This window comes from Syzygium oleosum, unplaced genomic scaffold (assembly GCF_021117445.2).
Source record: "Syzygium oleosum isolate NSW1041296 unplaced genomic scaffold, Sole_v2.1 Sole_v2.03, whole genome shotgun sequence".
Taxonomy (NCBI): domain Eukaryota; kingdom Viridiplantae; phylum Streptophyta; class Magnoliopsida; order Myrtales; family Myrtaceae; genus Syzygium; species Syzygium oleosum.
In genome coordinates this window covers 1,452,254-1,508,947 of record NW_026607487.1, presented here as the reverse complement: position 1 = coordinate 1,508,947, position 56,694 = coordinate 1,452,254, and the positions used below count along the sequence as shown (strand labels likewise).

Sequence of the window (56,694 nt, the reverse complement as noted above, 5' to 3'; positions counted from 1 at the left end):
TCTAGGTTTTGTCGAGCATTATGTATGGTATACTCACTCGACCTAAAAGTTCAGACTTTTCAATCAAATTTTCAAACATGATTTCAAAAGCCGAGTTTCACAATCATCATGTGATCACATATAACCCCAACAAGATTAGTCCTTTCCAAACCCTAATCCCACCACTTATTGCTCCCCACCCACACAAAACTTGTCACTTGCAAATGGAAGCATCAAATCCGGGTTGCTTTCACCTCGACTTGTTCTCCCTCCTTGCAAGCGACCTTGTCTTCGACCTTAGCAGGTTCGACCACCTTCGCGGCAGCAGCTTTCGCGACGGTCTTAATGGCCTCTTCCTTCACGCTCCGTTGTGGCTTCGGGGGAATGCCGCATGCATGGCCTGAGCAGCAGCCTCTCCTCTCCATCTTCTTCCCTCTCGTCTCTTGATTTCGCTGAGAGTTTATGTTATGGCGTGGTCTTTGGAGGACCTAAGCGGAAAACGAGCGTCCATATATAATGTCAAGAACAGATGGCGAAACAAGCAGTGTTCTAGACAACACGCGAGCCGTTCTCCGAAATACAAAAGGAAAGAACCATCATGCATTCGTGTCAGTATTCGTCATTTTTAGAAATTATGGCGAATTCGAGGGCTGGTCGATGGTAATTGAACGTGAAAATCATGATCCGACATTCACGTCATCAGTTCCCGAAAAGCTGTTCAACCTCGTACGAAAGGAAGCACATGTCATGCATGCATTCGTGTCGAAATTCGTCGGTTTTGGAAACTACAGTGAATTCTAATGTTAGTAAATGGTGATTTCAGAGATATGGTAGAGGTCCGTTTTTCCATATCAGTTTCGAATATGGCAGCAATGCAACATTTTCGTGCCTTGAATGGCAATGATAGATCATTGACTCTAAATAATACTTTTTGTCTCACCCTGATCTCTCTCTCTTCGCGAGCTACATCGGAGCCGCCTCCTTTGCAAATTTAAACCGTGATTGTCTGCCATTTCCATCATTATGTCTCTCCTGTTCGATCACGCCCGTTAGTTTCGCATTGTTTTTACTGTCGATCTCTCTCGTTTTTACCTTTGCGTAATCCCCCATTTCCGTGATCACAAGGAAGGTCGAGAAGCATCTTGGAAGATGTGATTTCCTGGGCAGATCCTAGGGTCAGGCCCATGGGCGTAATGGGCCGGCCCACGTTCACCGTTTTTCCAAATCTTCCCTCCCGTGATACTTCCAAAACGCACTTAGCTCTCTAAAATCGATCGCCAACTTCGTTTATTGCGTTCTAAATATCACGGCGGAGAACAATAACAACCACCGTGTCCGATCAGGCAAACATAATCCGCACTTCGCCTTGCAATTGCCGCAGACTCATTTAGTGAGTACCGGGACAACATCCTCGTTTTAATGTTCTATTAAACAATCGGACTAACGGAGAACTTTTTTAATGAAAAGGACTCTTTGATAAGTTTATCATTTGAGATATTTTAATAAGATTTCCAAAGTTTAGAAGTCTTTATGATATTTTGTCTCATGATTTTTTTCAGGAACGGTCCTTCACTTTCAATGGTAATTACGAAGTTCATTCCGGAAGGCTTACGAATCAGGGAGATACATCATCAATCTGAACGCCCTACTTTTACTCGCCTGAAAAAGTGTCTAGTGTTGGCAACCAGAGCCCGCAGAAGAATGTATAGTTTAAAGCGGCAATGCCGACATGGTGCAGAAGACGAATCGCATTGTCCAAGTGATATGCACTCTTAGCCGCTTGCGAGCCCTCCACCATTGTCCCTCCATGATACAAGTGGGAAACCTGCGACCTTCAACTTGCAAATCAAGTTCTGGCGTACTCGACCAACCACCAGGGTATTGTATTGGCCGTGGTTGCTGCTCATTCTAATTGGTATAAGTGGGGAACATTCCCTTTTTTCAGCAGGATTTCCATGATGCCCTTGTGCATGCAAAAGTAAACAAAGGGTAGAAATCGAAATGAGAATATGCCAACTCCGTCGGCACGTTTATTCGGCTCTCTTAATCGGAGCCTGTACGGTTACTCATGAACCAAAATAATGGGATGAATTAAGGACGTGACCTTTGTTCAGACTCCAAAAACAAAACCAAATCTCTCTCACAGGCGACAAACGCCAAAAGGGAAAACCTGCAAATGCGACAGTGACAGAATGGTCTGGTGCAGAATGTGCGATCTGCACCTGATTCTCTTGAATGCGCAAAATCTACATTAAACGAACTCAGGAAGTACCATGGCGGTACTTGTCAACGAAACTCAAGAAGTACAGGTAACATAACTATAATGTTACTTGATTTGATTAACTTAATTAGAGCATGACAAATATGTACAGATAATAATTATTTCGAAGCAACCGAGAAAAGGACATGCACATCCAAGCAGGAACAAGGGGGGAGAGAACCAGGCAGAAGACAAGATCCTAGTTACATAATAAATAATATCTAACAAAAAGAGGGAAAGAAAATGTGTTTTCCCCTGCCCGTTTCCTTGAGCGCGCTCGCTGTCTGCAGCAACAGAATGCAGCCATTGCTCTCAAGGGAGCTTTTATTGTCAGGGATCGAACTTTTACCCCCGGATTCAGTAAAACTTGCATGTGTCTAAAGACTGATTCAGGACCAGGAACCCAGATGATGGTGTAAATTATATTGTTGGCTCAAATGGCCTTCAACTTTTGGCCTCGAAACTAGCAAGGCACCTGTTCTGGTCAAAACAAACAAGTCAGTAAGCAACCCCCATCCGAAAAGAATGAAGCAAAATAGCAACTTTACTGCGCACTCATATACAAAGAGGAACCAACAGAAAAAGGTCATCTTCAATCACATCCCAGCACAAATAATATGCTTTGTCTTTCTTAATTATCTGCTAGAAAGGGCTTTGTGATCCATTTTTTATCTAGGATGTACCGTGTTGCCCGTACAATATTATCTAAACAGAAATACAAGGGCCATCACAGGTCACCTGAATCTTCAGATTCGCAACTCCAGATATATTTCTGAATCATCGCCAATATTGAGCCCACCGATGAATAGTTTCCACCATTTGAGGGAACAATGCATTAACGCTATCGGTGATAAGACCCTGAAAGAAATGTATGCAGGCTTCATCGTCCAGATCCAAGTTGAACTTCTCCTGAAGCTGTAAGCATAGGCAGTCTCAGTCATGACCAAAACAATAACTTCATCTCTGGACAGAAAAGAAAAGACGATGCACAGAAATGGGTTCTAACCTTAAGGATTCCTTTTTCAGGATCAGAAGCAATGTCCGGGATGTTCGAGCCCGCCATCAGATGGAAAAGGTTCAAGATTAGGTTACTTGATTTCCGAAGAATGTTGTATGCTTCACAACAATATGTCTTGAATCTCGTGTAGTACTGGCTGAGGAAGGAAAATGTTGCCCATTACCACATATAGAACAATAAAAATTGCCACAAGTATACTTGTCGTGCACAATGAAAATGCCTGTGTATACATCAACACCATTTTTTGATCTTGAAGAACATTAAAATAGTGAGCTACCTTTCAGTTCCACCCATAGCTTCTACCATTTCTTTGCAAAGTTTCATTGGGGGCGGAAATGGCTTAGGATCCCGGCCAAGAATAAAACCAAAGTCAACGTGGAAAAGACGTCCATCATCCCTGAGAAGAAGGTTGTCCAGGTGTCTGAAGGACCAGAAAGATCAGCATTATACTATTATAGATCTAATACTTTTGAAACAACTAAATCAACTAAGAAAGCATAACATTATCACGGAGACAGACTGCACTAAGAACAAGACATGTAAAGTAGATGAAATGGCACTTGACAAACTACTTATGTAATAGACGAAGGTTATGTATTCTAAAGAGGACGTGTAATAATCTTCAGTCATCATGCCTAATTAAATAAAATTAACATAGACATATTCGATAAAATCGTTAAAAAGATTGTATGTATATTTTACCAAAAAAACAAAAACCAGAACTACCACCGGAACGAACCCTATCAGGACTATTTTAGCATCACCACGCAACACCAAAGGATATTGACAGAGGAGAAGACTAAGATAAAAGTTCATTCTTTAACCATGTATCAAATCTCAATGTGAGGTTATGTCTTTTGACAAGCACATAGTTAAGATATTTCTGACAAACAAAACAAACAGTGCAAATGAGCATTATCTGAAATAATTGCTCCAGCTCCAACACAATTTAAATCAAGAAGTGACGTATAACAAGAGAGAGAAAAAACGAATCTAAATGATTTTACATAATTATTGCATTCAGTTATCACCTGTCTCCAATGCCAAGTATATATGTAATAACAGAGTACCCAGCACAGCTTTTTATAAACGTATCAAGGCATGTAGCTGTAATCCCAAATGGTCCATGCTCATCAGGATGAAACTTCTGTAGATAACTGATAATACTTCGATGCTCTGAGAGAATCTGCATGTAAATAGAGATGTCTAATAAATTCAAAGATCAATATATATCACAACATTCAACAGCAGTTTGGCATTAATCATTCAAATTGCACAAAAAAAAAAGCTTCATGAACCTGTATTAACCCTATCTCCAGAAATAAAAGTGATGTCCGTTGTCATGTTAGATTTTTTATTGTAGGGGTAAAAGAGGAGCAACACTTTTACTAGCACTTAAATTGCATTTTGCTTTAAGTCAGGCAACTGAAAGATATCATCCGATAAGTCGAGTGACTAAGAGATAACGATATCCTGTGTAAACTCTCAGAACCAAATTTGCATCTTTCCCTTGATCTTTTATGATACAGCACACTCTATTCACCAGGAATTCATATCTTGTGCCTATTATGAAACAGATTAACCTAAACTACCCACCATTTGAAGTCTAGCTCAACTTCAATAAAAAGGACCTTGAACCGCTATACAAATAGTCTTTGGAGATAAGTTACCTGTGCCAAAGACCGAGAAGGTATAAATTCCAACATGCCTTCATCTTGTCCAGTGGCTAGTACCTTATACGGAGTCAAGCATAAATCCAGGTTCTCCGACTTTAGTAATCGATCCATAAGAGAGACCATCTGGATAACCTACAGAAAACAGAACATTTTGGTGTTACCAAAACATTTTTCGTCGATATCCAACTGCTTCTCTTACTCACAAGTGCAAAAACAGACTGAGAACAAGAGAGTTAGAAACAAGAAAAAAGGTCCCGAGCCAGAAAGTTAAAGCTATGGAACATATTTTTAATGCAATAATGGAGGCTTGATTACCAATTGATCTTGTCGAATATCATCTCCCTTCTTGAATATTATCTTGCAATTTCCACCACTCGCTGTTCTGAAAGTAAGACGAAGAGGATGAAGTGCACTCTTGAATATTGATGACTCTGAAGGATCAATACCAGTGATGAGGACACCGGGAGTGAGTGGCGATCGTATTGGCTGAGCAGTAGAAACAAGTTGTCTTAAGAGGGACTATAATAATCTGAATCAAGCAAAATTCACAGAGTGGAAAAGACAGTTTTACAGAAAATAGAGATACCTCCTCAAAATATGTGAGCTCACTTAGAAGACCAGAAAGAAGCTGTCTAAGCTTCTCAATCTTTTTCTGGGTATTGCCACGTACATTTCTAACGTCCCTCATTATCGAACACAACTGGGCCGTCAACTCTGTCTGACGCACCAAACTTTGCCAGAGTTTGAATCCATCTTCATTTCCAATGACAACAGATGCCAACTGTATAAATTACAATCTAATAACTGCTGTGCACAACCAGATTTAATAACATCTCTAGCTTAGTCTTTCGGGAAATAGACAGAACATGTGGCCACTATACTGATAGATAGTGATTCCAGTAGACAGAGCCATCCCAAGAATAAGGATCTCAAGAAAGTACAATGAAATCCTGCTAATTTCTTCATCGAAAGTCTAAAAATACCATCAAACAAATCGGACGGTGTTTCTTATTCTTTTCTACATTTGGCTAATCATCCACACAGACACATTCGAGAAGCATACATGCTCAATCACAAGTAGCACCTCCAGTGCTATATAACAGAGAAGCTCATTGGTCTTTGCCTATATAATTAGAAGAACAAATAAATCAACCATACCCCAATTCAGTCGGAGTGAAACCCCCACAATTGCTCCTAAATTTTATTGCCCCACACTTAGCTCTAAAAGAACTTAACTAAAGAATCTCAACGAAACATCAAGACAACCTTCTAGCATTTCGGTACAAAACGACCATAAGAAGAAAAATAAAACAGCAAAGCTGGAACCTTGAAGAACTCAAACCTTCATCATATGCTCTTCCAAGATCTCATAAGTACAGTAGTATCGTTTAGCAAAACCACAATCATAAAGTTCCACAGCAACATACCACCGGAGAAAGCTGGCCAGCTCAATATTACGCAATGCTGTCACAAAAATTTTCTTTCGTTAGCAAGAAAAAGATAAGACACAACTGATTCCCAAAGAAGATAAGGCATACAGCGTTGCACAAGAAACTGAGAAAGGCGAGATTTATCAGATCGTTCAAAGCGAAGAGCTTGAACCAACTGAAGCAAGTAGCACTGCAGCTCTTCATCATCAGCCCTCTCAAGCACACTGACAGCATATGCACGAACCTGCAGTGAAGGCACCCAGAAGCATAAAAGCATGAGACCCTTTCATTTCCATTGACAATGAAAACTCTGAACATCTCTCTGAGATGCATGCATTTGATGCACTGAACTCCATGATGCTAATGAAGAGCTCCATGATGCTAATGAACTACAATCAACAACCAAACCATCTCTCTGGTTGGAGGAGGTACAAGCATGGAATGCTCATAAATTGCCAAACCATCTCAAATCTTCAAACTGATAACTCCTCTTCAATTTTTTTTTTTCCTTTTAGTACTTTGTAACTGAAAGAAATCACTGAATAATCTAAAGCAGAGTATTCAAAGAGATATTTCAATCATTTGGTCGTATCCCATATCCTATGTGATAGAGCAACAACATAAAAATTATCTGCTAGCATGTATAGAGAACAAGGATTATACCAGGACCACAAGAAACAAACCTCTTACAAAACTCTTACCTCCTCACTTTCAAAAACAGGAGATAAAAGTTCTAGGGCATCGCACACATCAATTGTTTCCCACCTTCCCATTAATTCTAATGCCTGCTTAGCTTCCTGCAAGAAAGGGAAAAAAATTATGAACAAGGATTATGATTAGGTGATACCTATCAGTGATCATTTGGATACTCTGATAGAAGTTTCACCTACATACTTCCTTGGAAGAGGTGCTTAACTAGGACCTAGAAACACTTTGCAAATTACCATGTTGCAATTCTTCTTAACTTAAATACTTTGCAATCCTAAAGCATGTCAAATGCTCTATTACGTCCATGCAAAATTTTTCCGCGTAATGCACACTTACACGGGCATATGCAAGAAAACTTAATATACTCTTATACAGGTAGGTAGGAGCCAAACTAGAGGAGATACTCAGAGCATAAGGACAGGAAATGATGTGCCTGTCGACAGGCATTAGTGGGAATACCCTAAGTGTATAAGAGACACGTCAAAATAGTGCTGACCTGAACATCACTCCATTCAACACAGCGAAGGAACTTCGTGAGAGCTCTCTTCTCAGACATCAAAGAAAAGCGAAATTTCCAAAGGAGCTGCCTCTCGTCTCCACTTAAAGTCCTTGTAGGAGGATATTTAAGTAGTTTTTGTATTGACCTTACAATAAAAAGATTGAGCAGGTATTACTAGCACGAAAGGTGAAAGGTGGAGGAGAAGTACACAATTAGCAGTCAGACATTGAAGTTATCGGGAAATATATGATGATTTGCATAAATAAATAAAAAAATGACTTCGTAAGATTTATAGCATTATTTAACCGCTAAACTTAGACAAGGATACTCATCTCAATTTGATTCTGTCTACAGAGTGTTCAATAGTTAACTCGATTTAAGGCAAGGTGAAGTAGGCAATCAGAGATGCAACATCATTCAATCTAACTGTTTGCCAAAGATAGCTGGATCTCGACATGTAAGTATGACATAAAGCTCAATCTAACTGTAATTTAATGAGGTCATACACAATTACAAACGCCTCAATATTCTTTCTCTTAGTTTCGTGCAGATTCTGCAGCAGGTTAATGCTTTAAGGATAGAAGTTTCTTCAAGCAAATTAAGGATGTCATGAAAAATGGCTTTAAAATACAACTAATTATGAGAGACCTCACCATCAAATCTGTGACTAAAGCATGTGATTGCTTCATTAAATGAATAACTACTTAGAACCCATGAATAGCACAAACTGAAGTAGCTTATTTTGTTGTTTCAGTAGGTGACAGTCTGATCTGGAAGGCAGTAGCGAACAAACTTACACAAAGCAAATTCTGGGACAAGAATATATAGCAAAATTCTATGTTAACATATAAGTGTTTCACATCTTTATACCTACTTCGGCTTCGCCCAACTTCTTTAATGTAAGAAAAAGAGCGGAATAAAAAAATAATGATCTTTACGTAAATCAGAGTCCCATTCAAAGTGCAAAACAACACTGTCCAGTACATGATAACTGAATTGAAGAGGTTTTTACTTGTGGGTCAAACTGAAGAGGAATTAAAAGAGAGCCAAAACATGGCCAATCAATTTAGAGACAACTGATGCCAACATCGTTCCTAGGATTATCCCATTGAGAAATCAACTTGTGTTCTGGCCAATTTAAGAATCAACAACGCTTTATACATATATACACATGCATAGCCACACATACGCCTAGAAGCATGCGCTCAAACACATAATAGCTGAAAACATAGAGATCCTTTATCTACAGGAGGTTTATACATAATAGGTCTATCGATCCATGCAACTTTTATTGCAACGTTTCTTTCTTCCGGCTGTAATGGTGACGACAGCTGATTTTAGAAGAAAAGAACAGAGTAATTGGCCCTTATACTGCAAATACTGTAAGTTGTATCCCAGTTTTCTATCGCATAAAAAAAGTCAGACTTACTTCCTTTGGGTAGAGTTTGGTTTAAGATCCTTGTCAATGATACCACGGGTTAAGCTCCTTGCTAGCTTTAGTTGCTTGTGCTCAGATGGATTTATCCTTCCCATTTCAGGGTCTGAAACTATAACAAGTTCATTTGTTGAAATAATTGGTGGAGGTAAGAAATTCGCCCCAGATTCCTACAAATCGAACATAATACACTTTTTTTACAAAAGGAAGATGAAATGTTTTGTGGAAGATCAACCTGCTAACCGATGCACAAGAAAAATAGTGTCTTGCCAAAGAAAATAGCCACATGAGCCACTTAGCCCAGAAACTGATAAAGACAAACTAGCAACTATCAAACACCATTTTTATAGGATTCTAAAAGGGCACACACTCTGCAACATTCAACAGAATAGATAAAACAACCCAACGAAATGGATCGAGCATTAAAGACTTTCCATTATGAATTAAGTCAGCAACAGCCATCATACATCAATCTATATGGAATAATGTTGATCAATCCATAGATGCCTTCTAACGTCTCATCTCAGCAGTAAAGTTTTGCCATGGGATAAGCTAATAGTGCAAGAGGCTAACATTAACGCTATGGCGCAGAAACTTTGTAGTAAGTAGGGCTAGGGTTACAGAAGTATATTGAATATCTAATTACAAGTAGTAAAAGGGAAACTCTTCTTAAGAATTAAAATATAGTCCTTAAAAAACAACATCAAAGAGATTTTCTCCAGAACAAAGAAATCCCTACTCTAAGACATTACAGAGATTGAGTACACTGAGAGAGTTACAGCACTAAACTCCAGTCACTCTGCATGCATATTCACAATAAGGCAGATCTATAAGAATTTGTTCAGTGTAGATGAATCCAACCTCATTTCTTACATCATGTTTCACAATTAAAGTTAGGAAGGAGATTAACAGATAAGTAGAGAAAGGAAATCGAAGGGAACAATTAAAAATATTGTAGTTTCCTCCACAAAAGCATATTTGAGGAAAAATGCAACAATGAAAATGAAGTTAGATAATGGACCTAAATGATCTTTGTGTTGTTCACAATTCAAACAAAAGTTAGGTAGTAACGGAATAGTGCCTGGGTGCATTTCCTTCCTATAGTGTTGTCCTAGAGGGAACGGTTTCCTCTAACTTCCACACATTTTCTCCTTTCAATTAACCAAATAGAGGAAATACTCTTGGCAATTATATTTCCTCCCCCTTCCCTCCATCCAAACACTCTTATGAAACAAAAGCTTCATATTGACATCAGCTTTACTAATGACATTACCAATACAAGTAAGATAGTTGTTATATTAACCATATGGCATGCCTCTTGGATTTCCTACTGTTGGCCAAGAGAAGGAGCTTAGACAAGATGAGAAAAACCAGCACTAACCGACATTACAAGTAAGCATGAAGTTTTTTGTGACGAACAACATAATAAACTATGGAAAATGAGACGAAATTTCACTTCAAATTATCTTTTGTCAACAAAGCATGTGTTAACCCAGGAATAGAAGAAATGCACCAGCAACAAACTTAATTTTCATTTGCCCATATCATGGTGAAGATACTACATCTAATCTGATAACTAAACCCAATTTCTAGTGTCTAAATGTTTTTCACAACAAGCACGAGCACACAGAATGAGAGGCCTATAACTTTGTGCAATGTAAAAACACTCACCAGATGAAGAGGAATGAAGAAAATAGATGGACAGGAGAAAGTCATGACAATGATAAATTGAGCTTTCAATAGGCTCACTGTCTGGTCTCATGGACAAGTTTCCGAGTCAATGTGCACAAGTTGAACCAAAAACAAACAAACCCTTCAAGAGATAACAACTGCCTTTATAGCATTCTTTGTGAATGTTTACCTGGAAAACAACTTGATGTTCAAAGCTACAAAAGTCAACAACCAGGTATAGATAGGAATTCCCAATTTTATTGCTCTCCCGTTCCTTGACTTTGTCCATAGCTTTAAACGCAAGGCGGTCTAGCCAATCAATTCTTTGAATCTGTCCTCTTTCATATTTATTCATAAGCTTTTCCAAGCGCTCCAACTCGCCCCGCTCATGCTTAGGGACCTATAAACATATTGCAAGTACCAAAAATTATCATTGCTTTCATGCCCAATCTGAAAGTTGTAATCACCAGCATTAAATGTAACAAGCAGAAACCTTTCCCGGAGTATTTGTCGGAAATGAGCCATCAGCTTCCTTTCCTTGCCAAAGTCTAAGCTTCTGCTTCCCTGTTTTGAGCTGCTTTTTGCTGCTAAATAGAAGAATCGTAGCCCCACCAATCAACCCCTCCTCTTTTCCACAAGAAACATCCCAGACCTAAAATTTTTATGTCAAAACAGGATTTTTTGCTCTCAATTAGATGTAGAATTCAATTAGATATACCTTAGATCAACACCAAAATTGCAAGCATCAAATTCTTTCTGAACCACATTTGAGGGATAAAAGTTGTGAACCACTTGTAGATGAAACCATTGCCTCATCACTTAGGAGACAAATGTGATGATATTCCCTTAGTAACCATACCAAGAACCAGCTTAGGTTCACAGACCATGCCTCTCAACAGAAGCTAAGTATTCATGAAAAGACATGCTTGGATAATTTCATGGTAGTTGATGTGGGACAATAATGAATACAGTAGGGAACATATGGTCCAAGTATTAGCTCTGAGAAAACAGCATTTCACTAGGGATCAACTTTGTCAATGGATAATCAGGCTTACATGTAGCAATGCCATGTTATGATCAGAGTACGCCCAACAAGTAATAAAGAAGAGATACAAATGTATGTAATGAGAGGTGTACATCAAGTAAGCGGCAGCATTTCGGTGTAGATACAAAGTCAGATAAGATACATCTACAATACACAAGTGAAGGAACATTCCAGACTCACTGTTAAAGCAAGTTGTGAGTGAGCAGTTAAGTCTCGATATTTAGTACTCAGAGTGATGAGTTCATTCCAAAAATATGGTGGCCCTGCAGATTCCAACCTGGCATTGACATGAGTAGCTAAGATTTGGATTGATGTTCAACAGGATCTAAATCTCCAACTACCCATGGCAGATACTCTTATTGACAGAATAAAATTATATTTAGTCAATCACTGTCAGGGGACCACTATGATTGACCCACGACAACTGCCTGTAATTAAAGGAAATTGTACATTCATAACATAAGTAAGTACTAAAATGAACTTCTACCACAGTTTATTTCATCAGCATGTTTATCGCAGAATAATGAACGGAGTTCAGTAGATAGATAACAGAAACCGAAAGCAAAGCCAATTGCATGTTTTTGTCTTCTGAAAATTAAAGACAAAAGAACAAAATCTTCTCATGGCAACTAGCTGTCATTAAAGACCGTGAAAATTTTTGTTTCAATATTTCGTCCATTGATGGCCATTGACATAGGACCGTGTTATTTCGTTCATCTTCCATCTCCCAGGATAAAATCTAAGAAACTGACAAGCATCATCTAAAACATATATCGCCAACGAACTATTTTCGAAATTCCAACAATCTCTGGCCTTTGGTTAAAGCAACCTTGAAAGCAACAGACTCCCGTACTTTCTGAGAAAAATGAGCCAAAAAGGTGCCTGAGTTGCCAAATTAAGTTCCAGATAATCAGTATCATTCAGTAAATAGAAATCCCAAATTGTTATTCTAATGGACTAATTCAAACACAGAGCTCCCCGATAGACAAAAAGCAAAGACAGACAAACTGTAAAATGGATTTTTATGCTGATATCTGAAGAGTTTACAATTATAAGTATTGAGGCCAGGGATACAATCAAAACTATTTCCAGGGTTACATTTAAAATTTTCATTACCACTCTTGCAAGAAAGATCAGAGTCTGTCTCTTTACAAGACTACCTCATGCAACAGACAGATAGTGCCAGAAAAACATGCAACATCAACTAACGCGCTAAAACGATTGCTCCAATGTAGTACATCCCACATTCCCAACCATCAACATAGGCCACACTGATGTTACCAGATTCAGTCACCCTCATCTCTCTCGCTCCTCTAAACATCCACTTCAGCAAGAAAACACCATAGATATCCACTATCATCTTAATTTCAACCGACTAAATTACAGCATCAACAACCTCCTTCCCCATATCTAGTGTCACATAACATATGTTCTCTGGTTAAGTGAATAAACATTTTTAAGTTTTCCCAGATATCTCATCGTCGTCCTCCATGTTTCCTTACAGCAAAACTCTGTTTTAATTGTCTCTACAAATGGTGAACCGAGATATAATGGAAGAAAATGTCACTGGGAAGCAGCATTTGGCACGACGGACAACAGAAGGATCATGCACGGGAAAAAGGATTGGCACACGAGGACCGGATTAGATTAGGCAGGCACCTTGTTCTAGTGGGAAGGCCAAATGGGGCACCGTCAATGTATAGAGAGCACTCAACGTATAGCTCCACCTTTCGCTCCTCTGCGCTATGATCAATCTCTGCAGAAGGAATTCAATGGAGACGGTATATAACAGCCGAAAGCATAAAAGCCGCAGCAGAATCTAAAGGGCTCGCCAAACCAGTAACCAATAACTAGAAATACACGTATCCATCATTAGAGGGCAAAAGTGAGATACACACCATGACAGAACCCTCCTTACACCATCAAACGGTTTTACCTATATACAATTCACCCCATTTCAAGAATCCACAATCAACACAATTTTGGGGAATGTAACATCACCGCCGCACCCAACTTCTTCATACAGATTGACAACAGAAAGAACACCAAAGTTCAGCTACGCCAACCGCTGAGCCGACCCAGAAGTTCTTTTTCATTATTTTCTTTCTCGCTGCTTCAGCCTCCCAAGTTCCAAGATCCACCACAGACATCCATCATCTTTTTTTCTCGTTCTTTTTTCTAGGCCAAAACTTGCAAAAGGGTACCTGAGTTTGGAGCGCGCTGAGGAGGAGGCAGAGCGCCGTCCAAGTTCTTGACCCGGAAGGTGACGGGAAGGTTTATGTCGCGCGACAGGAAGAACCGGAACTCGCCGCCGCCCCTCATCTTCGTCGTCGCTGGGGTCACACAGGGCATGCGAACCCTCTTAAATGCAAAGGGTCGCCGTTGGACAAGCGTGCGTCGTTCGTCGATTCCGTGCACGAACGCAGAGTTTTCGTCCTCCTGCGTTCGCTTCGGTTAGGGAAAGGGGAAGTGCCGGGGCAACGCCGGCACCGGCAAAATTCAGACGGTTAATTTCGTTGGATCGTTCCTGTGATATGAGTTCGTTTTCTGGAAAATTGCACCAGCAATCGAATTCTCAATGTCTGAAAAATATATATTTAATTACATTTCAAACTGTTATATTTGTGAGGCCATTTACAAAAAGGGGAGAACTTAAGAGGAGAAGTAATAGTAAGATAACGAGACAACAATACAAAAAAATAGAACTCAAATAGGCGACACTGAACAAATAACGAAAAGAATACTTTTCTAGATTATTACCAACGAGAGATGTTCATCGTTTATGGATTCAACATACGATTAAATTGTTGAGTGCACAACATAGTCATCCCCTACACACCCAACATGGAAGCCGATATGAGATCAGAGATGAACTCAACGCATGTTCATTGCCGGGAATGCAAGGTGAATCGACAACACAGAAATGAGACGGGTTGAAGTACCAACGCGCGATGTTTTAAAACTTTTGGAAAAATAATTAATAAGAATTGAAGAACCCGAGAGACGACGGTGGGGGCGCCGAAAGACGCGGACGCGCCTACACGTGCGGCCGTGGCAAGCCGCGCGCGTGCTACAAGCGCCTGCGCGCCCATACGGGCATTGCCGCATGGATGGCACATGCGCGCCGGCCACCGGGCAGGCCGACGCCATTGATGACGCGCAAACGTCTGTCGGCATCGACATGTCAAGGCCATGATGACGCCATCTTGCCTGGGCGACCAACCTCCCGGCGACCGACCTATTGGCAACCCGACCCGACCGAGACCCGATCCGTGACCCGACCCGAGCGTAGATCCGACTCCGATCCGGACGTTGACCCGACTCCGTGATCGATCAACGGCCAACCTGGCCGGATCGTCAATCGCAAACCTGCTTCAATTGTGTCAACCGCCAAACCGGTTGGACAGGCTCGTGGCTCCGACCAAGGTGCGCGTGAGCCACACGCGCCGCGCACCCTAGGTGGCGCGGCGCTCCGATCGGGCCGTGGTTGGTACCGTTGTGTTCGTATTGAAATTCTCTACATTGTGTATAGTTATTGTATATGTTCGAGGCTTCTAAATGTATGAAAATGCATACGGAACCCTAAATACGTGTATTTTTTGGGGTATTATTGCATTTTACTTGTATTTCCTTATGTTTTTGGAAATACAGGTTGGCTTACATGTAAATGACCACATAAAGATTATGTAGAGCATGATTCATTGATGGCATGTCTATATGGTTTGACGTGCTTGCAATTTCCTAATTTTGAGCATATTAAAATAATGGTGGAGATCCTTACGTCATGAATTCCGCTGTTGATTATATTTGTTGCATGAATGTTCTATTTATTGATTTACATCATGCCATGCTATATGATTGCTAGAAAGGATGTGATCATTGTTTTAGATATTTTTGTGAATTATCTAGTCTAGTGGGAGTTTGTAGGTTGGTAGAATTAGAAGAAATTCTCACCTAGAACTTAAAATTTGCACAAATTAAACAAGTTAATGACAGAGAACAATTGTAGCCGCTGATTGGGAACATCATGAACTTTCGTTTTGGTGTCTTTTGTTGAATTATCATTAATTTAGTTTGTCTTTGCTGCAAATTTAAATATGTGTGTTTATGTGGAAAATGTGCTAGTATTGATTCTGCGTTTATTATGTCAATGTGTAGTAGATAGTGATTATGGCTTCGGCATCCAAGACCATTGTGGCTGACCTCAATAAGGGTGAGAAGCTGAACGGTGACAATTATGATATTTGGCACCGAAAAGTTCAATATATCCTTGAGGAGCAAGAGGTTTTGGAAACCCTCAACCACACCATGGATGAACCCGAGCATGGAACTTCTGCTCAACATAAAAGAGATCAAGAAGCTTATCAAGCTTGGAAAAGAAAAATAGCATTGCTCGCATCACGTTGCTGAGCGTATGCAAGATGATCTCATGTGTGAGTTTGAAAGTTATGATAAAGCTCAAGCAATGTGGGTTGCCTTGAAAGATAAGTTTGGGGTACGTCTGCCACTAAATTGAGGAGGCTCACCATCAAATTTGACACATACCGGAAGCGCTCAAATCTATCAATGAGGCAGCATCTTCGGGAGATGTCAAACATGATACGTGAGCTAAAGTCGGCAGTCATACCTTAACCGACGAACAACAAGTTCAGGTTGTTATAAGGTCTCTTCCCGACACGGGAACACATGAAAATCAATATGACACACAATGAAAATATCGTCACTTTTGATGATATTGCGCGTCATTTGGAATTAGAAGATGAGTGCCTAGAGGCTGCAAAATCCTCTACCCATGCTTATGTTGTTGAATCAGGTTCGGGCAAAGCTTCGGGCTTTAAGCGCAAGAGGAACCATAAATTCAACAACAAAGGAAAAGAGACCGATCGTGCACCCAAGAGAGCCAAGACCTTCCGATGCAAGAAGCGCGGCGGGAAGAAGGATAAGGCCAAGATGATGTGCTACAATTGTGGCAACCGGCACTTCGCTCGTGAATGCACCGAGCCGAAAAAGGTACCACATTACTCCATTACTTTGAGTAGTGCTTTTGTTTCTAGCACTGTAATGCTTGCTGAATCTCATCCAATGTGAACCGTAGACTCAGAGCAACAGGACTACGTAGCTAGAGACCGAGGAGTATTTGTGGAGTATCATCGGATACAGCCCGGAAGAAGATGGATATACGTTGGAAATAACTCAAGAGTTGAAGTGAAGGGTATCGGCACATGTAAATTAACCTTTCGTGGTGGTCGAGACCTATTCCTACATGATGTCCTCTATGCTCCGGATATTCGGCGAAACTTGATCTCCGTAGTTGTTCTTCTTAGCTTAGGTTATATTTTTAATTTTCATGGTGATTGTGTTGACATTTTATTTGGAACAGTTTATTACGGTTCTGGTTATGTATTGAATGGTTTTACGGTATTAGACATTGACTATGATGTGTACAAAGTTAATGTTGATGGTTGTTTTTCTTTAATTGCATCTTCTAGTAATGTAGAGATTGATGCAAGTACTTGGCATGCTAGACTGTGTCACATTGGGTTACAAAGAATGAAACGATTAGCAAGAGAAGGCCTTTTGGGGTCACTCGCTAATATTGAACTATCCATATGTGAACATTGTCTATCGGGAAAAAATAACTAGAAAACCATTTGGTAAAGGAACCAAGCTGAACTTCCATTGCAACTTATACATTTTGACATTTGTGGTCCTTTAAATGTGAGGGCAAGGCATGGAGCCTCATATTTCATCACTTTTATAGATGACTTCACGTGTTTCGATTATGTTTTTCGATCTCTCATAAGTCCGAAGCATTGAATTGCTTTAGGCGGCTTATAGCTTTGGTAGAGAATCGCTTGAACAAAACAATAAAGGCATTGAGAATCGATCGTGGACGTGAGTATCTATCCGAGCAATTCAAAGCTCTTTGTGATGAAAAGGGAATTGTAAGACAATTGACTATTCCTAGTACTCCGCAACAAAATGGGGTTGCGTAGAAGAAGGAATAGAACCCTTTTGGAAATGGTTAGGTCTATGATGGCGCAGCAAATCTTCCTATCTCATATTGGGGAGATGCGTTATTGATCGCTGCCTATATACTTAATTGTGTGCTCTTTAAGCCGGTTGCTTTCACCCCCTATGAATTGTGGACTGGTAGGAAACCAGACTTAAGTAATCTACGACCTTGGGGATGTGCAACATATGTTCACGATTCTTCCCATAAATATGGCAAATTAGGCCCTAGAGGGAAGAAGTGTATCTTTATTAGATACTCCGAACACTCCAAAGGGTACGTGTTCATAGGTGAACAAGCCGATGGAAGTGTGACTGAAATGGAGTCACGAGATGTCACGTTCTTAGAGAACGATTTTCTTAGTAGAGATGAGATCGATAAGGACTTCCAATTACATGAGATGGAAAATCCCGATAACACACCCACTAATGTTATTGAGGGAAATACAGATTTACCTCAACATACAAGACCTAGCTGGGAGTGTAGCGTCGCATGGCGATCTAAATTCTCAAGAAGTTCAGCTGCGTAAAAGTAATCGTAAAAGTATTCCCCGTCGTTGATTTGAGATTGAAGGGGAAGCATTTATGATTGCTTCACAAGACGATGCAGAGCCTAAAAACAATTCAAGATGCTCTCTCATCTCCCGACAAGGAAGAATGGGGAAAAGCTTTGGAAGACGAAATTGAGTCTATGAGGACAAACCATGTCCGGGACTTGCTTGATCCGCCACCCATTCGCAAGGCTATTGGAAACAAATGGATTTTCAAGATTAAGCGAGGGGCGGATGGATCCATTGAAAAGTATGAGGCTCGCCTTGTGGCAAAAGGCTATACTCAACAAGAGGGTATAGATTATGAGGAAACTTTTTCACCAGTTGTAAGGTTTGTCTCCATACGTCTTATCCTAGCCATTGTTGCACATTTGGACCTAGAATTACATCAAATGGATGTAAAGACAGCATTTCTCAATGGAGAACTAGATGAAGAAATCTATATGAAACAACCAATAGGTTTTATTGCTTTGAAGGTCAAGAGCGTAAAGTTTGCAAACTTCATCGCTCAATTTATGGCCTTAAGCAATCATCTAGACAAAGTATTTTCGTTTTCATCGAGCCATAACTTCTTTTGGGTTCACGATGATCGAAGAGGATCACCGTGTGTATATCAAACGGTCCGAGGATAAATTTATGATTTTATCTCTTTATGTGGACGATATTCTGTTGGCTGGAAATGACAAGGGTTTGGTTATAACCATAAAAGAATGGTTATATTCTAATTTTGAAATGAAGGACATGGAAGAAGCTGCATATATATTGGGAGTTAAGATTGAAAGAGATCGATCAAAGAAACTCCTTGCTATGTCACAAGAGTCTTATATAATGAATATTCTTGAACGCTTTAATATGCAACTCGTAATCCCATTGATACCCTTGTCATGCAAGGCGAAGGCCCGAGTACTAAAATGTGTCCTAAGACTCTAGAAGAAAAGAAAGAAATGGTAACTGTTCCTTACGCTAGTGCCGCCGGAAGTTTGATGTATGCTATGATGTATACTCGACCGGATATATGTCATGCTGTGGGGTTAGTAAGCCGATATCAATCAAATCCTGGTCTAGCACACCGGAAAGAAATTAAGAGGATCCCGAGATACTTGAAAGGCACTATGAACTATCGACTTTGCTATTAAAGGAGTGATCTATGCTTATTAGGATACTCCGATGCTGATTGGGGAGGAGATCTAGATGAGCGTAAATCGACGTCTGGATATGCGTTCTTGCTTAATGATGGGGCAATTTCTTGGAATAGCAAGAAACAGACATGCATAGCTCTATCCATGATGGAGACAGAATTTATTGCATGTTCCGTTGCGGTAAAAAGCGTATGGCTAAAATGTTTCTTGAAAATTTAGCCATTGTCACCGATGTCCCAAGACCAGTGACAGTATATTGCGATAGTCAAACAGCCATTACCTATGTGAAAGATCCCAAGTACCATGGTAGGACGAAGCACATTGACATAAATAATAACTTCATCAGAGATATAATAGCTCAGAAGGAAGTCGTCCTGCAATATATTTTAACCAACAGGATGGTTGCTAATCCATTTACGAAGGCTGTTCCAAGAGACGTGTTCTTGACCCACAGGATGTCTCTAGGATTACGTATAATGTGATTATGATATGTAATATTGTTGAGGATCACTGGATTATGTGTGTATATGTGTTGTACTTGTTTGTTAATGAATTGATGTTTTATCAATTAGTACAATGTTATGAGACTAGCACAAACACATATATATTGTTGAAAGGTATGTCACCAGGCAATGATTGGCTCACTCACATGAGCTGTCACATCCCGATTTTTGGGCTTGGGAAGCCGCAAGTAAATTGTAATATCCTCAATTTCAGTCCCTGGGAAATGATTATGGGTTAAGTTTGATGGTTTTTCAATCAGAACTAAATTGTCTTCTCTTGTTTTGGAAAACCCAGTTTTGGATCCTTTGTACCCCTTCGTTTTGTTATTTTTGGGGAGACTTTTGTGATCCGAATTTCTAAACACTTTATTCTTAAAAGTTGTTCCAAACATCATGAAGTTTTACATACTTTAATTTCATAATTTTTGGAGTTGATATGAGTGGTACGATGGCCTGATTTTCGGACCGTGTGAAACTGCCAAGAATGGGTATTTCGGTGATGTTCACACCGTATTTATTTTCTACAAGCTTTTCTGGGCCGATTTTGGAAAGTTTCCTTCACAAAGGTTGTTGAGAACTTCCTTTTCTATAACGTATATAAATTTGGGAATTTTTCGAGATGATTTGGATTATAGACAGAGCTTAATTTGAGAAACAAGAATTCTGTTCCAGTGAACTATTTTTAGTTTGTCTTTGAGCTACTAAAAATGGTGTTTACAGAAAGAGTCCGATTTTGTATTCTTCATGAAAAATGTTTGTTAAGGCCTTTTTTATGACATATTCAAATTTGAGAATTTTTGGAGTCCATTTACTATGTTTTCAAGTCCGATTTCGTGGAGTCCATTTACTATGTTTTCAAGTCCGATTTCGTGAGCAGTGCAATGCTGTCCGATTTTATTAGATTTCAAAGATTTATCAGTTTCTATGTGAGAACGTTGGAATCTCGGCTTGATGTCTTTTGGTGATATTTGAGGCATATTTAGAGAATTTCCCACACCGAACCTCGGGTTGAATGGGATTAACGAGCATGTTATATTTTGGGAAAACCTTCGGAGAATAAGTTAGATGTTTATGATGAGGGTTGTGATTGTAGTGCCGATTAGTCTATTTCGTGTGATCCGATTGACCCGAGTCATTTGCGTGAGAATTCAGTAAATCTAGAAGGTTCTAGAGATTATACGGTTCGGGAAATTGGTAGAAGAACCTAGAAGCCTTGACCAAGTCAAAGTTTCTCCTTCAAGCTTCCATCATTAAGTTTCATTAATGCCATTAAATGGCCCTTGAATTAGAAGCCCTATTTCATGATAACAAGCATTAATGTCCTTAGACTTTGGAGGCCCTATCATTATGGGGTACAAGGCAAGGCCATTTGGCCAAGCCAAGGGGGAGCCGTGAGAAAGAGGGCCATTCGGCCAAGGAGAGAGAGAGAGAGAGAGAGAGAGAGAGAGAGAGAGAGAGAGAGATAAGGATCATTAATGGCTTTCATTTAATTAAGTTAGACTTTGGTGGCCCTTCATGATGGCTTGCATTAATGAATCAAGACTTTAGGGCCTTCCATGATGACATACATTAATTGTCTTGAGTAGTGACCAAGAAAAGCCTTCTATTAATAGGGAGAAAGAGAGAGAGAGAGGGAGACCCTCACGTGAAGCCCCCCTTCTTCTCCTTTCTCACGCCACTCTCAAGCCATTACCATCTTGTTCTTGGTTCCTTGCTTCTTGTTTTCACGCCAAGTGAAAGAGAGAACGAGAGCCTCACCACCTAGCCCTCGTCTTCCTTGTTGTGCGGCCACATAAAGAGCTCACCGACTAGCCCGTATCTTCTTGTTGTTCGATCAAGTGAGAAAGCTACGTCTGAGGCCCGAATGTTCGTGTTCAAGCCTCACGCCAAGAATCGCCCGAGAGTCGCCGAGACTCACGTGTCCTTCACACGCCTCGTTTTCTCTAGTTCTTGTTTAATTGTTGTGTAAGTGAATTCTCTAATCTCGGGAAAGGATGATGAGATGCGTTGTGACGTGGTTTGCTTGGACCGTGTTCGGTCTTGATTGGTTATCTCTTTGGCTTGTTTATGTTTTGTGTTTGATGTTCATATCTCGAGATAGAAGCCGGAATTTGGCTAGTGATGTTCACGTGTTATAGCCATTCTTAGAGTTCTCTAGTATTTGTCGGTATGAACTTTGCTATTGATTTGCCATCGACGCCGGTGCGGTAAGGGCCGACTCATGTTAACGGCGATCGATTTATCCTCACTTGACATTAGTGTTTTCATTTGCTGAGTCTCCCCGACTCATCCCCCGTTTTTCTCTCTCAGGTCCATAGGATGGTCGAACGGACGGCGGTGACAGGGGAGAGTTTGAGCCATGTTGGAGTTCGGGGAAAGCTAGGAGCTGTGAATTCGAAGTAGTGGGCTTAGGACACCCAAGCCATAACGTTTGCTATGTGTAAATGGCTAAAATCGGCTAAGTTGGCTTGTAAATATGTTTGCGTGTCCTGTAAGTATAAGGTTTGCTTATGATGCTGTTTGTCTTAATCCCGCTGTTTATTTTAAATGTGATTGTCCCGAGATATGCTTCCGCTTGTGTTTAAAGAAAGATAATAATGAACGGGATGTCACGTTAATGATCCCGAGGTGGGGGCGTTACATGAGCAATCACCTCAAACGCTATAGTAAGTGGGTTGAGATGAGACGATATGTACTATAAATGTTGGAAGAGCAGTTTAGTACATAAAACGATTTAATGTCGCCTTGATTGGAATCAAGATGAGGTTTGTTATTCGTATGTGATAATACCGAATATGATAGTCCCACAATCATGTATGCCCGAAGGTAGCCGGATGCGAGTACTAAATTGGGCGCTGTGGAAAGCGAGCTGATATAGCACTCGGCTAAACATGAGTACGTGAGAAGCATGTGACTATGTTTAGGCTAAGATTCGTATAGTGGATATGATTAATATATGACATACGCTCTTATAGAAAGAGAAATCCACTATAGCATGTAATTCATACTACATGTGCTTTATTTGACCAATAAGGAAGATGAGTACAATTATCCTTATTTATTCATCGTGTGAGTCCTTAAGGTAATTTATAATTTACCTTACTTTGTGCCATATGTTACTTCGACTATGTTCTCAAAATAGAAGATCAATGTTGCTACTTTAGCATGTTACCGGCGGTCATGAATAGATATGGTTTTTATGGGATGTGTCGAGGAAAGCAATTGTTTCGAAATGGAGAGAGACATGAGTGCGAAGGAAGACTATTGTTGTTTTACATCTATCACATGTGTTTATTGGTCGACCAATTATTTCGCCTTCAATGGATTTCGGAAATAATTGTAAATACATGGTGTTTTTTGAGAAAAGTCAAGTATAGCCTTTAAGGGATAGGTATACTTGGACTGATGTAACAAAATATGTCCGGGCACTGTGAGACATCAATTGTTTATTTATTTTTGGGGTTGTAGCCATTATGTTGTCCCTAACAGGTGCATATTAGAGCTCCCAAGTGCGTGTGTACTCACCGGTCGCACGGCTTTCTTGCCGAGATGAATTGTTTCTAAGGTAGATGAATGTTGAATGCCTTATGTTCTTGATAGAGCATCATCAAACCCATCATGTGCGAGTGGGAGATGTTATATTTGTCGGTCCGCCCATGATATGTGTGTCCAAGGGACACCATTTGCTCTAATAAGAGGTGTGTCTGAGAGACACCTTTGAAGAGGTGCGAGGAGAGTTTCTTAATGGCAGTTAAGATAACTTCTTCGGTAGACGAACAATTGACATGAGAAAAAATTCAGAACTCTCTCTCTCTCTGACACATTAGGATTCTGTATCTACTTTGAGAAGACAATCGGCATTAACGCTATGGAACAAGAATACTTTCCTTGTGATTGTATTCGGACCAACGTGTAGTAGATTTGTTCATCGTTTGCTGGTGATTCAATATACAATTCTGGAAATTTTGTTTGGAGTGCATCGAATAGGTTAGTCGATTCTCCCTACACTCGCTTCCAACACAAACATTTTTAAGTTTAGTGCAATAAAATTAATTGATGAACCAATTCTGTTGACGTGACATGCTGAGATCCTATACGGATCGTATTATACGAATCAAGAACTGACCGATTATAATAACTAGCTATTCATAATGAAAATTTTAAGTTGAAATCATAAATATCAAAGTATAGCATTTAGATGCAAGAGTCAAATTTTCTCTTTATATTGTTTTATAGTAGATTTCTTCTGTAGAGATACTACATATATGTAATATGGATTTTATATGACATTATAGTTGTAATTACTCTCATATTTCTCAATTGCCCTAATATCTATAACTATGTTTATTTAAAAAAAAAGGTTTCTCTTAATATATTTTTTTAAAAAAAAGTATTTTCTCATTCTCTAAATGTCAAATTTTATCGTTATTATAAGAATATTTTTCTCTAAACTTTTACCTATCTTTGCGAAATCTAAACTTTAATGTGGAAAAGAGAGGACTCATTTCATAAGTGAATGTATTTAATGTGTAAATTTCACTTTTAATACGACATATCGGATTAGAATATACCGTCTTCGGTCGGTTTACGTTCTATATTTTCTTTTCCTTCTCTACGTTTTCATATGTAAATTTATTGTCAAGAACTAAATTGGCTCTTGATTATCACATGATAATATACTTTAAAATAACCCATACTAACTAAAACAATATAAGCAAAATTGGTCTTAATATGTGTTTTAAATAAAAATAAATATATATATTTTCACAAAAATCAATTTGCGGAGGAGGGTGGCTCCTATATAGTCGCTACTTGGGTCAAGGCCGCAAGGATACGGGTCCCAAGGAGAGAGATATTTTCATGGATGGGCGGCCCATGTGTAAAATTTTAAAAAAGCTAATAAGTGCATCTTAGTAAAACAAATTTAGGAATGAAACAAACTTGAAAAAAAATCTTATGGCTAAAGATACTATTTGTAAATTAAACTATACGCATTTCATAAAATTTATTATTACTAACTTGATAACTAATATTCACTTACTGACAAAAAAAAGAGCTAAAATTCGCTTAATTTAAAGAGAATAACATAACCGATAACTAAAAAGAATAAAAAAATGTATGTTACCTCGATTTAAATATTTGCTGCCGTACATAAACCAAAGGTGACCAGGTTTACCTATGGCGATGAAATTGATTTTCGTCGCCTTTGGTACCCCTCAGGCAACTTTGTCGCGCAAATTTTGGCAATGAAATTGAAAAAATCGTACCCAATGGGCAAAGAAACTAACTAGGTTTATCACCTTAGGTTTTTTTCTTTAATCTTTTTTCATTTTAAACATCTTTTATTAAAAGTCGTTTTCTTAAAATCAATTTGAGCTAAGGCAAGAATACCATGATTTTGTCACTTTGGGTCCGACCTAAGACGACGGAGTTTTATTTTTGTTGCTGTAGGTCGGAAACTTTTCCTCCTCAATATAAGGTACGAATTTATTTCGCTTTAGGTCTAACCTAAGGTGACGAAATTTCATATTTCTCACCGTAGGTTTATAATTGTCCCACCTTTAATTGAATCAATGGCGATGAAAGCAAAAAAAAATTTCGCTTAAATTTTATCCAAGGTGACAAAACTCGGTATGGCAAGCCGTTTAGCTGCCTTAGGGTGTGACAAGCCATTTTTCTTGTAGTGTGCAGTAATAGAACAAGGCTGTATTGTAATAGCCATTACGCGTAATGTAACATAATTGTAATGACTCTCATGCTGTTTGGTTTAAGTAATGTAATACTTATTACACAAGTTTGATTTAATCAACAACATATATAAGGAAAAGCCAATAGCATCATAATTCCCATCTTATCCCTTAAATCAGAATTAGATGGATTATAATAATCATCGTCTTAATTGGTCAATCATGATTCATCAGTTTAATACACCGTATATATATTATCATATATTTGTAATGTTATTTCCATTCAACAATATATTTGCCATTATAATTTAAAGAAAAGCACATGGGATGTGATTATATATTAAAGTGTTAGAATTAACACTTTATTAGGAATTCATGAGTGTAATACCCATTACATTATGAAGATATCACAATTTAATATATTACTTTCTATATGTTATTTAACCATCAATTGAGTAATATGATCTAAAGTTAATCCTACTGTATAGTTACATTAAAATGAAAATTATATTGTTACGTAATTAGTAGTATACTTGACTTAACTAACATGTAAATTATTGAGTATTAGTTAATATAATTAGTAATTAAGATGATCTTTGCACTATGAGTAATATAAGATTTACTTATGAAAATTTAGATTATCATACCTAATAGTAAGGAACTAATACATGCCTATTATAATATTCGACTACTTCTTAATGTAATAATAATTGTATACAACACAATTATCTTCACATCAATAAATAAAAAAAATATCTTTCAGTATATTATTTGCTATAAAATGTGATTATGCCAAAAATATCGTAATTGGTGTTACGATTACATAAAAATGTTAATATTAATCATAATTAATATGAACTTTAGCTGCAATTAATATAATAACGAGAGTGGGGTATGAAACAAGAAACTAAACCTATAAAATTCCTATTATATGCCTAGGAAAAAGAAGTTCTAGTGAAGAAAGCGTTGCTGTTCCTAAACAAAACTCCAACGACATGTAAACGGGGTCACTAAGCAAGTAAGACTCCGTAAGGAAAAACTATGATGATGAAAATCTCTAACATAAGTCCTGACCAGACCCGACCCCGTTGCTAGACCGCGTCCCGATCTTCATGCAGTCGATCGGCGGGGAGATCGGCGTGTTCAGCTGCCCGAAGGTCTGCCAACAGAAGGGGCCGTTGTCGTGAGAGGGGGGCTTCTGCGACGATGGCCTTAAGTCTATTGCTGACAGGGTGATGTCCTCGCAGGGCACGCTGTCGCTGCAAGCTAAGTCCACCGGTCTCTCTGTGTACGTCCCTGAGATTTTCTCGTAGGCGATGCTCCGCACCGCGACGGCCGACGATTGGTTCGTGCACATCATGTGGTCGCAGTAGTACTGGTCGATGATGATCGGCCATCGGACCTCGGAGACTCGAACGTTTGAGAACTTCACTCCGTAAACGGCGCCCGTCCCGCCCTGCATTGGACACAATGCATTCATAAAAAGATATCAAAGAGCTAGGATATTATAAATTGTCAATTTCCTTTATGATTTTCAAGGCTGCTCATCTTAATGTCGTTCGGGATGCAAGTTCTTTTTACCTGCCATGACTTTATCCTAACGCCGTTTGTCGTCCCGTGCAGATCCACGTTTTGAACAGTAATGTTGTGCACACATGCTCTAGAATGGTCTTTTCCTAAGCTTCCGATGCTGATCCCGTGCCCCGGACCGCAGTGTACATCGTGTATGTGAATGTTGGAACATCCGCTGGCAATCGAAATGCAGTCATCCCCTGTATGAAACATGGTAACAGAATCCAAATTGAGCATTCTATTAATTGAAGAAATGTAACATTCAATGTCTCTGTGTTTCCTATGGAACTTTCCTGGAACTACAGCGAGCAGAAATTTCGATTACCGCAGGCGAGAGTAGCATCATGAATGGTCACATCTTGGGAGTTCCCAAGGTGGATCCCATCGGTGTTGGGGCTGTCGCCCGGGGACGAAATGCTCATATCGTGCACGTGAACGCCGGTGCAGTGGTCGAATGTGAGGTGGAAGTTGGGGCTGTTCTGAATCTTAATGCCGCTAAACGTGACATTAAGACAGTGATCGAACCTCATTGCCTGAGCAACCAAACCATAAAAGGAATAATAAGACCATATCAATCTTTTGCATGATCACACAATTTGGCAGACTCTGGTGATTATAGCTAGGAATGTTTTTGTTCTTAGTTCTTACAGTTGGTTTGCTCCGGGGCATTGAACTCAACTCATCTTTCGCCTGCCACAAGTTCAACAAAAGAGTAAACATGGAAACATGATCAGTCGAATTCTCAAGAAATGATTTTGCAAGCCCAACAACAACACTGCCATTTATGTGTAAGTCGGTATTTAAATATGAAATATAACAAAAATGATGCGCGGAGTGCCAAGATGTTACTCGTGATCTATATTGCGATATCATGTTGGACAACTCGAGATAGTCTCCATTTACCCTTCTTCCTATAGTGATTACTTCCCAAATTAAATACTAATGAGTTCAAGGAAATCAAAATCACGTGAGAATTCAAGTCACGATTTTTGCAAGTAAATCATAAGGTAATTACGCACAAAGAAAATTCATAAGTAACCCTAAAATGTACTTATTTAAGTCAAGACAATAATCACCCAAAAATAAGAAGTCATGGACTATAGGCATCTGAAGATTTATGCATCTGAAAAATTTGCGTGTGTTCACAATTTACAAATTTTATTTGTTGCGATTAACATGGCCTTCTTAAGACAAATTAGCATCTTATTGATGGTTTAAAAATTCTATTGGAGGGTAAACTATAGATATCCTTAATTAGGACAGGCGGAGGTGCTTGTCACCTGTATATCCTCGTCCTCGTAGTCCATTTCAACGTCAGCATCATCATCGACATCGAAAAGGTCATCATTGAGATCCTCAGATTGTGAGCGGTGCCACCAAACAGAGCCTCGACCGTCGACAGTTCCGCTTCCTTGCAATGTGAAGCGACTCAGTTTGTCGAAGTGGAGCCAACGGTCTATACCATCGTCACCCCAAGCCTGGGGATCCGTCGGAGCCACTACCGTCCCATCTAGCTGAAAAATATCCAAACCAAACGGTGTTAGTGTTGATCAGAACGGATTACAGTAAAAGATCATCTTTTTGGGGGAGTTAGATACATTGCGAGTGTGTTATCTGAACAAATTTTAAAAAGAATGCACAATGCTTATATTTTTCCCGTCGCTATATCTGTACCTGGAGGATAATGTCTTCCTGACAGTGTTCACCCACGAACGAGATGGGCCCAACAAGGAACACGTAGTTTGCAGGAACCACCATTGTTGATGCCTCCTCGTTGCATGAAGCTGCCCATGCATCTTGGAATGCCTGTGAGACACAACAGAAACAGAAAAGAAAGAATTTTACTCGCTCATCTAGTTAATTCTTAACGTTAATAAGAGATCATGGAGCAATTAGGCTTTTTATTAGTGGATAGACTTATGTTGACCTGTGCCTTCTCAGTTGAGCCAGGCTAGGGATTAGATTTTAATTACTAAACTCGTCTACTCAAGTGATTTGACAAAGAAAGCCTTCCTACGTGGGACACTCAGCGTTTCATCTTTTTTTTAGCGATACATTCTAAACAAATGTCACATGATATTCCGAAGGACACTTCGAGAACAACTTAAAGAGTATAAGGTATAGAAAAGGAGGTAGAGCACAAGTGTGTCGACCTTTGTGTCGTCAGTGTTCCCATCGCCCTTGGCGCCAAAACCTAGCACATTGAAGGCAGTAGACTTGCTTGGTACTGGTGGTGTTGGTGATGCTGGTGGTGTTGGCACTGCCGGTGGTGTTGGTGATGCCGGAGGTGTTGGTGAAACTGGAGGTGTTGGCTCCGCCGGTGGAGTCGGTGATGCCAGTGGCATTGGTGGGGCTGGCGTTGGTGTGGGTTTGGCTGCTGGTGTTGGCGGGGGTGCGGGTTTGGCTGGGGGTGTTTGGGGTGGCGGTGGGGTTGGCTCTGCCATTGGTGCTGGTGGCGGATTTGGTATCGGGGGCGTCGGTTCCACTGTTGGTGTTGGCGATGGTATTTGCTTTGGGGGACCATGGCGAGGGTGGTGGTGATGGGGATGGTGGCGAGGGTGAGGGTGGGGGCGGGGCAAATAGGGCCAACGGGGCGGCGGCAAGTAAGGCCACGGGCGGTAGTAGGGGAAAGGGGGGAGAGGGAAGTAAGGAGTCCTCCAGGGTCCTCTCCACAGCCACATAGAGCTCTCTGCAGTGGAATCGTCGGCGGCGGCGGCCGCTGCTTCGCTGGATCTCCAATTAGTAACTTCTCTAGCATTGCAAACCTCACAACTTATGCACCACACTAAAAACGCAACAGCAAATGCGGACACGAGGCTCTTGAAACTCAACTTCCCCATTTCGACTTTTCTTCTTTTGGTTTGACGAGAGAATGAAAGAAGGGTGATTCTGTGCTGTGAGGTTCTTATATCAAAAAAATGAAAGATGGTATGAAGGATATATTTACTAAAAATTCAAACTGAAAGAGGATGATTTGTGGCAAACCGGATGTTAATGCCACCCCAACTTTTGAGTTTAACTTTCGTAATTGTGATGAACCGATCGAATTCAATTCGAAAATGTATCGTTTTGTGGGATTGTCTGCTAAATCATCCTATCAGTGGGACATTGTCGAAGTAGATTATCTCGTACGAGCAAAATCTTTTGTTTTTCCTCTTTCTGCGGTTCCTAGATCTTACTCCTTACTTGTCAAGAAGACGACATAGAATCCTTGTTAGTTATTTGAGTCTGCTTCGACAAATCTAGAAGTCAAGATATCTAAAAGAAGAGAAGCTGCATGTATATAGATAACGTTCATCAACTTAGTTGAAACTTGGGTATTGTCGATATATGGATCCAGATATCCCCTAAAGTCCCGCATACAAGATTTAGATTAGATAGGAGATTTGATACGTTAAATGCAAAACTGAAAGGTTCAAACTTCAAACTGTAACATGTAAGATAGAATCACGGACTGTTGTTCTATTGCCAAGCAGCAAAGGGATAACATCTGGCAGGATAAGGAATTCAAATTTGGAAGTTTAATTACTGAATCATTTCGATATGCAATCACCGTGAAATTCGTTAAGGTGCTTGAACAGCCTCGATTAAAATATTTTTAGCTAAAAAAAACAGATATAGCCAAATTAAGATTTGTGTAAAATTAGAGATTGATCTAGTCGGGTCTCCATTATATTTGTACCTTGTTATTGTCAGTGGCGCCACCAGTGACACATACATCACATCATGATTTATAGAAGAAAGGAGGGTTATTGGATAATTACATTTAGCTTGGTAATACTAAAATATCATAACTTAAGGAGACTAACAATAATATATGGGAATAAAGATTTTATAATATCATATGTGATAAGTAGGGGAACACAAATAGATAAAGTACGATAATTGAAGATTGCAGCATATTTTTTTATAAAGATAACAATGGTTTGATGTAGATGACATCGACCTTAATATATGTATGGAAAATAACGGTATAATGAATTTGATAACTAAATTCTAGAGCAGCTTACTTTTTCATTTTCAGATTATTTATCCTTTTGAGCAACTTCAGTTATTTCTTCTAAAATTTTAAAGTATGCTAAGATATCAATTGGAATTTCAGTCTACCAAGATATGAAATGAATTTTCACCTATTCTGTTCATGTGACATGTTCATTCTGCTATAGTATAGTATGATGATATTCCAGTACCCAAAAACGTATACATTTAAGCAAACATGGTTGTACATTCTTTCTATGAGGCACATCTGTAAAAATATCTGCATCAAAAGGAGCAGGAAGACACAAGAATAGATAACTCACATTATATATGAATATGTCTGATTAATTATTATATATGATTGTTGTAAACTAAAGTGATAGGATTTATTAATACCAAAAACTGTAATAGGATTTATTTATCTAACAATAACTATTATACGTTACGTATATAGCATCTGTAGTTTTTTGATTTCATTCAGTTAAGTGAACGAATTGTTGGAATGAACTATAAATTGTAAACTTGCACATAAAATAAGATCTATCTTTTATTATTTTTTTCTCTTAAAATTAAGTGAATGTGTTTACTAAATTAAAATTTATTTAAGCAATGAAATAAGCTATACTTTGAATCATAAATAATATTCTTGCAGTAATATATCATCAACAGGTGTTGTGACCGGCAGTGTCGATTAGTAAGTTGTGTGGTCACACAAAAATATTTTTATTATTAATTTTTGTGCATCCTTTACATTAAAGTGAATGTCTTTTTTTATGTTAAATTTATTCGACTAATGGAATAAGCTATTCTTCAAATTATAACCAATTTTTTGGTGATAAGATCTACGTATTTCAATTTTTTCTAGAACTAATTTTATTGTAACATTAGAATTTAGTGAAAATTACTCATTTAAGGAATAAGCTATACTTCAAGTTATCAACAATTATAGATGAGATACTCTATATCTTCTTTCTACTTTTCATTTTGCTTCAATTTACATTTTTCATTAATTTCTACTATCAGGTAGAGTTTCAAATAGGCCATATCAGTCAAAAATATATTTGGAGACACTTCTTTTCTATCCATTTTCTTCAATTTTAAACTCGAGAAAAGATAGAACTTTGTGGATTATACATCAACAATTTTAAACTTATCAAGAAGTTCATATATGCTTGTACGGTACAGGTGTCAAAGCAAATGACAATATATGCTCAATCCTAAATAATGAAGTTACGCTGTAGATAGTTTTATATCCTTATGTGTAAACACAGTTCAAAAGCGATCCACCGATATTCTTTAATTTTAGATCCCGTGCATTCATGCTAATTCAAACTAAATTTACATAAGTGTTAGGAAACAAAAATACAAATCGGTACTCATGGCTAAACTACATCACAAGATAATTACATAGTCCTGACATAATTAATTCAACGTAACAGAAATGAAATTTCTTCGAAACTTAGGTTATGTGGAAGAACGATCGATCATCCTACTTTAATGCATGCAAACTCAGTGATAGTTAGAGACTATAATCACACAAAAGAATAATGACTATGGATTAAAAACCTCAATTTTTCAGTTGTTTTTGTTATCGTTTAAGTGTTTGGATAATTGATTGAATCTATGATTAGACAAGTTTCTTTTTGTTATTGAAAAGAGCTAGTGCTACCAATGTCGATGAGACGATGAGTTCAAAGTCATAAGTACTCAAAGTGTTCATAGATGTTACCAAAAATATTTCAAAGTTGGGTGGAGTTAATTTTTTTTTGGTCTCACTCTTCTCTTCTACGTACATGTGTGTGCGATACTCACAGGGATCGAACCCCAGACCTGGTACTCTACGGCTCTACCTCCCAATCTCTTTACCAACAGGATCACATGTTTGTTGGCAGATGGAGTCAATTGACTAGTGATGTTATGTGGCAAACGATTTGCACTCTTTTTATTGGACCTTAGCTGATTTCGTCGGGCCCTTCTGAGGTCAAACTCAAGAGGCTTCCTTTGCTTGTGGTGTGCAGCTCGGCTCCCACTGAAGGTTCAAGCCAGCCTAGGGGAGCTCAAGAAAACTATGCATCATCAAGTTTACACATTGGCTACACATGGACATGCCTAATTTATGCATCCCTACCTAGAAAACAAAAAAGTGATCTAGGATTGTGCCCTTAACTTTGTTTTGCACGACGCCAAACTAAACAAAACAGCTTGCAGTCAGGGGTTGCCTTTGAGAAACTACAGATATCAACTTGTCATTTCATACTTTCTTCTTCTCCTTAGCAGGATTAGAGTTTGGATCCACGTCTTTCTGTCTAATACTTTTCATTCTCTTGCTTGACCTGTAATCCAAGGCTTGCTCCACTCTTTGATTTTCAGATCTGTACTTGGACATCCGCATACATTGACATGAGCTAGAGGTTGAAGCAAACACTTACCTTAGAAACAAAACTGTACTGGCCATATACCATCATAATTTAGAAAAAGTTGATGCCCCCGAGTTATCTCACAAGTCTCCGAACAACCGGGTTTCCACGCTAATATATCTAAATTATGAAAATATGAAAAAAAACCTTAAATGAGATAATAATAGAAAGTACTTCTACACTAAAGTCGAATTATCTTTGCTTAGCTAAATGGACAATGGATCAGTCGACAACGTCACCTTTGATTTTTGATGCCATCTAATCTCCTAAGCTTTTATGAAGAATCAATGTGAAGCCTATTTTTTATCGTTCGGTTGAAGATAAAGTCACTCTGAATAGAAGCAGTGAATTCACAAGTGTTTGACAATTCAACGATTGGAAGGAAGAACGATCCAATCCCACCCACTGCCCCGATGCTGAATCTACTTTCGAGTAGCTTGACTTTCATTACCAAAGATCACTGTGAAAACCAATGTCTCTGCAATTAATTTTAGTCTCCTTTACTTCATAAATGCCGTCGAGAATATACTTAATCAAGTAGATTGAAAGATACAAATTAAAATTTGAGAAGGGCCTTTTGGCATCCTAGGTACAGTATTGTTAGCTCTACGCTGGATTCTTATATGAATCAGCAGATCCCTTGAATCAACAGAAGGAAACAATTTCCCGCGCATCATTACTAACTGAACTCATTCGTTAACATATACTTCCCTCTCTGTATCTGCTTTTCCCAGAGGTCGATTTAATTTGTTAACGAGTTTTGTGCCACGTTTTACGTATTTTTTTTCTCTGTCTGTTGTCGTTAATATAGCGGAGTATGAATTGATCCTTACTCGACGGGGCACGCTTTTACCGACCACACATCCTCCCTACTAATGACAAGACTTGACGTAAGTACTTGAAAAATTATGTCTTCTGGCAAACTTAAATTTGTCATTCAACGAATGGGACGCGAAAACTTCTAGGTGACAACCCGTTGATTCTTCAATGGAAACTTTTAGGAAATTTCCCGGAAACTTCTTGGATGACTCAAGGTGTTGACTATATGGACTCAAGGGATATCCGAAGACCAGTGCCCTCTTCCCTATTCCCATGACGCCCGAGGCTGAGAGGTTATCATATTTGTTGACTGGGTCCACCTTATGTGGGGCCCAGCCAGTACAAAAAAAAAAGCAACAAAAAGAAAAGGGGCAGCTTCATGCGGTCATGGGAGCCCACAGAGAAGAGAGAGAAGGCAGAGAGCACCGAGAGCGAGAGAACAAGGGAGAAGAAAAGGGGCGCATCTTCGCGGTCCCGGTTCGAGGGCCAAATGTTGTCGAAATTGGCTCAAATTTTAGTATGTTGTTCGTGAGACCGAGAGCTACGAGTTGATAGATTTCGTTTGTTGAGAATCTCCTATGAACTCTTCAATCACGGTTAGGGTTTCTCTCCTTTCTTTTGTGTAAATCCACCTTTGTGGTGATGGAATAATGTTGAAATGTTGATGTTGTACCTCTAGTGTGTGGCTAGAGAGGAAACTAGTGTGTATCCTACTATTCTTGGTGATTAGTGGAAGTTTTATGTGTGGGGCGGTCCGTGGTTTTTCCCTCATTGGGTTTTCACGTTAAATCTCGGTGTTGTTGCATTTGTTTCCTTATTATTGCGTGGTTATATTGCTGGAATATCATTGGTTATTGTTGGAATTAAGTCTTTTTCGGTCGGTTTAGTTTTGGAGGAGATATTGATCCTGGATTGGTTGAGTTCTTGGTGAATTGTTGCCCGCGGTTCTCCCCAACAAAGTGGTATCAGAGCTAGCGTTGATATTCTAGTATTGAATGGAGGAAACGAGTGGCACCATGTTTAAGTTAAATGCCTCGAATTACAACATTTAGAAGCCTCGGATGGAAGACATGTTATATTACAAAGATTTATTTGATCCCGTTGAAGGTGATGAGGCTAAAGGAGATAAGCAAGACAAAGAATGGGAGCGTATGAATCGGAAAACGGTTGGGTTTATCCGACAATGGATTGATGATAGTGTGTTTCATCATGTTGCTCAAGAAACAAAAGCGGACACTTTGTGGAAGAAATTGCAAGATTTCTATGAGAGGAGAACCCCACAAAATAAAGCTTTTCTAGTTAAAAGACTTGTAAACTTGAGATACAAGGAGGGAAGTAGCATGTCGGAACACTTGAGTGAATTTCAAGATGTTTTAAATCAATTGACAAATCGTGAGATTGACTTAGGTGATGAATTGCAAGCATGTCTATTGCTTGGTACTCTTCCCGATAGTTGGGATACGTTGGCTGTGGCATTAAATAACTAGCTCCGTTTGGTGTGCTTTCTATGAGCATGGTCAACGAAAGTCTATTCAATGAAGAAACAAGAAGAAAATGCTTGAATTATGCTTCTAAATCGGAGGCACTTGTCACATAAAACAGGAGGAGAAATCAATCAAGAAACTTCCAGAATTTTGATAAAAGAGGCAAGTCAAGAGGAAGATCGAAGTCCAGGCCAAGGAGGAGTGTGAAGTGCTACAATTGTGGCAAGATGGGACATTATGCAAGAGAATGTAGGTTGCCAAAGAGAAAAAAAATTCCATGATAGAAATGAAGATCGAAAGAAAGAAGAAAAGCAAGTTACAACGGCAGTGGAATCCGACGACGATATTGTGTTCATTTGTGATGACACTTATGCGAACCTTACATGCCAAGACTCTGGTTGGGTTGTTGATTTTGGAGCTTCATTTCACGTCACTTCACGGCGTGACTATTTTACTTCCTATCGCGGCGGTGATTTTGGTTGTGTTAGGATGGGAAACAGTGGTGTTTCCAAGGTTATCGGCATGGGGGACGTTCATTTGGAGACCGACGTTGGATGTAGTTTGCTTTTGAAAAATGTGAGACATGTTCCGAATATTCGACTTCACTTGATCTCCACAGGTGCCTTGGATGATGATGGTTATTGCAATATCTTCGGTGACGGCAAATGGAAATTGACCAGGGGTTCCATGATAGTGGCTAAGGGTAAGAAGACATTTATTCTTTACATCATGCAAGCTAAGTTGGTCAAGGAAGATGTGAATGTAGTGGAGGACTCCTCAGTTGATCTATGGCATATGAGACTCGGTCATCTCAGCGAGAAGGGGCTTAAAACTCTTGCGAGAAAGAATCTCCTACCATTGAAGGAGAAAAATCTGAAGGAATGTGCTCATTGTCTTAAAGGCAAGCAACATAGATTCTCATTTCATAGTTGCTCTCCACATACGAAATCAAATGTACTTGATTTAGTTCACACTGATGTTTGCTGCATGGATGCTAGAACACTTGGTGGTGCATTGTACTTTGTGATATTTATTGATGATTGTTCTAGAAAAGTATGGGCTGTTGCTTTGAAATCTAAAGACCAGGTGCTTGCAGCTTTCAAACAATTTCATGTCAATGTGGAAAGAGAAATCGGGAAGAAGTTGAAATGTGTTCGAGCTAACAATGGTGGTGAATATATAGGTCCGTTTGAACATTATTGTAGGGATTATGGTATCAAGCTTGAGAAGACTGTTCCAAAAACACCACAACAAAATGGAGTGGCGGAGAGAATGAACCGAACAATTAATGATTGGATTCGATGTATGCTCTCTCATGCGAAGTTGCCCAAGTCATTTTGGGGTGAAGCGATGAGAACAGCAGTGGACTTGATAAATCTTTCTCCATCAGTTCCTCTTAAAGGGGATGTTCCGCAAAGAGTTTGGAGTGGGAAAGATGTTTCATATAATTACCTGAAAGTCTTTGGTTGCCGGGCATTTGTGCTTGTCCCAAGAGATGAAAGGTCAAAACTTGATGACAAGTCTAAACAGTGTATCTTCTTGGGTTATGGACATGAAGAGTTTGGCTACAGGTTATGGGATCCAGTTGCAAAGAAAATCATTAGAAACGGAGATGTGATATTCTTTGAGCATCAAACCATTGAAGACATTGACAAGCTAGGGAGGCCAAAAAATGCAGCTCAACATTATGTTAGTTTCAACCCAAGTCCTCCTACCGTATTGGGTGGAAATCACGGGGGAGAAGTACATGGAAATCATGAAGATGGTGAATCCTCACAAAATGTTGATCCTTTAGATGAGACGAGTGAAACAGTTGAGCAAGAACAGCCAGTGGAGCCAGTTGAGCAAGAACAGCCGGTCCTACCTCAGGTTAAAAGATCTGAAAGAGAACGTAGGCCCTCACAGAAATATCAGCCGCATGAATATGTGTTACTCACCGATGCAGGAGAGTCAGAAACTTATGAAGAGGCTATGTCATGTGATCAAAAGAACGAGTGGTTTGAAGCCATGCAAGAAGAGCTCAAATCATTACATGAGAACCACACATTTGAATTGGTGAAGTTACCTAAAGGCAAAAGAACACTCACAAATAAGTGGGTGTACAAGTTGAAGACGGAAGAAAGTAGTTTGCAACCACGATACAAGGTTAGGCTTGTCGTGAAGGGCTTTCGTCAAAAAAAAGGAATTGACTTTGAAGAAATATTTTCACCGGTTGTAAAAATGCCTTCTATTATAGTTGTTCTTGGGTTGGCCGCCAACTTGTATTTAGAAATTGAACAACTTGATGTAAAGACGGCTTTTCTTCATGGAGACTTAGAGGAAGAAATATATATGGAGCAACCGGAGGGTTTTATAGTCGAAGGCAAGGAGCACCTTGTATGTAGATTGAGAAAAAGTTTGTACAGTCTCAAGCAAGCGCCAAGGCAATGGTATATGAAGTTCTAATCATTCATGGAAGATCACGGGTATGGTAAGACCAATTCCGATTCTTGTGTCTTTATGAAAAGATTCTCGGATAATGATTTTCTTATCCTCCTACTCTATGTGGATGATATGTTGATTGTCGGGCATGATGTTAAGAAAATCAAGAGTTTAAAAAATGAGTTGAGTATAGCTTTTGCAATGAAGGATTTAGGTCCGGCAAAGCAAATCCTTGGCATGAAAATTACTCGTGACAGGTTGAACAAGAAACTTTGGTTATCTCAAGAGAAGTACATTGACAAGGTGTTGGAAAGATTCAACATAAGCACATGTAAACAGGTAAGTACTCCACTCGCTAGTCATTTCAAGTTGAGTAGTGACCAGTGTCCTACAAGTGAGAAAGAGAAGGAAGAGATGATGAAAATTCCTTATGCATCGGCCGTGGGTAGTTTGATGTATGCAATGGTTTGTACAAGACCAGATATTGCTCATGCAGTTGGTGTTGTGAGTAGGTTTCTGTCAAATCCCGGTAAAGAGCATTGGGTTGCTGTTAAATGGATTTTGAGGTACCTTAGAGGCACTTCCAGATTCTGCTTGTGTTATGAAAATGGAAAGCCTGAGTTGAGTGGCAATTCAGATGCGGACTATGCTAGTGATGTTAACTCTCGAAAGTTCACATCGAGTTACATGATGATTTTTGCAGGAGGAGCGATTTCATGGCTGTCGAGATTGCAAAAGTGTGTTACTTTGTCTACGATTAAAGCAGAGTATATTGCCATTACCGAAGGAGGTAAGTGTAACAGCCCGAATTTCGATGTAATTTCCGGATCAATGAAACTGATATTATTTCGCATTTCATTTTAGTAAGTCTCACCCGAGGCCGATCACTCTGGATACTAACCAATAGGGTACATGGCTAGCTAGAAGATGGTACGTGGACCGGGACCCTATCGCGAAAGGGATACCGATCACGAGAGACGCCGAGGAAATATTTTGGGCCAACGGAGCCGATCTTAGAAAGGTAACGGATTTGGTTTGGCCAAGGCCAACGATGTACGATTGGGACGCAGTGATTCCGCAAGACCAAAAGTGCACGCTGGCCAACCATCCGAACTTGAACCTAATGATCGTGACCTCCGGAACTAATGATAATTTCTCATTCTCTCAATGATCGAGACCATCACGATACGAATAGCCCTAGGTCGATACGCGTAACCTCTAAACACCGACACTGCTAGTGAGAGACTCAAATTGAAAGTTTAGCGAGTTTTGTTCACTAATTGGGCCCTGATTTGTATCGATTTTCAAAGGCTTAAGAGACTATTTTTAGAATCGACGTCATATTACGCTGGCCACTCACATGTGGAGTTAGTACGAGTAAAAATTGGAATTTCGGTCCGGGGTGAAAAATTACGATTTTGCCCCGGATGCCGAGTCGCTTCGAGGCCAAATGAGGTTATTTTTCGTGGCCGATGCCATTTTTGGGTGGCCACGCATACCAGAGTCGTTTTGGCCAAAATTGGAATTTCGACGAAAATTAGAAAAATAATATTATTTTATTCCCGAAACTTTGACGTGGATTTTCGAGGGCTTGCGCGATGAATTTTGCGATTCCGACGCCATATCATGTTGGCCACGCATATATGGAACGCGTATGTGCGAAAATTGAATTTCGGTTCGGGATCGGAAAATTACGAAAATGCCCCTAGGCCATTTTTGATTAATTCCGAAAATTGGATTTAATTTTGGGATTAACCAAGGTGAGTTAAGGTTAAACCAGGTCTGGTCAACCATGGTTAGGGACAAAAGACCATTGTACCCCTAAATTATTGGATTTGATCAAATCTAGTCCATTAGATCAAGGGTAAAATTGTCAAATGGGCTTGGATAATGACACTTGACTCCACTAAGACTATCTTTGACCCATTTGACTATACCCTCTCTCTCTCTTCCAGCCATTCTGCCGAGAGCTTCCCATTTCCCCAAATTCTTCTCCCTTTCTTCCTTTTCCGGTTTTGCCGTGCACTTTCGCAAGTTCTGGTACTGTTCACGCCGGAACAAGACCAGCCTGGCTTGTCCCCGCCGAGCCAGAACCACCAGCAGCTAGTTCCACCTCTGTGCAGCCACCACAGCCCCGGGTATAGACCAAAACAGCTCTCTCTCTCCTTTTTCCCTCTTTTCTCATTTTTCTGTTTTACAAACAGTACCGCCGGAGCTTCGCCGGAGCTCAATCGCCGTTCCGTCGACACCTGGCTGTTCAGCATGTCCATACGTCGCCGTTCAGCCCAGTCCGTACAGTGACCGTACAATTTTACTGTTCACGTCCGTACGGTCACTGTTCATCCAGACCGCCCCCGTGCGGCCGTCGCCGCCGTGACCGGCGCCTCGCCGGCCACCGTTCCAGCCGTCCGTACATCGTGTCCGTACGGGGTGGTACTGTTCACGCGTCCGTACGGAATCACTGTTCACCGTCCGTGCACCGCGCCGCCGTCCGCCGGGAATTCCGCCGCCGGTTTCACTGTTCATCAGTGATCGGCCGCCATTCCCCGCCGTCGTGACCCTTGTTTTGGTGAGTAAAATTCCTAAACCCGATTAGGATCGATGTTGCGTTTTTCGACTCGGTTTAGGTGTTATCTGTGCATTTTGACCGGCTTAGATAATAGCAAAGTGTGTAATTGAGACTGGGTTGAGGACCGATTAGTAGAATTTATTATCGGAAAAATTTAGTGGATTAATGAAAATCGTTGGGGAGGATAATAGGGTTTAATGACCAATTTAGGAGTTCATCGGTGAAATTGCCGTATGCCTGGTTGTCAATTATATTGGTGCTCGTGGTTCATTGCATTGCATAACATGGACACGCATTACGTATGCCAAGAGTGAGGCATGTGATGAAAATTGTGCGAGAATGCGTGTCCGCCATGAGCATGTGATCACCTAAAATACCCCAGCTGCTATACGCCGGGTTCGATAATAATGAGTCAGTGTGATCACCTAAGGACCTTCTCGGGTCGATACCGTCCTCATGCACTTTGAAGCGGACGATGCCCGTACGTCCTGGAAGGCGACCATCCTCATGCACTTTGAAGCGTGCTGCGTTCGCAAGGAGAACAAGTTGCGCCTCATGCACTTTGAAGCTTAGCTGAGACACCGGGCCAGGATCGATGTCGCGCCATCATGCACTTTGAAGCAGTGCTGACGCACCGGCCGTGAAAAATTGATGACTCGAGTCGTAATAATAATTAATTGGGCAAGTGTGCCGGTGCCAAGGGCCAAAGAAATGTGCATGACATGTCAATGACATTTGCATGCATAAACATGCATTGAATGGCATGCGAGTGTGTGAGACTCGGTGTATGAGCACGTGATTGGCGTGCGGGTGATAATGTGTGCCACGATGTCCCGTGATTATTACATATTGAACTATCTAACCCGGGTCGAGAATTGTATGATTATGGTTGTGTTATGATTTTAAATGTTTCTTTCCGGTCGAGAGATTGCATGCTAGCCTAGCCTAGGTTTGGGTTGAACTCACCGAGATTCGTCTCACCTTGTGTAAACCGAAACATTTTCGACCCCCACCGTAGGATGCCGAGGAAAGCGCCTCTTTTGGTATACCGCAATTCATCCGGCGGTCATCTAGTGTGCACCCTTGTGGGGACGGACCGCACCATGGTCGAGGAAGCCGAGGAGCCGAAGTGTTTTTCATTGACCCCTTTTGACCGAGTGGTCAGCTGATTGTGTGTTTCCTCCGCCGTTGTCTAAATGAATTATGTAAAAGTTTTCTTTGGTACTACTAGTATACATACTTTCGAGGTGTTGTTTGCCGATTGTTGTGCTACCTTGGCCTCATGTATTTTATTGTCGTGGTATATATATATTTATATACGTGCTTCCGCTTGTGCATGATCTCTCGTTTGGGGTTTGGGTCGGCGACGCCTCCGGGGACGTCGCACCGCAATCGATCAAGGTAGGGATGTTAGCGCTTCGTAGGGTACGGGCGTGACAAACCCCGTTTGATTTGGTATCGAGCAAGGTCACTCGATTCCTTTGGTCGAGGTTTGGAGTGATAAGGAGCGATGAGACCCGGGTAGCCAAGTAGGGTGACCTCGTGTGCTACATGCATCTCCCGACTTGTGATTGTTTTTGAATTGTGATTGTGTGACCTGTAAGTGTTAAAGGCAGGCATTCGAGGTGAGTACGCGAATCCCTTGGGTGATGTGTTGGATAATTGTTAGACCGCGCGCGATTGCTTGATTGTTGTTTAATACCCGCCTAGAACTTAGACCGGGATAGATTGGTTTAAGTCTTTAATTCCTTCGTGGAATTATAGCAGGTAGTCGTAGAATCGAGTAGCCAAGATGAGTAGCGAGGGAGAGGTATAGGAAGAATTCCAAGGGTGCAGGAAGAGGAATCCGAGGTAGAGGTCGTGCTCGAGTAGAGCAAAGAGACAAACTGGGAGTTAATATGGGAGCCAGCAGTAGACCCCCAAGTTGATGTTAGAACCGTGGAAGATCCACGTATGGAAGGAGTTCTGCATGAGTATTAGAAAGGATTGGGAACGTGCCGGATAGGCGTACTCAAGGGCGAGATAATGTAGCCGCCGCGTAGATGAGAATCAAGCTAACGCCGGCTCGCCAACGGGAGTTAGGCGAGATGCCCCATTAGTAGAACAGCTTTATGAAATTGAAGCCGCCCAAATTTCATGGTCGTGGTGATCCCGAGGCCGCGCCAAGATGGATTGAGGAACTCGGAGAAAACTTTTAAAGTTCTGGGTGCACCGATGAAGAGAAAGTGACGCTAGCGCTTATCGATTATCCACTGTGACGGTGCCAATGACCGGTGGAATGCCGTGGAGAATAGAGTGTTTCCAGGAACGGCCCCGACTTGGGCTGCGTTTGTGGAAAATTTCTACTAAAAATATTTCTGGAGAATGCGCAAGAAAAGAAGTTGATGGAATTTATGCGCTTGCGCCAGGGACAAATGATCGTGGATCAATATGAGGCCGAATTTGCAAGATTGGCTAAGTTTGCACCGACTATGGTGGAAACCCGAGAGATAGGGCGCGAAGATTCCGGATGGACCAAGCCACCTTCAAGTCTGATTTTGTCTCATGATATCAAGGACTATGGGAGATGTTCGACGGCTCGATCATGGAACGAGATCGCAGGAAGGGCAGCCGCTTCAGGATCGCGGTTTGCTCAAAATCGAGATAATCGCTGTTTGGGAAAGAGGCCTATGACCGGAAATAGGCGATTTGTTCCACCACCAGACGGAATATCGGAAAACCGAATCCCAGGTTGGGTAGATATGGGGCGTGTTTTAAGTGCGGGAGTATGGGACATCGGATCCGCGATTGCCCACGATGCAACCATCGGGACCGTCCAGTGCCGCCACCACGACGAAATCAAGCTGACCTCCCCACGGCCAATCGGGACGACCGCCACCTCAAGGAAGAATTTATGCAATGGCGCGCAAGGAAGCCGAGAATGCGCCGGCGTGGTCACAGTACGATTTCTTTGTGTGATCATGCCGCGTATGCATTGTTTGATCCGGGCAACCCATTCTGCTCGTTTCGTGAGCAATTTATTGAGTTGGTTGGTATGAAACCAAGCCGCTTGAGCATGTGCTTTATGTCGACACCCGTGTGAATGATAGGTTGCTAGTTTCTTTTGGATGTCCTAACCGTAAGATAATTATTGGAGGTAAAGAAGAAAACATCGACTTGGCGCAATAGCCATGTTCGATTTTGATGTGATTATTGGAATGGATTGGTTAGTCCGACAAAGTCAGTGGATGTGATGATAGGACGATCCAATTTAATCCGGATGGACGCCCTAGTTTTGTATTTCGTGGAAATCGAGGAGGAACCTCGATCCCTGGATTTCCTCGCCGAGGTAAGTAGGTTAGCTGGACGGGCGAGTGGTGCCAAGGATATTTGGTGAATGTCAGTGGATCCAACAAACTTGTTGAACCTAAGTTGGAAGATATACCCGTAGTAAGCAATTTTCCCGATGTGTTTCCTGAGGAATTGCCGGTTTACCGCCCGAGCGAGAGGTGGAGTTTGTGATTGAATTGGCGCCGAGAACAGAGCCGATTTCGAAAGCGCCATATAGATGTCCTTATCGAATTGAAAGAATTAAAGGTCCATACACGAATTAATGGATAAAGGTTTTATTCGCCATTTCTAGTGCGCCCCTACGGGGAAGCGCCGACCTGTTTGTCAAAAAGAAAGATGGAACTCGAGATTGTGTATAGATTATCACTGAGCTTGAATCAAGTGACGAGTGAAGAATAAGTACCCACCGCCGAGAATTGATGACCCGTTTGATCACCGCAAGTGAGCCTCGTTGTTTCCAAGATAGATTTGAGGACCGTACCATCACCTAAGGATCGAAATGAGGACATTCCCAAGACAATCTTCAGACTCAGTATGGGCATTATGAATTTACTACATGCCCTTTGGATTAACGAATGCCCCACTTGCTTTCATGGATTTGATGAATCGTGTGTTCAAGGAATTCTGGATCGCTTTGTGATAGTTTTCATTGACGATATACTAGTGTACTCCAAGAGCCTCGAGAACATGAGATACACTTGGCCAAAGTGCTACGAACTTTGAGAGAGCATGCATTATATGCTAAGTTAAGCAAGTGTGAGTTTGGCTCAACAGTAGGATTCCTTGGACATATCGTTTCGGGGATGGGATTTCGGTGGATCCAAATTAAGATTGAAGCTACCAAGTGGCCTAACCGACGTCGAACTAGATTCGAAGTTTTCTTGATTAGGTCAAGTATTACGATGCGATTCGTAGAGAAGGATTTTTCGCAATAGCCATGCCAATGACAAGATTGCTTAAGAAGGAGGTGAGGTTTGAGTGGGATGACAAGTGTGAAAGGAGCTTTTCGTGAACTCAAACACTTGTTGACAACCGCTCCTGTATTGACCATTCCGTCGGGCCAGGAGGATTTGAGATTTATAGCGATGTCTTCGCTAAGAGGATTGGGCGTCACGATGCAGCATGGAAAAGTGGTAGCATATGCGTCATAGTCGCTTGAGACCACACGAGATGAATTACCCGACGCATGACTTGGAATTAACATGCATAGTGTTTGCACTTAAGATTGGAGGCACTACTTATGCGGGAGAAGTTCCAGATTTATACGGACTCATCAAAGCCTCAAGTACCTCTTTCGCAAAAGAGTTGAACATGAGGCAGCGCTCGATGGATGGAGCTTCTAAAGGATTATGATTGCGACATCCTCAGTATCATCCCGGGAAAGCCAATCGAGTGGCGTGATGCTCCGAGTCGAAAGTCTAGTTTGGCGCATCTAATGGTCAAGGAATGGACCTTATTGGAAAGACTCGGTGGATTCGAGTTTAAGTTGGAGATGAGTCACGTATCGAATTTACTAGCCGCGAAGGATTGAGCCGTAGATTCGATCAAGATTAAGGAACTACAGCCTACTGGACCCAAATCCAAAAGATTATTGAGATGGATGCAATAAGAGGAAACCTGGACTTTCAAGTGTCCGAGGATGGAGTCAGTTTGAGGGCGATCATGTGTACCGATGATGTGAAACTTAAGGAAGAAATCTTATCTAAGCTCATAAGAGCAATACAAGATCCACCCTGGGAAGTACGAAGATGTATCGAATTCTAAGACAACACTACTCGGTGGAATGGAATGAAGGTGGATGTGCCGCACGTAGCTAAGTGTTTGACGTGCCAACAAGTGAAGGCACAACATTGTAAGCCTGGAGGATTATTGAGACCGTTAGAAATCCCAGTGAGTGGAAATGGGAACATATTACAATGGATTTCGTGCTCTGGACCGCGAGAAGCCGAGAGACATGATTCAATTTGGGTGATAGTGATAGATCGACTAAATCGCCGCACTTTCTAGCAAAGCAAAGGACTTTGAGTTGGAAAGATATGCATTCTGTATGTGAGGCAGATCGTGAGGTTGCATGGAGTACTGCAAAGAATCGATCACTTCGGACCGTGATCCGAGGATTTACTGGCTAACTTTTGGAAAAGTTTACAAACGGCCTAGAACGGTTACGTTCAAGATCGGCCTACCATCCGCAAACAGATGGCCACTCCGGGAAAGGACCATTCAAACCCTGGAGGATATGCCGAGAGCTTGTGTGATAGATTTCCAAGGCAAATGGGAGGAACAATTACACTTGGTGGAGTTTGCCTATAACAATAGCTATCAAGAGAGCATTCGAATGGCACCGCTTGAAGCCTTATATGGTAGGCTGCAGGACGCCGATGTTGGGATGAAGTGGGTGAACGGAGTATCACGGGTCCGTAATTGATCCAACAACCGTTTGAGGCGAATGAGGTTATTCGAGATGCACTCGGGCCGCAGTCGCCGAAAAGTTATGCCGATGTAAGACGACGACCCTTGAGTTTCAAGTTGAGATCACGTGTTCCTTAAGGTGTCGCCTATGAAGGGACTATCTAGATTCCTAAGAAGGGAAAATCTCGAGTCCTAGGTATGTCGGGCCATTTGAGATTTTGGAAAAGATTGGGGAGATGGCCTATCGACTTGCCTTGCCGCCCAATTTGTCCCAAGTACACAATGTTTTCCACGTGTCGATGATAAGAAAGTATGAACCAACCCGACCCATGTCTTGCGGTACGCAGGAGATAGAAGTGGACGATGAGTGTCGTACGTGGAAAGACCAAATCGAAGATAGAAAAGAACGGCCTTGAGGAACAAAACGATCCCGATGGTCAAAGTTGTCCGGGAGCACCAACGAATGGTATGCGCCACGTGGGAAAGCGAAGAAGCTATGAGACGTCAACACCCCCACTATTTGAGTAGATAAGATAGATTGCAAATTTCGAGGACGAAATTTTGTAAGGGGAAGATTGTAACAGCCCGAATTTCGATGTAATTTCCGGGATCAATGAAACCGATATTATTTCGCATTTCATTTTAGTAAGTCTCACCTGCAGAATGATCACTCTCGGATACTAACCAATAGGGTATGGCTAGCTAGAAGATGGTACGTGGACCGGGACCCTATCGCGAAAGGGATACCGATCACGAGAGACGCCGAGGAAATATTTTGGGCCAACGTGAGCCGATCTTAGGAAAGGTAACTGATTTGGTTTGGCCAAGGCCAACGATGTACGATCGGGACGCAGTGATTCTCGCAAGACCAAAAGTGCACGCTGGCCAACCAAACCCGAACTTGAACCTAATGATCAGTGACCTCCGGAACTAATGATAATTTCTCATTCTCTCAATGATCGAGACCATCACGATACGAATAGCCCTAGGTCGATACGCGTAACCTCTAAACAAATCCTGCTAGTGAGAGACTCGAAATTGAAAGTTTAATGAGTTTTGTTCACTAATTGGGCCCGGATTTCAGATATCGATTTTCAAAGGCTTAAGAGACTATTTTTAGGAATCGACGTCATATTACGCTGGCCACTCACATGTGGAGTTAGTACGAGTAAAAATTGGAATTTCGGTCCGGGGTGAAAAATTACGATTTTGCCCCGGATGCCGTAGTCGCTTTGAGGCCAAATGAGGTTATTTTTCGTGGCCGATGCCATTTTTGGGTGGCCACGCATACCAGGAGTCGTTTTGGCCAAAATTGGAATTTCGACGAAAATTAGAAAAATAATATTATTTTATTCCCGAAACTTTGACGTGGATTTTCGAGGGCTTGCGCGATGAATTTTGCGATTCCGACGCCATATCATGTTGGCCACGCATATATGGAACGCGTATGTGCGAAAATTGGAATTTCGGTTCGGGATCGGAAAATTACGAAAATGCCCCTAGGCCATTTTTGATTAATTCCGAAAATTGGATTTAATTTTGGGATTAACCAAGGTGAGTTAAGGTTAAACCAGGTCTGGTCAACCATGGTTAGGGGACAAAAGACCATTGTACCCCTAAATTATTGGATTTGATCAAATCTAGTCCATTAGATCAAGGGTAAAATTGTCAAATGGGCTTGGATAATGACACTTGACTCCACTAAGACTATCTTTGACCCATTTGACTATACCCTCTCTCTCTCTTCCAGCCATTCTGCCGAGAGCTTCCCCATTTCCCCCAAATTCTTCTCCCTTTTCTTCCTTTTCCGGTTTTGCCGTGCACTTTCGCAAGTTCTGGTACTGTTCACGCCGGAACAAGACTGCCAGCGGTGCTATCCCCGCCGAGCCAGAACCACCAGCAGCTAGTTCCACCTCTGTGCAGCCACCACACCCCGGGTATAGACCAAAAACAGCTCTCTCTCTCCTTTTTCCCTCTTTTCTCATTTTTCTGTTTTACAAACAGTACCGCCGGAGCTTCGCCGGAGCTCCGATCGCCGTTCCGTCGACACCCGGCTGTTCAGCATGTCCATACGTCGCCGTTCAGCCCAGTCCGTACATCGACCGTACAATTTACTGTTCACGTCCGTACGGTCACTGTTCATCCAGACCCCCGTGCGGCCGTCGCCGCCGTGACCGGCGCCTCGCCGGCCACCGTTCCAGCCGTCCGTACATCGTGTCCGTACGGGGTGGTACTGTTCACGCGTCCGTACGGAATCACTGTTCACCGTCCGTGCACCGCGCCGCCGTCCGCCGGGAATTCCGCCGCCGGTTTCACTGTTCATCAGTGATCGGCCGCCATTCCCCGTCGTCGTGACCCTTGTTTTGGTGAGTAAAATTCTAAACCAGGATTAGGGATGATGTTGCGTTTTTCGATCGGTTTAGGTGTTATCGGTGCATTTTGACCGGCTTAGATAATAGCAAGGTGTAATTGAGATCGGGTTGAGGACCGATTAGTAGAATTTATTATCGGAAAAATTTAGTGGATTAATGAAAATCGTTGGGGAGGATAATAGGTTTAATGACCAATTTAGGAGTTCATCTATGAAATTGCCGGTATGCCCGGTTATCAATTATATTGGTGCTCGTGGTTCATTGCATTGCATAACATGGACACGCATTACGTATGCCAAGAGTGAGGCATGTGATGAAAATTGTGCGAGAATGCGTGTCACCATGAGCATGTGATCACCTAAAATACCCCGAGCGTTATACGCTGGTTCGAGATAATAATGAGCCGCTGTGTGATCACCTAAGGACCTTCGGGTCGATACCGTCCTCATGCACTTTGAAGCGGGACGATGCCCGTACGTCCGAAGGCGACCATCCTCATGCACTTTGAAGGCTCTGGCTTCGCAAGGAGAAACAATGTTGCGCCTCATGCACTTTGAAGCGAGCCTAGAGACACTCGGGCCGAGACGGATGTCGCCTCATGCACTTTGAGCGGCTAGACGACCGGCCGTGAAAAATTGATGACTCGAGTCGTAATAATAATTAATTGGGCAAGTGTGCAAGCTGGGCAGTGCCAGCCAAAGAAATGTGCATGACATGTCAATGACATTTGCATGCATAAACATGCATTGAATGGCATGCGAGTGTGTGAGACTCGGTGTATGAGCATGTGATTGGCGTACGGGTGATAATGTGTGCCACGTATGTCCCGTGATTATTACATATTGAACTATCTAACCTGCAGGGGTCGAGAATTGTATGATTATGGTTGTGTTATGATTTTAAATGTTTCTTTCCTGGTCGAGATTGCATGCTAGCCTAGCCTAGGTTTGGGGTTGAACTCACTGAGATTCGTCTCACCGGTTGTGTAAACCGAAACATTTTCGACCCCCAGCCGTAGGATGCCGAGGAAAGCGCCTCTTTTGGTATACCGCAATTCATCCGGCGGTCATCTAGTGTGCACCCTTGTGGGGACGGACTGCAGCCATGGTCGAGGAAGCGAGGAGCCGGAAGTGTTTTCATTGACCCCTTTGACGAGTGGCTGCCGATCGTGTGTTTCCTCTGCCGTTGTCTAAATGAATTATGTAAAAAGTTTTCTTTGGTACTACTAGTATACATACTTTCAGAGGTGTTGTTTGCTTGATTGTGCTACCTTGGCCTCATGTATTTTATTGTCGTGGTATATATATATTTATATACGTGCTTCCGCTTGTGCATGATCTCTGTTTGGGGTTTGGGTCGGCGACGCTTCCCGGGACGCCGCACCGCAATCGATCAAGGTAGGGATGTTAGCGCTTCGTAGGGTACGGGGCGTGACAGTAAGGAACTTTTGTGGATGCAAAAATTCTTACAAGAGTTGGGCTTGAAGCAAGAGAATACCGTTCTATATTGTGATAGCATGAGTGCTATCTATCTTAGCAAAAATCCGATGTTGCATTCAAGATCGAAGTATATCGATGTGAAGTATCATTGGGTCCAAGAAAAATTGGAAGAAAAGCTCTTTCTACTTGAGAAAGTCCATACCAACGACAATGAATCCGACATGATGATCAAAGTCTTGCCCGTGGTGAAACTTGACTCTTGTAGAAGCAAAGCGGGCATGATGAATCTTCCTACATGAGGTGGAGGGAGAGATTTGTTGATTGGGTCCACCTTATGTGGGGCCCAGCCAGTACAAAAAAAAAAGCAACAAAAAGAACAAAAAGAAAAGGGGTAGCTTCGTGCGGTCATGGGAGCCCACAAAGAAGAGAGAGAGAGAAAAAGGCAGAGAGCACCGAGAGCGAGAGAACAGGGGAGAAGGAAAGGGGCGCATCTTCGCGGTCCCGATTCGAGGGCCAAACGTTGTCGGAATTGGCTCAAATTTTAGTATGTTGTTCGTGAGACCGAGGGCTACGAGTTGATCGGTTTCGTTCGTTGAGAATCTCCTCCGAACTCTTCAATCACGGTTAGGGTTTCTCTCCTTTCTTTTGTGTAAATCCACCTTTGTGGTGATGGAATAATGTTGAAATGTTGATGTTGTACCTCTAGTGTGTGACTAGAGAGGAAACTAGTGTGTATCCTACTATTCTTGGTGATTAGTGGAAGTTTATGTGTGGGGCGGTCCGTGGTTTTTCCCTCATTGGGTTTCCACGTTAAATCTCGGTGTTGTTGCATTTGTTTCCTTATTATTGCGTGGTTATATTGCTGGAATATCATTGGTTGTTGTTGGAATTAAGTCGATTTCGGTCGGTTTAGTTTTGGGGGAGATATTGATCCTGGATTGATTGAGTTCTTGGTGAATCATTGCCCGCGGTTCTCCCCAACAATATTGAGAGCCCAAGCTCAGATCCAAGCACACCCAAAAAGCAAACTTTCCTTGGAGAACGAGAGGATTTGATAAAAGATCCTACAATGGAGAGAGGGACGAATTCATGGGAGTCATCCGGACCTCCATTCGAGGTTTTTCTAAGTTTTCGAGGAGAAGACACTCGTCATACATTCACCGATTTTCTTTACCGTGACATGTCTCGTGTCGGGATCCTCGTCTTTAGGGACAGTGAATCCCTTCATGTCGGTGAAGAAATTGGTGGTAAACTTCTGCAAGCAATTGAGAATTCCAAGATCTACATTCCTATATTCTCCATGAATTATAGTTCAAGTCGCTGGTGCCTCCGAGAGCTCGCATACATGGTCGAGTGCACATCGAAATCGAATGGGAACAAAGAGATTCTGCCCATTTTCTTGGACGTGGAACCTGCCGATGTCAAGCTGAATACAGAGTTGTACAGACAAACTCTTTCAAAGCACCAGAAGACGCCGTGCAGTGAAGCATGGTCATGGGAAAAGGCTCTCATTAAGGTGGGCAAGATAAAGGGATGGAACTGGAACAAAGATGAAAGGTAAATGTCCTAGAACTTTTCTAATTGTCATCTGTAGATTTCCTTTTCCTCTCTATTCCGTGTAATTGCGGTATTGCTGGTGAAAACATAGTTTATTCTATTATTAGTGTTTCATTCTTTTCATTGTTCTCCCATTTTCTAAATATCTTTTATTTTCACGGTAATTAAGGATAAAAGACAGATTTTCTTCAAAAATTGAAATACAAATATATTTTAATCACGTAAAATTCATATATATTGCACATGCTAATGACAAAATTAATAGAATAGCTGTAACAAAATAAAAGTGCAGAAAATATAGCGTAACAGTTTAAGGTTCTTGAGTAAATGTGTACTACTGGAAATTTAAGAGGATTTTGTGTAGTTTCCTCCGATATCTTTCATCCCCATTTATATGGCAGTGCGATTTTTAACTTTCGATTTCATAAGCATTGAAGAAAAATAGAGAAGTATAAGGGCCAGTGTATATGTAAGGAATATTAGAATGAAACGATTACTTAAAAAAGTGAAAAGCTCTGTTCTCTCATGAATATCGGCACTGTCGCGGTGATCGCTCCTAGCAGCTCCAGCCAGCCACCACAGCAGCTCTCCATCAGTCGCCGCCACTTCTTCGTCACTAGCCCGACACCAAGCCACCAGAAGCCGCCGCCGAGCCATCCGGCCCCCACCCTTTCTTTCTCTCACTCACTGGCAGGTTGGATTCGGGCTCGGGATGTCGGGTCTCTGATGTCACCGAGCTCATATCCGGCGTTGCCGAGCTTGGGCTACCCCAAATCTGGTGTCAGCGAAGGCCCGCAAAGCCATCCCTAGTGGTCGCAAGGCCACGACCCACGGGACTTGAAGGATTGAGGCAAGGCTGAGATGGGCGGGTCGACGGGGCGCGACGGGCGACGGCACTGGAACATGACGGTGATGGCCTGGGAAGGTGAGACGTCAATGGCGGCGTGGTAGTGGTAGGGGCTGACGGTGATGGTGACTGAAATTGGGGGAGCGGAGACAGATTGGGAAAACTGCGGATTGTTAGAGCGTCTGGATTATTTTGCGTAATTTCTGCAAATTGTAAGGGCAATTGAGTCACTTAGGGAGTAGTTTTGCAATATAAAATATATTCTTAACATGGTTGTTATGTTGTTGCAGCCAAGCAGATTTGATAAAATCTGTAATTGAAACTGTGTTGGATAAGCTGAATGTCGGATATAAAAAGATTGTGTCTGAAGATCTAGTTGGAGTTGATGATCGTGTAGAAGCTATAATCGAAAAGTTGGATGTGGGATCTGATAGCGTGCAATTTCTCGGAATCCACGGAATGGGCGGGATTGGCAAGACAACACTTGCCAAGGTCATCTTCAACCGACTGTCTTCTCACTTCAAAGACTGCAATTTCCTTTCTGATGTCCGAGAGTTGTCACAACGGCATGGTCCGGTATATTTGCAAAAAGAGTTGCTGTCCAAGTTCCTTGATTCATGTTCTATCCTCGATCGAATTCATGACGTGGATGATGGGATCAAGATGATTAAGAGAGTTCTTGGCAATAGAAAAGTTCTCATTGTTTTGGATGACGTGGATGAGAAAGAGCAACTCGAAAGTCTAGCGAAAGAAGATGATTGGTTCGGTTCCGGTAGTAGGATTATCATAACTACTAGGGACCAAAGTGTCCTAAGGATTGAGGGAGAAGCAACAAGTGAAGGCCCAACAAAAAAGTCTGCAAAAGTTTCGGATTACGAAGTAGAAGAAATGGAATTTGGTCATGCTCTTAAGCTTTTCAGTAGGCATGCCTTTAGAAGAGACTTTCCGCCAGATCAATATGTCTCCCTTTCAAAAGAAGTTGTCTCCACTTTGGGAATGCTTCCTTTTGCCCTTGAGGTTACAGGTTCATCCCTTAACAATGAACCCCAAGAATTCTGGGAAGCCACATTAAAGAAGCTAAAGGATGCTCCTCCCAATAAAGTCCAAAGTAAATTGATGATATCTTATGATAAGTTAGATAATGAACAAAAGCAAGTGTTTTTGGATATAGCTTGTTTTTTTGTTAATAAGGATAAAACATATCCTTTCTACATGTGGGATGCCTGTGGATACCACCCACAGGTTGCCATTAAGGTCCTCTTTCTCAAGTCCTTGATAAAAATTAAAGATGACGACACTTTTTGGATGCATGACCAATTGCGGGACCTTGGAAGGAAAATTGTCCATGAAGAGAACTTTGATAATCCTTGCAAGCGCAGCCGAGTGTGGAATCACACGGGAGCCCAGAGAATTTTGACGCAGAAAAAGGTATAGAAAGGGAACAACAATTTATTTTCCTGTGATTTTGTTGTAGATTATTCTTGCAAAAGGAAAAGTTAATTGCTATTAGCGCTTGAAATTGTTTGCTTTTGACCTTCACATGTGGACTTCCTGCTGTTTCCGTTGTCAGGGAAGTAGTAAAATAGTAGCACTGTCACTTGGATATTGTCAAGACATTATTCTAAAGCGTGACGAATTTGCCGGTTTACAAAACCTAAGGTTCTTTCAAGGGAATGGGGTGTCCCTTGTTGGAGACTTCAATAATCTTCTCTCCCGTTTAAGATGGCTTTCTTGCCAATTTAGCCGTCCCGACTTTGAGACAATAAACTTTCATCCGATTGATCTAGTCGTTCTTGACCTTTCATACAGCAGTATTTCAGAGGAAAGGATTTGTTGGATCAGAGTATGTTATGAGTCCCACTCTTTGTATTCGTAAATCATTTCTTTTCATTTTTTTTTGTAGGTCGTTACTGAACAAGTATTCTATCAAATTATTTTGCAGGCGGCAAGGAAACTAAAAGTACTAGATCTCAGCTACTGCAGAAACTTAACGAGAACACCTGATTTATCTACGTTGGTGTCCTTGGAGAGATTGATTCTTCGAAAGTGTGGCAACTTAATTGAAATTAACCCATCCATTGGTAATTTAAAGCTCCTAACTGTTTTGAACTTGGATGGATGTGATTCTCTTCGAGAGTTGCCTAAAGAAATAGGATGTCTACAAGCTTTGACAGAGATTGTCATGCCTCCTATGCCAAGTGAATTCGAACTTCCGCAGACATTTGGTAATCTAAAGTCATTGTTGACCTTTGATTTATCAAGAATGGGGATTGGCAAACTCCCATGCTCGATCGGAGGGATGGTGAAACTTAGGCGGTTGAATTTATCCATGTGTCAGAATATAATGGATCTTCCAGACTCGATTTAGGAATTAAAATCATTAATCGAGCTGGATTTGTCAAGTACTGGTATTAGTTACCTACCCGATTCGATCGGCAATCTTAAGCAACTGACAATACTTAGGATGAGAGACATAGTGTTGATAACAAAATTACCAAGTGCAGTCTGGCTATTGGAGAAGCTTGAAGTGTTAGACGCTAATGAATGTTGGAGCTTGACTGGCGAAATTCCTGAAGATATTGGGAGACTGTCCTGTTTGAGGATCTTAGACTTGTTACGGACTGAAATATCTGGATTACCCACCACTGTGAGTCGCCTCTCTAATCTCCAGGAACTGAAGTTCTGTGGACGTTATGGGCATAGACATATATCGGAGCTTCCCCCAAGTTTGACTTGTCTGATATGGAGCATTGATCTTCCCACTAGCATCGGTACCCTATCTCAGCTCCAAACACTAACATTGGAAGCTCAAAACGTGCGATTCCTCCCCCGGCTCCCATCTAGTTTAAGAGAGTTACGACTTCGGTTTCTGAAGACCACTCAATCGCCTGATTTTTCCAATTTGAAAAACTTGTCAACCTTGGAATTCCATAGTTGTTCAATACCGGAATTCTCCGGAATAATTGATGCGGAGTTGGAGAAACTCAATATGGAGGGTTGCACGTTTACAGGACTGGACAAACTGTTTGAGTTGGAAATGAAGAGATTGACATCTTTAACGTTGCGTTGGTGTGAGTTCCCCCCAAAAGTTATGGATCTGTCGCGTATGAAGAATCTGCAAGAGGTATATCTGTATTCTTGCAAGTTGTTAGTCGAGATTCGTGGCCTTGAAGAATTGGGATCCCTTTCCACCCTCGGTGTCTTGTATTGCGATTCGATTGAGAGGATGTCAGACTTATCGAAATTGGGAAAGCTACGGAAGCTCGCAGTAGTAGAATGCCCGAAGCTAAGAAGCATGGAAGGTCTAAAGCACTTGGAATCTTTAAAGTATTTGTGGATTCGCAATTGCAGGTCGTTGGAGAGTTTGGCTGACACCTCAAATCTGGATTTAGATTGTTTGAATATTGTCCGTTGCGAGCGGTTGCCCGACCGTCGCAATTATTGTAAAAGTCGTTGGGGGTGCCCTTGTAGCTTTTACGGTTATAGATTTCCAACCAGATGAAAGTCTGGCAAGAGTATTATGAGGATACCCGTATGTTGCGTCGGTAAGGGAGTGAGAATAGGACTTGGTTACTGTGCTTAGTGTAGCCATTTTGTTTGTTTGTTTTTCTTTTTTTTTAGTAGAAGATGGTTTCCTCCTGGACAAATATTGGTAATAAAGCTAAGAATGTGAATAAGGCAAGCTCATATGATGCCAAAACTTTGTCCAATTTTGATCAGCTTTTGAACAAAGTACTTAGTTTATTTATTGCTGTCCATGGTTTTTTTTTTTTTTAAATTCCTTCTTTTGTTCTTATTATATATGAGTTTCCCATTTATGACCTATCTTGGGCATAATGATAGATTCTGGTTTATTATGATGAGTCA

General features: G+C 41.2%; 2 protein-coding genes and 1 pseudogene across 4 annotated transcripts; 1 reads left to right on the top strand and 2 right to left on the bottom strand.

Moving 5' to 3' along the window:
* Positions 1-2,411: 2,411 nt before the first annotated feature.
* Positions 2,412-14,289, bottom strand: LOC115663248 (phosphatidylinositol 3-kinase, root isoform). 3 transcript variants are annotated; one of them, XM_030585266.2, is made up of 18 exons: positions 13,926-14,289; positions 13,381-13,477; positions 11,902-11,998; positions 11,170-11,328; positions 10,867-11,076; positions 9,000-9,175; positions 7,568-7,715; positions 7,065-7,160; positions 6,472-6,607; positions 6,276-6,397; positions 5,520-5,714; positions 5,249-5,419; positions 4,928-5,065; positions 4,289-4,443; positions 3,535-3,678; positions 3,246-3,393; positions 2,978-3,154; positions 2,412-2,719 (listed from the first exon to the last, which is right to left on the bottom strand). In XM_030585266.2, the coding sequence occupies exons 1-17, from the start codon at positions 14,071-14,073 to the stop codon at positions 3,017-3,019; spliced, it is 2,478 nt and encodes an 825-aa protein (XP_030441126.2). In that variant the 5' UTR covers positions 14,074-14,289; the 3' UTR covers positions 2,412-2,719; positions 2,978-3,016. The 3 variants fall into 3 exon arrangements, with proteins under 3 accessions (XP_030441126.2, XP_056165510.1, XP_030441127.2); XM_030585267.2 differs by having other exon boundaries at positions 2,417-2,714; XM_056309535.1 differs by lacking the exon at positions 3,535-3,678 and having other exon boundaries at positions 2,412-2,714.
* Positions 14,290-26,670: 12,381 nt separating this feature from the next.
* On the bottom strand, positions 26,671-30,025 carry LOC115663247 (polygalacturonase At1g48100-like). The gene is made up of 7 exons (XM_030621268.2): positions 29,339-30,025; positions 28,860-28,991; positions 28,466-28,699; positions 27,834-27,875; positions 27,511-27,718; positions 27,195-27,385; positions 26,671-27,069 (listed from the first exon to the last, which is right to left on the bottom strand). The coding sequence occupies exons 1-7, from the start codon at positions 30,023-30,025 to the stop codon at positions 26,671-26,673; spliced, it is 1,893 nt and encodes a 630-aa protein (XP_030477128.2).
* A 21,387-nt stretch (positions 30,026-51,412) lies between these two features.
* LOC115662298 (disease resistance protein L6-like) lies at positions 51,413-56,575 on the top strand (annotated as a pseudogene).
* The last annotated feature ends 119 nt before the right edge of the window (positions 56,576-56,694 follow it).

What these genes read in the sequence shown, in the direction of transcription:
- LOC115663248 (XM_030585266.2), bottom strand. Translation starts at nt 14,073, where the DNA reads ATGCCCTGTGTGACCCCAGCGACGACGAAGATGAGGGGCGGCGGCGAG. An exon ending in GGCCTTCCCACTAGAACAAG is followed by an intron (nt 11,999 to 13,380) that starts GTGCCTGCCTAA and finishes TGTCAATGCCAG; the next exon opens with GTTGGAATCTGCAGGGCCAC. An exon ending in CTGAAAAAGGAATCCTTAAG is followed by an intron (nt 3,155 to 3,245) that starts GTTAGAACCCAT and finishes CTATGCTTACAG; the next exon opens with CTTCAGGAGAAGTTCAACTT.
- LOC115663247 (XM_030621268.2), bottom strand. Translation starts at nt 30,025, where the DNA reads ATGGGGAAGTTGAGTTTCAAGAGCCTCGTGTCCGCATTTGCTGTTGCG. An exon ending in GGAACACTGACGACACAAAG is followed by an intron (nt 28,992 to 29,338) that starts GTCGACACACTT and finishes TGTGTCTCACAG; the next exon opens with GCATTCCAAGATGCATGGGC. An exon ending in TTAGGATAAAGTCATGGCAG is followed by an intron (nt 27,070 to 27,194) that starts GTAAAAAGAACT and finishes TGTCCAATGCAG; the next exon opens with GGCGGGACGGGCGCCGTTTA.